The following is a 72,089-nucleotide window of genomic DNA, read 5'->3' as shown; positions in this document are numbered from 1 at the left end:
ATGAAATTAATAATGAAACCTATCAAACAAAATATTAAGATAAATAGTTTTATTCATGCTTGATGAATTTTGTCGCGAATATTTTGTGGTGGACTTAGACTGAGACCGATCCCATATGCATGCATGGCTGCTTCTCATTCCGTGACCTGGATTTTGTCTGATAGAAAATTAGAAATGGTTAAAGATTAGAAGCTACTCCACAGCTTCTGTCTCGTACAAGCAACCTTTTTAGCTTTTAATTTTTTATTTTCTGTAGGACATTTTAATTGTAGTGTCATTGCAAATGCCAAATGAATAAAGTCATTGCAAAAACTTGCGTATTGTGCTGCTCAAAGCTGTAAAAAGAAAGTAATTAATGGTTTATTGACACGTGTAGTGTTATGACTGAATCATCGTGCAGCTCAACTTAAATCTCTACCTCACAATGTCGTTGTGTTTAAAAAAAGTTCTTGTACATTTGCTCCTCCCAATTCCTGGATACCAGAAAAAAAATAAAAATATGGCGATCGACAGTATATAAGAAATCGTCGAAATGGGGGTAACTATTAAATGATCAAATTAAATGGGATAATAGCTGGTCAAATTCACAAACAAAACTGAAAGATATATTATTAGGCACCTGTAGCCATGTGGGATTAGTAATAGTGTTCAATGAGTGACTCTTCTGAATGCATGCGGATGATCGGGATTTGGAAGTTCTTATATACGTGTGATATAGGTGTTGATTAGTATTATTTTTTTTCCCTTTGAAAAAGTTGTCCTATTAAATTGTAAATTTGACCATAAATAACATTTAATTCCAGTATCCCAAATTATATAATACAAGTATTAACGGCAATATTATGTAATGTCTCCCCTACTATTATTGTTTTTTTTACTAAAACAATACATATGATATCTACGTGGAGGGAGATTCGAGCACAATACCTCAGGTGCAAGTGTAAGTAATTAACTGAGTTACAAGGCACCTGCCACTTGCAAGATGTCTCCCCATTATTTGATGCTCAATCTAGTACATTGGCGGAGCCACGTTAAGGGCTACCCTGGGCTATAGTCCAGGTAGCTTTTGGTGAAAAATAAAATTTTACATAAATTTTTTTATAGATTTTCAAATGTAACCCACTATATATTTAGTCACTGATCTGAATTCTTTCAGTTTAAATATTTAAAATTATATAATACAGTTTACAAACCATATCTTTTTCTTACATCTCTTTTCTCAGCACTTGTACATGTACAAGTTTCAATTTAGACACATATTTGTTTAATAACGATAAATCTTGGCTCGTCTTGTGAAAATTTTCTTAAGCTAGCTAATACTGTGAAAAATACAATATCAAATTTCTTTACTTATAAAAATTTAAATCTTTAAGTTAGCCTGCCTGGTGAAAAATTCCTAACTCCACCACTGATCTAGTACAAGAATCTTGCATGGTTATTGGTTAATATCCTTCTCCATATGTACAGAAACACATTCACGTACGCATAACTGGAAAAATTTTGGTTTTTAATTTAGAAACATCTGTCCATCTGGGCCATTTAATCGATTTTTCTGTCTAATTTAAATGGTCCAAGTTTTGTATAAAATTATACTTGTTGAAATAATGTTTGCATATGATACTTATAATTTTGTATATACATTTTTGCTAGATTTGTCTCGACAATGTTGATTGCACATTCCCTATTCAACTGCCAAATCATAATCCATAGATGAATGAATCAACGACTCACGAAAAAATCCAAGAACATTACGTGTACACAAGTTTGAAGAATTTCACTTGAACTCACAATATAACCCAAAAAAAAAAAAAAAACAAAAAACAAAAAAACAAAAAGAAAAGGAAATTACAGAGTACTTAATTACATTAATAAATCTGAGGTCTGAGATGAACTATCAAAATATTGACAAGTTTAATAGTGTGTAAACCATCGAATTAATTCTGTTAATTTTCTTATGAAATTAATTAATTAACACGATTGTATATGTGAATGGCAAAAGTAAAAATTGGAAGAAGAATGAATTAAAGTTGGGAAAGTGGTAGATTGTTATGTTAGTTCGAGCATTCATCTTCAATTATTAAGGAAATGTCGTTTGTATTCAATAATTAGGGAAATGTCAAAAGCAAATTAAAGAAGATTAGTTAAAATGTCAATAAAAACTGTGGTAGAATTAGGGTTTTATTTAATTAACGATAATTGCGGAGAGAACCTTATGACGGTGGCTAAGGTACCACGCACGCACCTCAGCGTTTGATCAGAACAGTATAGTATGGAACCAGAGAAGAAGAACCACTACATACTGCTGGACACGACTTGTCCCCCACACTTTTCTTTTGGCTGCCGGCGTCTCCTCTGAGGATGTATAGGAATGGTTCAACTATTTGATTAGTCTTAACCTTTGACTTTGCCGCGTAAATCCCGTGATCTTAAACAAATTAATAATAAAGCTTCTAATTAACTAAATGATATGATGGCTTAAACAACCAAAGAAACGGAAAAGCAATGAACAAAATGACGGTTTGTATCCTCATGCAATAATACGTACGCAGATTTCATGCCTTTTATCTTTCTTGTAAGAAGTGCGCAAATCATAATTATGATGTTTCCCCACAAATTCAGTTCAAGTTCACGTAGATCTGTTTGAAAAGTCTGCTCAAATTAAGATGTTATCAGTTTCATTTTTTGTTTTCATTCGTTTCGGGTTAACTAGTCGTGCAAAAATTCATGTGGTTAGTTATACTCCCCTTGCTTTATTTGATTGGCAAACAATGGACATTCTGCAACCAAAACTATAATTTTTCCAAATATTTGTGATTATGTTCAATTTGTAGGTTTCTCCGGTTCAGTTCCATCTTTATCTCAAGCCAAATTAAATACTCTTTTCTTGCGCTCTGCGTTTTCTTACTACTTGTTCGGCTTATATGTCTTATACTTAACAGTGAGAAGTTGAACTCAATGAATTTGCTGCTGTACACTTCTTTTATTTAATTCAGTAATGGCACAATCTGCTAGTTTGTCAAATTTTTTGGTGACCAAACATACAAGTGCATTGACGCTTCAGGTTTGTACTTCTTTCGCCTTGATTTTCCTAATTCATATTGCCTTATCTAATTATTTCTCGAATTTATGTTGATTGTTCTAATTTAGTGTACAGAAACCAACACATACCACACCATCAGGTTGGTTTTTCGTTTCTCTTGAATGTGTAGTCCCGATTGACAATCTAGCAGCATACGAACATTGCTCGATTTATGAATTATGACCAGATTCCTCGTTTTAATTTGAAAAGGATGCAAGCATTTGCCCTTATCATGCAGTAAAAGGTCAGAAACAATCAATTTGGGGACCATGTCATATTCAGTGATTAACCCCCAAGAGAACGGTATAGTGCATGCTTCATTCGTGAGGCTGTTCGAATTGGCAACGAGATGGTCATTCATGAAGCTAAGGTTCTTGTCATTGGAGTTGAGAGCTCAGTGCAATTCCCTGAGAACATTGAGATGACCCAATGAAAAAGATTGAAAAGCCTGGAATGTTTGGCCCCCGCCTTTGTCACGATGCTCCCATTGTTGTCGGTTCGAAGAGGATAGTTCATGTGTTCAATGATCTTAGGTCTCTTGGAAAATGCAAACTTCCAAAATTCCAAGGTCACACTCTCATTGGATATCGCCAACTGAAAATTGAAAAGAGTAATGTTCGATTGAGAGTGCAAACGTTGTGGTTGCTGGGATAAAGATTGAACTCATATAGGAAGCGTCCGTAGGAGGAACAAGCTCATTCATACAACACGGTGTAATGTTGGGGATAATAGTTGAAATTGGAGGGAGTGTATGTTGGATATCGGTTTATTGGAGTAGAAGGTGAGAGTGCAATAGCTGCACTAGAAATCGATTAGGTAGGTCCAGAAGGACGAGTCAGTGTCGCTAGTTGCACAGACACGCCAGCGTCGCAGGATGCGGTCCGCAGCTGTTGTAACATGTTACGTTCGTTTCTCAAAAAGCATATAGACGATGACATACACGGTGAATAACAAGGTTAAGACTTACAAGGGAGAACTTGTATGTACAACATGAGTTTACCGTTACAATAACGTTTCTTATCAATAATACAAGAATACGTAGAAAACTAATACATGCATGCTTTTTTATTATTGATATAGAATGCTACGCAACGATGAACTCGTATCATGCAAATCATTCTCATCTTTCAGCATGCCATGCAACACATTTGAAATCGTCAAAGCCACATGCAGTAAAAGGACGAAATATATCGTAGCTTTCAATTGAAAAATCAACTGCCATTTCATTTCCTATCTCACTTAAAGCAACGATGCAGAACAGAGACGGAAACGGCGGGACAGGAAATTAGGCCACCGAGCTAATGCCCTCCCCACCCCGCCCAAATCACGTCCAGCCACGTTTACCTAATCACGTTAAAGACGAATCAGGGTGCGCGAAAATCTCAACCGTCATTCACCAGCGTCCAGCACATCCTTTCCCTCCAGAATATTCTCATCAGGAACCCAATCCGCCATCACACGGTTCACAGCTCGCCACCTCATCCTATCACGTGCCTTCTCTCCACATCATCATCCCATAACAGTATCATCACGTGCAAAAATCCGACTTGGAAAGTACACGTGGTTCCGGAAAAAGAAAGCCCCGAAAATACCAACCGTTAAATTCTCAGCCCACCCACAGCTCGTCTCTGTTTGTTTCTTTATATCTGCAAGCTTCCCGAAATCCGAAATCCGATACGGAAGATTCCCGAAATCCGATTCGGAACCCTGGAAAATTCAATTCGTTTGCTCTCAGTCAAAACCCTAGCTCCTCCGCCATGGGAAGCGAAGGCCAAGCCTCGACCTCCTCCAACGCCTTCTCCTTCATATCGAAAGGGTGGAGGGAAGTGAAGGACTCGGCCGACGCGGATCTCCAATTGATGAAGCACCGGGCCAACGAGTTCAAGAACCTAGCGACGTCGTTCGACCGCGAGCTCGAGAACCTGTTCAAGTTTAACTCCGCGTCGTCGGCGGGGATTCGGTCTTCGGCGTCGCCGCCGGCAGAGATTGACTTCGTCAAGAAGCTGCAGCCGAAGCTGTCGGAGTTTCGGAGGGTGTACTCGTCGCCGGACTTCAGCAAGAAGGTTCTGGAGAAGTGGAGCCCCAGGTCGAGGATCCGGATCAATTTGTCGGCGATAAAGAATGCGCTGGTGTCGGAGGTGGAGGACAGGGATGGGGTTATGGAATTTAATAGGGATATTAGGGGAAGGCCATTGAAGTTCAGTGAGTTTTGGGGAGAGTGGAAGGGAGAGGGTGAGGGGGAGGATGTGGAGAGACAATCCATTAAGGATTGGGAGCCAATTCGGGCGTTGAAGACGAGATTGAAAGAGTTCGAAAAGCGGGAATTTCTCGGTGGATTTAAGAACAGTGAGTTTGTGGAGAAATTCAAGTCCAGCTTGGTAATGTTCGCTCTACCTTCATTTCGTAATTTGTTGCTTTCAGCTTTGAGTTTTCATAGCAATTGAATTTGTTAACTTTGCATTTTGATTGAATCTTGCCTGTGGTTAAATTGGAATGACTTGTTAGAATTCGTGTGGAAGTAGGTATTAGTGATACATATTGGTGGCTGTTGTGTTTTTAGCATGTGAAATGAAAACAGAAGTAAAAGAAACTATGAAGCTCTAAACTTGATAGTTGTGTTCTTATTTTCCTTGTCGATATCCTTGTGAGTTTATAGGGTAGCCTAATTTAAATCAGGGTAGAGGACATTGAGACACTACGGCGTTACTAAGGTCTCCTGCACTAAATATGAATGAACAAGTTAGAGTTGATAATACAAAAGGTTTCTTATTTTTTGTAATCCTTTGGTCATAAGAAGGTATAGAACAAAATCCTTCAGCTAAGGTTCTGAAATCATTGGAGAGAGTTTTGCAGTTAACAGTAAACGGGTTTTTGATCAACTACTTTGAGCTATGCGATGCTAATCAGTATTAGGCTTATGGTAGTTCTGCGTTATGCATAGATGTTGGGAGCCCAATATCATTCGAAACCACAACTTGTGCACCAAATGGAATACTAGATTAGTTAAAACTTGATATGTGCCTCTGACTATATCGTTGGGTGTAAAAGCTTAAGTCTGAGCGTCTAGTGTGAGACAATCCTTCCTTTTAACAAGCAAATTGTTATTTTATTCAATGCATAGTGATGCCAAACAAATTATATGATGTTTGTTTTCGGAAAGGAGCATACTTTTTGGTGAATAAAACATTATATATTTACCCATATATATCACTATATCATAGTTGTTTTTACTGCAGTTTACATTTTAAATTTCCCAGTTTTTGCTATCCTTGATCAATGTTTGTTTCATGAGGAGTGGTAATAAACAAGTGCATGCATATTTTTACAACTAATTTTGTTTCCTGCTGTTTTCAGAAGTCAATTTACAAGGAGCCTGAGGAGTCAAAGGTTGGTATACGTTCGGCATATTTTGCTTCTGTTGTCCTGTGTTTTCTTTTGATTGGAAACCTGTGTATCATGTGTCTCTTTTTTGTTGGAATCTTTTGTTGTAATGTGTTACTGTACAGAACTCATTTTTGGCATAATTAGGCACACTATTTAATCCATCACTGTCATGAGCCTCCAGAGGAATTTTTGTTCTTTGATTTGTTCAAAGGTGGTTTTATAAGTTGGGTAAATAAAAGAAACATTTGGCGACATCTGTTAATTTTGTGTATATTTGTTTATCCAACACTTAGTTTTTGCATAAAATTCTTTACATGTATAAAAGAATTCATATATAGCCTTGATGCCCAAGCCTTCCTAGTCCTCTCCTTTCTCTTGAAGCTGTCCTTTTTCTTCCGTTGAACTCACGACAAAGCTTGTTAATTTCCGTAACACTGTTCTAGGTGTAGCCAAATAAGAGAAATGATGGGTTAGTACAGTTCCAACAAAGAATGTTTAGTTTCCAAAACTTAACCAAGAAAGATGGGAAGCTAAGATTTGTTGTTCTTGCAAACCGTGGAGTCCGTATTCCAGAAATTCTACATATTGGGCAAGGGTGTCTAGTCATATTAGCAAGACTAGTGTTGCTGATTTTGATTTTGGGTGTCATTTATTATAAGACTCTCCAAGGAAAACCAGTGGCCTGGATTTTGATGATGCTCCTTGTGAACTAGTTTTGCTGTTCCTGTTTCATTTCAGAATATATGAATTATTATATAGGCATAACATAAAACCAATTTAACTGGAATTAAGTAGGTAATGTGCTATTCTAATTTTCTCTTCTATATACATGATATAGGCAGTGCCTCCATTGGATGTGACAGAACTTTTGGCATGTTTGGTTAGGCAATCTGAGCCTTTTCTCGATCAACTTGGCGTTAGGAGAAGTAAGTGATTCTTTAATTTCTGTTTAAAGCTGTTACTGTATATGTTCTTAGGTGTATTTTGTTTCTTTTCTTCTGCTAGGGAAACTTTCATGCTTGTATGAAGTAATTAGATGAGTAGTGAGACTTCAAGGGTTCTTTTATATATATATTTTTTTAGTTTTATTGATTTATTTATTTTTAATATTAAATTTGATATATGTTTTATTTTATTTTAAACTTTTTGGGTAAGTTATGGAATTTACGGTTCGAAATTTGTTGGACTATTTCCAATTGCAAAACATATGATATCAATCATGGTATAAACGATGTTCTACACTCATAGCATTGGCATCCCTATCATGAACATGAATTTATCTTGAAAAAGGGATTCACTTGGGTATGTTAACTTATTGAGTAACCCCAGGATCATTTCACTCTCTAACAACAGTACACACAAAAGGAAAATAAAAGTTAAAGGAATATAATTTCACATATCCTTATCTTTGATTTCATCTTCCAAGACTGCTGAACTTGTACAGTATTGTAAATGACTGCAGATGTGTGTGAGAAACTAGTGGAAAGCTTGTGCAGCAAACACAAGAACCAAGTTCTGCACTCACATTCTTCTGGAGAGTCATCTCTTATAGACAGTGAAAACATGAATGATGAATTAGATTTAAGGATAGCCAGCGTCATCCAAAGCACAGGGCATTCTTATGATGGTGGGTTTTGGACAGACCATGCAAAGCATGACCAGTCAGATGAAAAAAGACATGTTGCTATTGTCACAACTGCTAGTCTTCCTTGGATGACAGGAACAGCAGTGAATCCACTGTTTCGTGCTGCATATCTTGCAGAGTCTGCAAAACAGAATGTTACATTATTAGTTCCATGGCTTTGTAAATCAGATCAAGAACTTGTATATCCTAGCAACATTACTTTTACTTCACCAGAAGAGCAGGAAATTTATATCCGTAACTGGCTTGAGGAAAGGATTGGCTTTAAAGCGGACTTTAAGATATCATTTTATCCAGGAAAGGTAATTATCTGGTGAATCTGACCATACAAATGACTTTTTATTTGTATCATATTATGGTTGCTAATTGATATTTGGTCTTGCTATATATTAGTTTTCAAAAGCAAGGCGAAGCATTTTACCAGCTGGGGACACTACTCAGTTTATTCAGTCGAAGGATGCTGACATTGCTATCCTGGAAGAACCGGAACACTTGAATTGGTATCATCATGGTAAGCGTTGGACCGATAAATTTAACCATGTTGTTGGTGTCGTTCACACAAATTACTTGGAATATATCAAGAGGGAGAGGAATGGTGCTCTCCAAGCCTTCTTTGTAAAGCACATAAACAATTGGGTCACAAGAGCATACTGCGACAAGGTAAGTTAATTCATTGAATATCTGATGATCGCGTGCAATTCATTTTAGCATGGTTTCTGCTAATGTTATTAGGGACTAGTGGTTCAGATAGATATTTTAGACCTAGGTATGCTTTTCTTGATCTGACTACTAAATTGTTAATGATTTCTCCAGGTTCTTCGCCTTTCCTCTGCCACACAGGATTTACCTAAGTCTCTGATTTGCAATGTCCATGGTGTGAATCCCAAGTTCTTGAGAATTGGAGAAAAGGTCGCTGCAGAAAGGGAACTTGGACAGGAAGCATTCTCAAAAGGAGCATATTTCTTAGGGAAGATGGTCTGGGCGAAGGGATACCGTGAGCTTATAGATGTGTTGGCAAAGCACAAGTGTGACCTTGATGGCTTCAAGTTGGATGTGTATGGAAATGGAGAGGACGCCAATGAAGTTCAGAGTACGGCTAAAAGCTTGGATTTAAATCTCAACTTTCTGAAAGGAAGAGACCATGCAGATCATTCTCTTCACGGGTAAGGATCTGTTAGGAATTCACTGTACAAAAGCATATTCACTTCTGTGCCAACCGTCGATTAGAAATAACATGCCATGAGTGATTAAACTGTTCAATTCTACATTTTTTTTGTTTCTTCCCCCTCTATTCATTTCTCCTGCTAATGATATTCCCTCCTTTGCTTGAAGGTACAAAGTCTTCATAAATCCCAGCGTTAGTGATGTGCTGTGCACGGCTACTGCTGAGGCTCTTGCTATGGGAAAATTTGTAATTTGTGCGGATCATCCATCAAATGAGTTTTTCAGATCATTTCCTAATTGCTTGACCTACAAAACGTCCGAGGAATTTGTTGCCAAAGTGAAGGAAGCAATGGCATTTAATCCTCAGCCCCTTACTCCCGAGCAAAGATATCATCTTTCATGGGAAGCTGCTACCCAGAGGTTTATGGAGTATTCTGAGCTTGACAGAGTCTTGAACAAAGACAACGATGGTGCAAAATCAAGCATGGGAAATCGAAAGCGGATCCCAAAATCCGTGTCAATGCCTAGCTTGACAGGTATGGTTGACGGAGGATTGGCATTTGCCCACTACTGTCTCACCGGCAATGAATTCCTTAGACTATGCACCGGAGCAATTCCTGGAAGCCGAGACTATGACAAGCAACACTGCAAAGACCTTCATCTCTTGCCTCCCCAGGTAGAGAATCCAATATATGGGTGGTAAGTAGATTACCAGTCCAACTGTGTATAATACTAACACGCGGTATTTTAGGATCCTGCAAGCAATGATTTAGGTAGAAAAAGTTTGTTGCTGCAAATGTATGCATTAATGGAGCATATATTTTGGTAGATATCCAGATCCAAGTTTTGCTTTGTTCCTTCGTATTTATTTGTAGAAAATAATTGCCAGTATATAGTCAAGCCATGAAATTGTACTACGTTTTGCTGAACTGATGAGACAAGTGAGCATATATTATGAAAAAAGATGATTTGTTTCTTCAAATATTTCTTTCATAAATGTAAATTTACCTACTTTTTCTGTTCAACAATTGCACCATGTCGGATTCAAACTTAGAACCTTCTCTAGTACAGTGGAGCCTGATTGTTACTAAACCAAATTACGGTGCCTTAAATTTATTTTGATAGACGTTATTAACAACCCATCGTACTCTCCCGCATTCATTTGTATTTGGATTATCGAATTTTGATCATATTTGAATTATCAGACTGCCCTTCTAAATTCATATCGTGTTAATTATATCAAATCTAATAGGATCCAGATTAAAATTCGATCGCCTTTGGAGATGCGGATTGAGTTTGCCTTCCCATTTTCTGAGATGGCTAGACAAATTGGAATTGCCTCTTGTTTGGCGTTAGCATCTGGATGGAGTGATATATTGTTTATCCACTTATTTTATCAAATTTTAGCCTACTCCAAAGGATGAGGTCGGATACTTTACAGACCATTATCATAAAAGTGGTGTGATCCTAATTTATACAAATGATGAGGAAAGTACACCAATCCTTCTGAGATTTTCCATGTTTTCACAAAGCTGCGTACGATTTTGAATTGTTTTTACTAAACTCTTTCGGTTAGAAGAATTGTTGATGTCATTAAAAAGTTTCCCCAATAAAAAATTTACTCTCAAAGATTGAAATACAAATACACTGCTCGAGCTTTATTCGTATTTTTGCTTTGTGGATTATTGTTAAACAATGTCACTGTTGGAGAATTTAGAGAATGAAGGTAGGAGAGGGACGACAAAAGAGAGAAAAGAGGTCTCATAGGTTGTAATTGCACTTATGCTCTTTGGTGGCATTATGCCTTTATTTATACTAGTGAGGTGGTCTTTTCTTGCCTCACAACTAATACAAGCATAATGAGCTTAGATAACACCAAATTCTATTGGACTCTACTTCTGGATTTAGGCAATCATATCTAAACAATACTGACTCCAACATCCCCCTTAAATGTGTAAAGCTTAAGAAGTAATTGAATCATGTCTTCTCAGATGATTGTTGAAGTATTCGATCGACATCGACAATTTACATGCAAATCAAAATTAAGGGTGCATTAAAGCATTATAAACTCACAAAAACTTGACAATGGTAAAATCAAAGCCGGACCAAACCCAAAGTCTCAGAGAAAAATGTGAGAAGTGCAACGTCAAAACTTGAGGAGATCAAGCGGCAATGAACACTCATATAAGGATATAACCAACCTAGGATAAATGTCTCGTTAAATCTTGTCAGGTTACCAAACATTTTTTTAGTGCTTAACTTTAAAGTGAAACCATTTCTGGTGAAAAGGGCAATACCAAACGGGGCTTAGGTATTCCCAATCCTATTGGAATTGACTTCTAAATTTACACAATTATATTTCTAAACAATATTAATTGCAACAATCACTTCATTTTGTGTTTAGAGGTTATATGAAATCATGTTAGCGGGTCCTGTTGTAAGGTTTAAAAACTTAGGGTTAAGTGAAAAAAAAAAACCTAAAGGGATTGTGTAAAAACACAGTAAATCTCTATAGCCATCTAACTATATATCTAGAAGAGTAAATTTATCATTTATATTGTAGGCCTATTTAGCTGAGCTATTCTACGGGAATAGAGAAAGGAAAGCCGACGGTGGTGAGAGAGAGAAGAGAGAGATTTAATCGTGAGGTGTGTGTTATATCACCTCATTGTGCCTTTATTTATAGTAGTAGGATAGGTTAAATCCTTACCCTTTTAGGATTACAACTCTAATATGAATTAGACTACTAGAGGGAATATAAAAGATATCCCTAGATGTTGGAAATGTGCCCTAAAACCAATCATATGATGATACTTTATGGACATTTCACATGTTAAACTAATCTAGTTTAATATTAAGGGCAAACATTATTGTTTGAGCCGTCTCATATAAATGTTATATACTTAAACGATAAGTCCAAGGAATATGTGATTGGAAGAATGCGATCTAAAGAAGTTAGATTCATGAGACCATTCTTTCATTGACACATCCTAAACGTTCCTGATCATAGGATTGTCAATTGGGCATTAACAGTCCGTTAAGATCAGTATGTGCTATGTCTTCTCTCAGGGAGAGTGACTAGTCTCGAGTCATTGGTGTGTGTGACATCAAGACAAGTACGTAGGTGCTCAATAGAGAATGAGTTCATTGAACACGATCAACAAAGAGTTTTCATATTCATGTCACATGAGAACTCATGGTTGGGATAATGCAAATTAGTCTTTTGACATGAGGCATCACAGTTGTCTTGTGGTTAGGTCCTTAATCTTTGATTATGTCAAAGTCACTCCATCATGAGGGTGTCCATGGCATCGTTGGGGTTAAGCCACTTAGCCATGGAGGCAAGTGAATGCGCAACAAGGGATCTCTAACCTTCAAACTGTTTGAGGGAGAATACTCTATGATATGATTTAGAATCTCTGGCCAGAGTATGAATGAGATGTTGGAATGCGTTCCAGATCACATTCAAGGTAATCATATAAGTACAAGATTCACATTGGATAGTAGACATGAATAAACTATCAAACCAAACAATGTGGTCAAGAGTATTGTATTAGAGAAAGACCGTATTGCATTTGTAATCCTAAACTGAATAGGTTCTCCACCTCTTCTGATTAGCTTGGGTAACCATGACATGCTGCTAGGCGTCAACCATGGTTTGTGGAAGCCCTAAAAGTGTATTATCACTAACGGGAGAATTGAAAGTAAGTTTCAATTCACAATCGATTAGAAAGAGTTTTAATCGCCCACTGCCTCGCTAAAAGGAACCTAATGGATCGTTCACCGAGTAAGGTAGAGTTTGAAGAAACAACGGAGATGAGTAAGAATAATTAAATGGTTTAATTATTTATCTAAGGCTAGGATTAATTAATATGTTAATTAATCAAACGAATAAGTTCGTTAAAGACCTCGGGTTAGTTTTGGGCCGCAAGGCCCAATGGGATTTGAATGTCAAGCCCATTAACTCAAGTTGTATGACAACTTGAATAAAACAAAGGGCTTGAAAGCCCAATAAACCTATAGGCCGGCCATGTGTAAAAGAATAGGGCTTTTGGTCCATTAGGTCACTTATTTGAAGGGACTATATAAATGACTTTATAGCTTAAAATTTACTAAGGGTTATTTTGGGGAAAAGGATGAGAACACAAGCTCTCCTTTCTCTCTAAAAATTTCGGCCAACCTTGGAGGGATCATCTAGCAATCAAACTCCTCCAAGGTCACTCATTTCTTCTTCATTATGCCTTGGTGATGAATAATTAGAGGTTCTCAATTTTGGGAACTTGGAGAAACCTTTTCATCCATCCAAATCCATGGATCTAAGATGCAAGGAATGAAGGCCCTCTCTTTAGGTGATTAGCCTTTGCTTATGCAAAGAGGAATCTACAAAGGTATTGATTTCTTAACTCACTTTGTTTTGAGTTGAGTCTTGGTTCACCTATCTACTAGGCTTTGAATTTCATGGGTAAATGTTTTGTTTTTAAGTGCATACAAGCATGATTCCGCCTTTAATTGTTAATTGCATGCTATTGATGTTGCTTAAATGAACATGTTTTTCACAAATTTTCCTTCACTAGATACACTAGGATTTACACAATCACATTCTTATTCCAAATATGACTGCAACACTCCCCCTTGAGTGTTTAAATACTTAAACAAACATCGCATCAGATATTTAGTAGATAAGGTAGAACAGTTGATGAAGTCAGTGGCACAACGGGCGAATGCGAGTCTCAAATTTAAGAAAGTATGCCTTGGTAGTAAAACTCACAAAACCTTGCTATGTAAAACCCAAGGTGGGAGAAAAACCAATAGACTAAGGAGAAAAGTGAGAAGTATGCATAATGTTTAAAACAAAAGTCAAACATGAGGAAAGTAGTGAACTTAACGGAGTATGATCATCCCAAGATGGGTGCCGCATCAAAACCTCGTTAGGTAGCAAAAACCCAGTGGGAAAAATGCTCCTAATCTTAGGAAAAATAGTACATCAAGATTAAGTGAGTATGCTTCAGGAAACTTCTCTTAAGTTAGACATAACTTCCAAATAAGAAAACTACAAGCAATTAAATTTAGATAATTTATGCATACCGATTCCTTGGACGAGCTTCTAAAAAATAGACTTGGGCAATGACTTGGTGAAGAGATCGGCCAAGTTGTCCTGGGAACAGATTTGCTTGACTTCAATGTTCTGATGTTATTGTTACTGGTGAGAGTAAAAGAATTTCGACGCTATGTGCTTGGTGTTGTCTCCCTTATTGTATCCCTTCTTTAACTGCTCGATACATGTTGCATTGTCTTCAAAGATCGTTGTAGGAAGGTCAATGATGGAAGTAAGACCATTAGTGCTTCGAATATGTTCCATAATTGTTGTTAGCCAAAAGCACTCATGCAATGCTTCATGCAGGGTGAGAATCTCAACATGGTTTGAAGAAGTCACAACTAGCATTTGCTTGGTAGACCTCTAAGACATAGCGGTGTCTCTAACGATAAAGACATAGCCCATTTGAGAACATGCCCTATGTGGGTTAGACATATATCCAGCATCTGTGTAACCAACAAGGCGGGAATCAATCCGAGAACCAAGGGGGGCAGCAACTCTCGATGATTTGCGGGTATAGAATAAGCCTAAATTCTTCGTACTCTTGAGGTAGCGGAAAATTTCTTTAGCACCATTCTAGTGCCTATGTGTGGGCGCATTGCTGTATCTAGCAAAAAGATTAATAGCGAATGAGATGTCGGGTCTAGTGCATTGAGCCAAATACAATAAAGCCCCAATTGCACTTAGGTATGGAACTTTGGGTTGCAAAATCTCTTTTTCATCCTCATGTGGATAGAAAGGATCTCGTTTAGCATCTAGAGTCCGAATGACCATATGTGCACTCAAGGGCTTCGCTTTATCCTCATTAAAATGTCGCAACACCTTTTATGTGTACTCAAGATACACCATTACCATGTTCATAAGCTGCATATTCAGTTTTTCAGAAACTACTAAACTGATTAGGTAACAGAATGTTATGACGTCCATTACGAGGGAATACGCCTCCTCGTAATCAATCCTAAGGCGTTGAGAGAAGCCTTGCGCTGCGAGGCGGCTTTGTACCACACTATTTCATTCTTTTCATTACGTTTCCTCATGAAAACCCACTTGTAGCCAACAAGCTTCACACATGGTGGTGTAGGAACAATAGGTCTAAACACATTACGTTTTGCAAGCGAATCGAGTTCGACGTAGATTGCTTGTTTCTAGTTTAACCAATCTGTTCTACGTCGGCATTCATCAATGGAACGTGGTTCAATGTCATCGCTAAGCATAACGTCAGTAGCTACTGTGTACACAAATGCATTGTCGACGATTATCTTATTCCGATTCTAAACCTTATCTAATACTGCGTAGTGGACCGAAATCTTGTGATTCTTGGGAGGTCGATTTGTTTTGTCTAAGAGATCACCGTAATTTAGAATAGCCTCATGCGTTCGAACAGATGAGCGAACGATGGTCAGATTCAAATTAAGGTCACTAGTTGGTGCTGATTTCCTCTTTTGGGGTTGTGAATCCTTTGAACCAAGAGCTATGCCATGCTTCAGGGATAGAGCAGATGATTGGCTAGTCGCTAATGTACCGGGCCGCATGGAAGATGTGGCCGCCCAACCTTTGGGGATGGTTCGGCCTTCTTAGGCGGGATTGTGACGTACGCGGGGTACATCTATCTTTGCAGGTGTGTTTGCAGTATGTATGTGTGATCTTGCCACCTTAGCTAAATCATTAAAAACATCTGGCATGCTCTAAGCAATGCTCTAAAGATCTATAATTCATCGCACCTTAGTTTCAGACTGGGCAGTGCATGGATCTAAATGAGACATAGTGGGAACATACCACGACAATTCACGATGTTCTCCAGGAACGTTAGCATGTTTATCTTCCTTAACAATGGGAAGACTGTCTCATCAAAGTGACAAATGGCAAAACGTGCGGTAAAATTGATGGCGAATCATAACCGACATGGATTTTTATTTTTCTCTGAGGACCCATTTTCGTACGTAATGGCGGTGTTATTGGCACATAAACTGCGCACCCAAACACATGTAAATGTGAGACGTCAGACTCGTATCTAGTAAGCAACTATAACGGTGAATAAGGTTAGGTAGTGATGGGCCTCAGGCGGACCAGTATAGCTACATGCAATATTGCATAACCCTAGGCAGATACCGGCAATTTAGTTCGCATAACTTCGAGCTATCAATTGAAGACACTTTATGAAAGCTTTTGCCAGGCCGTTTTGGGTGAGAACATGGGGTACATGATGTTCCACTTCAATCCTTACTAACATGCAATAATCGTCAAAAGTCTGTGACATAAACTCTCCAGCATTATCCAGTTGAATCGACTTGATCGGATAATCATGGTGGTGAGCTCTTAGCTTAATAATTTGTGCTAGGAGTTTCGCAAATTCAGCGTTGCGTGTTGACAACAGGCAAACATGTGACCATCGTGTCGGTGCATCAACCAACACCATACAGTATCTAAATGGTCCGCATGTTGGTTGGATAGGTCCACAAATATCCCCTTGAATCTTCTGAAGAAACTTAGGAGGTTTGCGAATGATCTTTGTAATCGAGGGTTAACTATTCAACTTCCCCAAAGAACACACTTTGCATGGCGGGAATCCAGCATAGGGAGGTAAATGATGCCTATGTGATGATTTGAGATATGGTACATCAACTCACGTCCGAGATGTCCTATACGGTCATGCCAAAGCAGCAAAGTACTCTGGAACTCAGCCACAGGGTCGACCACATAGTGGGCTGCTAGGATGCGAATGGTTGTGATGTACAACCCACTCGGGAGACGTTCCAATAAATACGCTTCTGGCCATATTTGTACAAAGTGATACAAAGAAATTCAGAACCATTATCTTCAGTGGTTTCAATATGATATTGATTATCTCGAATATCTCTAAAACTCAATAATGTTCTCCCGAAACGTGAAGAATAGAGGGCCTTTTTAATGGTTAAGACAATACCATTGGACAACATGATACTGGCCTTTCCGTATCCTTCAATTAGGTTGGATGGGCTTGAGAGAGTTTTCAGAAGGGCATTCTTAGGTACAAAGTTAGTAAAATAGTGTCGCTCACGTAATATGGTGTGCATGGTAACACTATCAGGTAGACAACTAACTTCCCCACTAGACGTATACCTAGAAATAAATTGATTGAATTGGTCACATACATAAACATAATTTCATCCATTCAATTAATCAATTCGAGAAATAATATCCATAAAACAATTATCCATAATTCAAAACAAACCAAAACTAAACAAATTATTCCAAATACTTAGAAAAACTGTCCAAAATTAAACCATAAACCTAGAAAAATAAAGGGGGGGGGGGGGTTCGGCCATTCCTAGTAGGTTCGGCCACTAAGGGTAAAACACCTTAAAAACATGTCTAGAAGAATAAAAACTTATTCGTCTATAAGAGCTGATGCTTCCTGAAAATCTGATATCTCTATGGATGTAGTAGAATGTTAGGGATGATCCACATATGCAAAGTTAGACTCACGACGGGAATGATACTTGGAAATAGCCTCAGGGGTAACTCGACATACGTGTGACTAATGATCCTTTAATCCACAGAAGTAGCACATGTCCATTTCAGTGGAAATCAATTGAACGGTAACTATTCCCTTGTTCTTGAAGTTTGGGGCCTTAAAAGCAAGGGATTGGCACTTTTGGGTCACATTTCCCCCTTGTGGGGGTGCTTGATTCTGTTGACCTTGGGCCTGTGGTGGGACTTGCTGCCCATTGCCAGGGTCACGGCGATTTTTGTGTCATTTGTGGCTACTATAATTGGTCGCATGCGCTTCAGGCGCGGCGTTCAAGTTAGGGGGTCGAGCTTGATGATTCTTCATCAAAAACTGGTTTTGTTTTTCAGTGAGAAGTAAAACAGAGATCAAATCCGAAAATTTGGTGAATTTCTTTGCCCTATATTGTTGTTACAGGACAATATTAGTGGCATAGATGGTTGAATAGGTTTTCTCCAAGATATTTGATTCGGTTAGTTCCACTTTACAGAACTTCAACAGTGATCGGATTCTACAAACTTCAGAGTTGTATTCATTCATAGACTTAAAGTCTTGGAATTGAAGATGCTGCTAGTCATGTTTTGCTTCATGCAAGTAGATGTCTTTCTGGTGATCGAAATTGGTTAGCCAGAGCAAGCCAGAGGGTGCGTGCGTCCTCCTCAGCGAGGTACTAGGACTATAGAGCATCATGGATGTGTCTTCGAATGAAGATCATTGCAGTAGCTTTCTGAGCTTCGTCGACAGGTTTGTTGTTGGTAAGTGCCTCGATGGCGGCTCTAATATCTTTTGCAGTAAGATGAAGCTTCATGTCTTGAACCCACTTCATGTAGTTCTTCCAGATACTTCCAAAGCAGTGAAATCGAGTTTGTTCAAGTTTGACATGTCCCTAAAATGGAGGGTACAAAAGTGTGGTTAGTCATATGGTAATCCATAGACATACATTGTAGAACATTTGGGTTCTATAAACATGTATTGTTTTAATTTATGCATGAAAGCTACAGGTTTCATGTGGTAACTTCTGAATGAAAACTTCGGGTTTCAAATGAACTTTTAGTTCATAAAGGAGAAGTTCCTGCAAGAAACACATAATGCAATATGCTAATTTAAGTGTAGTGGATTTGAGTTGCTTCGGGAACTCAAGTGTGAGAGCTTCGGGGCTACGAAAGGATGTCAACAGTTCAATGTATAAAAATAAATTATTAAATCGATAGTATCCAAAAGTGATCTTCAGGTCAATAATTTTGAATTAATTATTAGATTAATGGACTACATGTCACTTCTAATTAATTCAATAGATCGGGACCAAAATGTGGTCGATCTTGGAGGCAAAAATAATAATAACATTCGGGTTAAAATTATTTAAAATGCAAAAAATTAGCATTGGATTCGAAAAACCATAGCCCAATAGCATTTGGGCTTGGGTGATGTGAGTAGGGCAAAGCCCTAGAGGTTTTTGGGCCACAAGTTTGGCTGTAAGCCACGGGCCGAGGGATTGGATAGCCCAGCAGCAAGTTGCTGGCATTTTTTGGCTAAAGGGTGTGCGGCAGCAAGCCCAACTGAAGCTAGCTTATGGGTCAGCACACGCGAGGCTTAGACGAAGTTGGGGTCGGGTCTTTGGACCGTGGGGTTGGTTGCGGTACATGTGGGCTGGGGCGGTAGCAAGCCTAACAAGCCAAAGGCTTGTGGGTTATGGGCTCGGGTTGGACTGGGGCTTCAAGCCTGTAGTTTATGTAACCTAGGCCGAAGCTTGGTTGGTTTCCAATAAGGCAGCAAGCCCAAAGGGCTATGCGCTTTGTCTAGATGTTAATACGACACTGTTTCCCCACACAGCTGGGCTTCAAGGCAACGCGGTGGTTCGGCATGGTGACACGGTGGTGCGGCAGTGACGCAAAAAAGAAAAAATTTTGTTTTGTTTTTTTTGTTTTTTGTTTTCGAATTTTCTAGGGTTTGAAAAACCCAAATTGTTCCTAATTTATTTATATGTTTTGACTCACAAATTCCACATAGCAGTATAATTGCATAATGCATGAAACATATACATACACACACACACACACACATATATATATATATATATATATATATATATATATATCGGAAGGAAAATATAAACATAGAGGGTTCATGCATCATGGGGAATGTTTTCATGCTTCGTGGATGTTTCAAATATTTCCTTTATTTTAAGCGTACCTGATTAGCAGAAAACAAATAAAAGCCTTTGAATTTTGTAGAAGAGAGCCTCCTTCTACGATCCTTCAGTTCCTTAATTTCTGGCAAGAGCTTGCTGATAACGTGTTGTAGGCCTATTTAAATGAGTTATTCTAAGGGAATAGAGAGAGGAGGCTGGCGGTAGTGAGAAAGAGAAGAGAGAGATTTAATTGTGAGGTGTGTGTTGTATCACTCTATTGTGTCTTTATTTATAGTAGTATGATAGGTTAAATCCTTACCCTTTTAGGTTTACAACTCTAATAGGAATTAGACTACTAAAGGGAATATAAAAGATATCCCTATATACACTAAGATTTGCACAATTACATTCCTATTTCAAATATGACTGCAACAATTTAGAAATTTTTTAATGACATCGACAAATCTTGGATTTCGTTGAATTATTAACCAAGGGGTTTTGTGAAAACATTTAGAACCCTGAGTGGGTACGTGTATAATTTTCGAAACCTTGTGGGATTTCTGGAAACATGAAAAACCTCAATAAATGTTAGGATGAATAAATTTAAGTAAAAACATGTCCAATCACTAAATTCATTTATGTGCAAAAGTTGTGTGGTTCCTAACTCATCTCATGTTTTACAAACAGATGTAGTTGTCTGGTGTGATCGATGATGTAAGCATACTTTGTTAAATAAAATTTTCCTGTATCTTTGTTAGATGTACATTTTTTATGCTCGTCTTAAAAAAGCAATATTGATAAGATGAGCTCATGAGGCAAACTTATTGGATACCTATTTATTTGGAGATGCTGTTAATGTGGCATGTTTAACATTTGATTTCATGCAATCAACAATCTTTGATTTATAGTCTATCAGGATATAATATGATCAGTTAATAGTGGTTGTATATACTTTTTTGTGTTTGAACTTCTACATGGGTTCCATGTGCAGCTTAACTATTAAAATGTACACTCAAGTGAATTGGACATGAGTTTGGAATGACCAAATTAAACAAAAGTGACTCCTCCTTCGTCATGTGATCCCCATTTCCTTACACTGTAAATAGTGACTCTTGGGCAGGAGGAACAGCTTAAAATTTATTCGGATATTAGTGATGAAACTACTAGAATATTCTAGGGAATTTTGTGACCTCTCTTCTGTTAATAATTAAGAATATATACACACACACACACACACACGCACGAACACTATAGCCTAAACTATACTTGATATTGAATTAAACGTTCATGCTTTCAATGATCAAAAGTTATTTCAATCTCTGGTTTTGATTAGGATTCCGAACCTTGAATCTCTAACCTACTCTTATTCATCATTCTATCCATCATCAATCTATATTGCTAGTATTTATCTTTTCACATTTAATTTATAATATCGTATGAGAATATGACGAATTTTAAACCAAACTCAGACATAGTATTTTTTTCAAAACAACACGAGGATTGTTCATGATCAAATCGTTTTCATGTCCGCAACACATGGTGGAAGCATATAGTGAAAAAGGTCTCCCGCATCAGGGATTTGGATTCCATTCGGATTCAAATTGTGAGGATCCTAGGGATCATAACATCTTAGTCATTCATCATACATTGTGTGGTCAGAAATTATTTGATATTTTTTATTTAAAATTAAACATAAAAAATATATAACGAAAAATGATCGCATGATATACGATGAACGATTAAAATATAGAGATCCTTAAGATTCCACAAAATAAATCCAGAGAGGATCCTCTTCCCCACATCAGCACCACGTCATTCGTTCTTATATTAGTTTACTCTCTTATCGAAAAGGGTCTTAATGATATTATTTTATATTTCTTACCCTTTTACCAAGAATTTTATTTAATCTGATGACACTACTGAAGTATGTCATGTTTCCAAACTCCGATGTGGGTTCGAGCTATGGGATTGCAGTCGGTCGGTCCGTCATTCAGTGCTTTTATTCTACTAAATAATTAATGAAGTTATATGTACATGAGACAAAGAAGAACCATTTGATTACATATTTTACTCTAAATTTTTTTTAGGTGCTTCGAAGTATTTTGGTCGGAGCACCCAAGAATTTTTGTTTAACTCTCTCACAGTGCGCGCACTTCTGCAGCCTCCCAACATTGAACTGATTATTCCTCTGTCACAAACCCTGATCCGCGTGGAATGTTCAGCTTTCTTAATGTGGCCTTTTAGCTTCGGGATTGCAGCCACTTTAGCACTGCCTCCTCTGTTCAACTTTCTACTGCTCTTAATATATATATATATATGTATGTATGTATGTATATGTATGTATGTATGTATGTATATATATGTATGTATATATATGTATTCACATGCTGGAAATGGAAATCGGATCCCTTCCGGACCCAAAGGAACCAAGCCTACTCATCAAATGATCAATGTCATTGAAATTTGATGCAACGGCTACAAATAGGGGGCCCTTTAAACGTTATAATAACTGTAGTCGTTAGATGAAATTTTAATGGCCCGGATCATTTGATTCTTGAGCTCAATTCCTTTGGATTTGGAAGGGATCCAATTCCCTGGAAATGTACCTTTCTATATATTTTACTCGGATAAATATTTTAATCGATATATGCATCATTAGGGTTTAGGTGTATATATCTACTAATTATATACAGTTAGGTTGCTAATAAAGATTTTCCTGATGAGGAATTAGGCATGCACTTGATGAGGGTGGAACTTTACGTTTTTGGCTAATACGTACCACACGTTGTCTGGATTCATATTAAAAATTAAGCAAGTTGCATTATACAAGAAAATAAAACTGAGATAGTTAGGGCAGATTTATATGAAGTAGTACTTGTAAGGAATCTTTTGGTAGTGAGTGAAGCACTTGAAATGGAAAAAACTTATGATTCATATATACCTGTTTCACATGCATGTTTATATATATATATTGATTCAACATCAACTTCGATTTGTGGTGGTGATCGATTCCAAATGCAAATAATATTAATTACTTACAAGGCAGAAGATTCTCTTGAATGTTGTTGAAGGGGATAAATTAGTAGTGCTTTGTTCTTCAATTAAAAATAAACACGAATTTGAATGACTTATGACTCGACTGTTTTTTTAGCTTGAAACGTACGTTTGATTTTCCTAAGAGGAGCTAAAATTCGAACTTAAAAAAGTATAGCACCATACCAAGAGTAAGTTGGTGCATTTCAGCGCTTAATTATAGAACAAGCTTGGTGTACTTATAGAAAGGGCACCTAGTATTGTCTTATTGTATCATGATATACACACACCCTAGTATGCACACCTTGTATAAGATCCAGATTTATCCAACCCCTGATGTATGGTTAACCTAAATAAATTAAAATATGCAGAGAAGGAGATACTTCCGTTCGCCAAAAAGAGATTGGGTGGTGGTTTGGTGTGTGGGGGAGGGGTTGTAAACCATGGCCACCGTCGTCTAATCCCCTCCACTCTCGAAAGGAGACAACTGTACAACACCCACTAGTATAGGAGTGGGAAACAACTCATGGCTCCATATCCCAATATGATCTGAGATTCTCCGCCATACATGGATGCTGTTTCAATGTTTGGAAGGTGATAGTAGCTGTTTTCTTCGTGGTTTGATCATCGGAATCATTTGATTTTTAATTTGGTCGATTGTTTTTCTTCGGCAAGAATTATTTTTGTAGGATGAATTCCAAATGAATGGAAAAGAGAAGGAAGAGGGTTCGTAGAGGAGGAACTAAAATCTACATACCTGAATAAAAGGTTGTGGTATCATAAGGAAAAGAATATATCAATAATGAAATGGTGAGTGCTAAAGTACTTAAGCCAACTGAAGTTGATCTCTTTGTTTTGTTTTATTTTGCGGAGGTCTTTTAATTTAATTTTGCGGAGTGCTAAAGTACATGGCATAAAGTTGTTAATGTAATTTTCACTTGAGAATATTGCTCAATTTTGCACTTCTGTACATTGACTTTGCAATCTTTACCCTAACCAAATTTCATGCTAATCCTTACCTTCTCACCGATCAGCCGATCGTGCCGTTCTTACCCTTCAACCAACCCCTTTTAATTTAATTTGGTGCCGTTGCCAGGGATCGAACCCGAGTCACCCGCGTGATAGGCGAGAATACTTACCACTATGGTTTGTTGCAAAAACTTGTTGCAAAAATTAGATAACCGAATTTAGTCTCTTTAAGTCTCGAATTTTGTGCTTGCAAGTATATGAATCAAAAGCACGGATATCATCCCATAGAGATCGAATTGATTCTAAAATCTTACTAACTAAATTGAAACAAACCATAGTGGAGAAGCTTTAATGGAAAAAATAGAAGATTTGAACTAAACTAAAGATGAAATATGACTTTAAAATAAAATGCATTAAATAATAAAATTAAAACATAAGAAAAGAAGACCTAGGGTGTCCGAATTCACCGTAACCAATTCTACTTATTTCCCTTAATATGTTATGCTCAAGTAGTTCCCCAATATTGATGATCGATTTTCCCTAAATTATTCGATGGCCATGGCATCTGGTTACATCAAAAGTATCCTTACATGTTAACCCTCTATGGCATCTAGATGGATTTAAAGTCAGAACCCATTAAGCTCTATGGAAATCGTTGGAAAATCACACAAACCCTAATTGTATGGCATCTACAAATAGGTGGTTATGGTATCAATTGCAAGAAACTAAACCCAAGTTAAGTATGGCATCTACTCTAACTTGCATCAAAGCAACCTAATTTAAACCTAGATGGTGATCAAGCATCTAAATAAAAATCAAGCGCATTACGAACAGTAAAAGATACTCAATAAAGATGAAAAACATGATAATAACAATGCCACAAGGCAATTAAGTACTCATGATTAGGCTACATCGTAACCCTAGCAAAGAAAAGAAACTAGAAAAGCTCCCCTAAAGTGTGATATGTTTTTTGTGGCTTTCTTCATGAATGAATAAATAAGGAGAAGTAATCTCCACATTATAACTCACAGCAAAGGGGCAACATAAAGCCTAATTAAAAACCTAGCCCAAATTGGACATTAAGTCCTAATTAAAGAAAAAGAAATTAAACGGAAATCATAAAAACAATTATGTCTATCCTAAAATCCATTGAATAGCTTCCCATGTCCATTTGATTTCCACAACCATTGTAATCTCATATTCTTATTGTAATGCATATGTATTGGTGCAGTTAATTAGCCTCGTACTCCACTGGGACTGGAATTACTCTAGACACTCGAAATCTCCATTTTTCACTTATTTTTCACGTAACTCCCGTATTGAATGTCTATAAATGAAAATAATATAATTAGTGCATTTAACCCATTCATAAATACAAAATTCAAAGGAAATATAAGATAAAAATATATGAAAATATGCACCATCAATAACAAAAAATGGAATGTTGCAAAAAAGGAATGAATGTAGAAGAAAAATTTTAGAGAGAAGAAGAAATTGAGATAGAAAAAGCTTTCAAGATTGTATTCTATTGACTTGATTGAATTACACACTAGCTTTTACAATGTTATATAGGTGTACAAAGCTTGGCGCCTAAGATATCTAGGCTAACAAACTCAACCTTATCCAACAATTCTAACTAACAGCAACTTCAACTAACTTAGCTGATTTGGCTTGCTAACATGGCTAACTAACTTTGTTGATTTGGCTTTACTGATGTGGCAACATTATCCAACATCCCCCCTTAATCTCAACCAGGGTTTCCAAGTTTGAGATTGAATGAATGCTTAACAAATGTATGGCTATGTAAACCTTTTGTCAATACATCAGCCGTCTGTTCATCAGTTGGAACATACTTCACTTCCCAATCTCCTTGTTGTACTATTTCCTTTACAAAGTGATAGTCAGTATCAAGGTGCTTAATCCGAGAATGAAACACTAGATTAGCACTCAAAGTTATAGCTGACATATTATCACAATATATCATAGGAGGACTAGGTAAATACACTTCCAATACCTTAAGAATATATCTGATATAGGCTACATCTATAGCAGTGTGAGCTAAAGCTTTGTATTATGCTTCAGTAAAGCTCATTGAGACAGAACTTTGCTTCTTCGATTGCCAGGAAATAGGATTGTTACCAAGGAATACTATATAACCTATCACTGATCTCCTTGTATTAAGATCAGCAGCCCAATCAGAGTTTGAAAATGCACTTAATGTTGGTTCTGCAATAGTTGAATAGACAATACCAAGTAAAGATGTCCGTTGAAGATACCGAATTATTCTCTTGACTACTCCAAGGTGAATATCAGTTGGATTGGTCATGAATTGACAAACAAAATTCACAACAAAGGCAATGTCCAGCCTTGTGAAAATTAAGTATTGTAATGATCCTACTATACTTTGATAAAAACTTGGATCTGTTAAAGGAACCCCTTATATTACCAACATTGAACTATAAGGTTTGCATGTGTAGGAGCAGGTTTACATGAATCCTCTCATGCTTTATGAATGAGATCTTTTACATTCTTTGATTGGTTAAGAAAGATGTCTCCATTTGACTAATATTGCATCTGCAATCCTAGGAAACATGTAAGTTTTCCCAAATTCTTCAAATCAAACATTGTAGACAGCTCAGTGATCACTTGTTACACTTTAATAGAATTTGATCTAGTGAGGATAATGTCATCAACATACAACAATAAAATGACTATATTAGATTGATCCTTCTTCATGAAAAGACTTGTATCAGATCCTGATGCAGCGAATCCCATAGCTAAGAGATAGCTTGTGAATTTAGAGTTCCAAGCCCTTGGAGTGTGTTTTAATTCATATAAAGACTTTATCAATTTGCACACATGTGTGGGATGTTGTGGATCAACAAAACCTTAGGGCTGTTTCATATACACTTATTCCTGCAAATCACCATGTAAGAAGGCACTCTTAATGTCCAATTGTTTTAACTCCCATTTATTCATGCTCCTAAGAAAAACCTTGTGCAACAAACCTAACTTTACATCTTGAAACACTGCCATCTATATTCTTTTTCATCTTGAAAACCCACTTGCTACCAACAATTGCTCTATTTGTAGGTAGATGTACTAAACTCCATGTACCCTGAGCTCTAAGAGAATCATACTCCTCTTGCATAGCCTTTTGCCATTGAGGTAAAAAAGAAGCTTTTCGAAATGAACTTGGTTCTACACAATTTGATACTTCAGTGACAAAGGAAAAGCCACCAGAAAAAAGGTTCATCTTCAGTGATTTGTAGAGAACTTAGCTTAGGAAATGTAGCAAGAAAAGTTGCATAATTTTTCTTCTCAATAGCCCCACTTTTCAACCTTGTCATCATTGAATGCTGAGAAGTTGAATTTGACAGATAGGAAGAATTATATTCTTCTCCTCCCTCTCACTACCCTTTCATCTCTCCTTTTCTCCATATAACCTCCCTAGATCTCAAACACAACCAAAAAATCAAAAAAGAAAATAGTTATCAAATGAACTCTAAAATTTTCAATTCAATTCAAAGGAGAACACCAGATACATAGCCCAAGGGAAGAGAAATATTTTCATCTTTCGCCTTTACTAGGTATATAGTGGGAGGACTCTTGTTGCATAAGTTTGAATATAAAATGGGGAAATATTACTAACATGTCTTTCCCTTCTAATCCCACAGTTTGTGAAATTAGAACATGATCGAGTTGATCATTATACTCAACAAAATATAGCATACAAGTTGAGTATTTTCAACCCAGATTAATTACATGTTAGAGTGACAAATATTTACATTTCCACCCTTGGTTTTGGGCATTTTGGTGCCTGAGGATTAACCTCATTTTCTTGGAAACCAATGTTTGTTTCACCTACGGTGATTATAACATGGGCATCTTCACCATCCAAAAGTGCAGGATTAACGCTTCCCCTGTGCAGCAATGGTGGCTTCTCTGGCGATACAGTGGGTTCCACAGCTTTTTTGAAGTGTGCTAGTTCAGAAAGCTCATGAACTGACTTAGAAATGTTTTCTACCCCTTTGACAATCTCAACTAGTATTGAAGCAACTGTTGCAGCTGGTACAATTCCAAGTATGTCAGCAGTTTCTAGTGATGCAGCTTTGAGTGCAATTTTGAGGTCTTCGACTGCAGTTTTGGAGTTCTCCAAATGTTCACAAGCATCTTTTGGTTCTTTCATGGTTTTGATTGCTATGGCTAACGCTTTTAGGGCTTTTCCAGATTCAATACCCATTGTTCTACAGGAGTCTTGAATTATCTGTAAAAATTCTGGTGGTACCTGCAAGGATGATAAAATTAATTAAATAGAAAATTAAATTATATATTTAGTCAGATCAATTACACATTATATAAAATCATTTAACATGGTAATTTTCCTTCCGTTAAATATTTTAATTAAATTATGCACCCTTAAAAGAGTATGATGGTTTGATACATACTTGTACATCTGAGTTGATGTGACCATTTAGAGTTTCAATCTGGTAGGCACATTGCCTGGCAAGGGCACCGATCTTCAAGTACTGCTTCCATGGATGGCGAAATTTAAAACTTCCATGTCCTGGCTCCCATCTTGCAAAATTTGCCTATGCAAATATACAATGTGACACAAATATGAGTACACCATATCTGGCAAGTACAAGTTGTACCCATAAAAAATGGCTAGCTAAAGATATTAGTGGTTTCCATCCAGGGTAAAATTTAGTGGCAGCAGGAAATTAACGAGCAAAAAGATGCTTTAGTACTCACCAAGGATTCTTCACTGCTTTTTGAGTTGAGGACACTCTTATATCCTTGAAGAAATGATTCCTTATTTTTGGAGACCATGCCAGACTTTCCATTCTTAGGTAATGGAAAATATTCACCCCCAAAATCTGTAATTTATTAAATTGCATATTATTCTTTGAACATGTTGAACAAAACTAAAGGAGCTAGAGCCAATTAGGTAATATATAATTTAGTTTACCTTCTAAGTAGTTTGCAAGCTTTTCTATATTGGAAGCTATCAGCTTGTGCAGATCTTCACCAGCCCATACTGGACAAACAAAAGCTGATATGATCATGCAGGTTCCTCCACCTATTACAATTGTTAAGAGTCTCTCATGTGCCATCTCCAAGATCCCTTCAACACGATACCCTGAGACGGTTACCATGCTGAATGTCAGTATGAATATCAACACCCCATAGTCATATCTCGCCTTGATCCGTGGGAAGAACCGTGAGAATGTAGATGCTGCAGCTGCAACCATAAAATAGCACTTGCATGCATTAGTATAGGCAATATAGTCTTTTACATAGAGACAGACTATGAGGAGAAAACTTCTTGCAGAATAATGTCATGTTAATTATGTCACAGATAGTGAATTGGGGCCGTTAATTTAAGGGGGACCATGTTGGTCATGTCATATCCGGCAATAGAACGTTAACTCTATTTTTTATGTACAAACATATATATACCTAGTAGGAAGACAAAGATCCCAAGCACAATGGGTTCTCCTTTCACTCCAAAGAGACTAGCTATGTGATTAGCTCCAAGGCCAAGAGCACCACCCAAGAATGTTGCAAAACCTCTATTTAAACCTTTGCTGAGGGTTGCACCTACACAGAAAAAGAAACTAAGTACTTGATTAATTGAACATTATAAGTTGAATGAAACTTGTTCTTAACTTACCTACAGTGAATTCAAACACTACTACCACGGTTAGCACCGCCCAGATTCCTGCAACTCCAATACCTTCGAAAAGGGCTTGCCAGTAGTACAATATGGACACCAATGTAAGAGCCAAAGCCACTTTTAGAGAGTGAGTTACTCTCCTTGGATCATCTTGTCCTAGCTTTATAATGCTCTTTACAACTTTGACAACCTTGGTACTCAACTTCCCTAGCAAGGCCATGAGCCATCCACACGACCGCGAGAAAGCCCCAATCTTCTCTTCCCCTGCAGTTGCTAACTCGGTGATCTCCATGCCTTCAGTTTAGGGACAAACTGTATTAAAAGGTTTGAATTAAGAAAGATGGTTTTCCTTTCCTAACAAGTTAAAGTGTCCTATATTGAGAAAAACTAAGCTAATTAAAGCCCTTAGAAAGATGGTTTTTCCTTTTGTAGCTTCAGAGACTTTAGAAAGGGAGAAGGGTGTGGAAGAGAGAGATGGTTGGGCAAGAAAATGGAAGCAACTTTGATGGGTTGAAAGCTCTGACTATTGGCCCTAATTTATAAGGCAGAGTTTGCCAGTTTGGTGTGACTGAAGAATATTTTATGGGTTACACGTCCTTGTGTCTCTTGTATGAAGAGAGACAAAGATTTTGCTTTGAGAGAAAAAGGAGGGTTTCGAAAAGCGTGGGCTGACTAGGCTTTTACTTGGATATAAGCTTATTATATTAAATAAAGGATAATGCTTACATCTTCTTTGGGAATGAGTTTATTTTGACACTTGTAAATAACGTTTATTTAATGTAGAAATTTCATAATTAGAACCATTCAATCTTTTAATCCTTAATTTGAAAATCATTCCTACAAAAAATCATATGAATCGATGATCGTTTAGTCATTCAAATATATTAAATAAATCAGTGGTTTATTACAAATATGTTACTTGCTACCTATATTGTTGATTTATTTGATACAATTGAATGACTATCTAGATGATCGAATGATTTTTTTTTTTTTTAAGGATGACTTTCAATTGAATATTAAGAGATTAAACGATTCCAATTATAAAAATTTTACGTTGAAGATATATTATTTGCAAGTGAAAGAATGAGTTCATCTCAAAGAGATGCAAGTATTATCCTTTAATAAAACCCACAAACTTTCAGAACATAATGTTAATTTATCCCACTTGTCAGACTAAAGGAATCAAGAGTGCTCCAACCCACTAGTCACTCACAAGTCGCAACTCTGCGCTCACTCTAAGGTTAAAAGTTTAAAACCCTTCAGCTTTTGATGATCAAGTGGGTAAGTGTGTATTCTAGTTTCCATGAATCTCTCTCTCTCTCTCACACACCCCTCCCTTCCCCCCCCCCCCCCCCCCCCCCCCACACAACAACAAAAAAAAACTTGAAACCCTAAATTTCCGTACGTAAAACATGGTGGTGTGATCACTGTAAAGTCTGACATGCACTGTATCCCACTGTTCCGAGAGAGAGAGAGAGAGAGAGAGAAGATGATCAGTTTGCTAACTCAGTTTTGAAGTTAATTAAAAGAACTTGTATGAATTGACTTTGAGTAGAATACGCTTTCACCTTGCCATGTGCACTAACCGCAGCAGCTTTATTACAATTATTTACTACGAAAGTAGTGGAAGAATGATGTAGCTATATACATATTCGTCGTTTAAACTATAGATAGTTAAAGAATCCATAGAACCAATGGCATTCACATATAAACCAGTAAAAAGTTTGTATGCTTTGCAGGTCAGAACTATAAAATGATAACGTCACAAGGTTAACAGAGAAACAAAAGTGGAAAGTGATGCAGTATAGTAACGTAGTCTACTGTATAATTAAGTAACCCAAATAGAAAAGGTAGTATCTGTGTACTGATTGGAAGACTTTTCCTATGTGGTCATTTCACCTATGAGGATGAGATTTATGGGAGAGGATCCTCTCCGGACCCAAACCCACCGGATCCTCCTTCTTCTTCTTCTTTCTTTTCTGCAGTTTTGATTCTACTGCTGCTGCCTCTTCAATTCTTCTCCTTCACTCCTGGGTCTTCTTCTTCACCTTTTTTTTTTTTTGTATATTTATAGGAAACTTCTACATGGTCAGTTTTATATAAAATCACGATCGTGGACAACTATTACGATGTCGCCGATAACTAGCTCCGGGGAACCCAGGACATTGACTCCGGGAAGCACGACGCTGATTTTGGGGAAGCCACGATGCCAACGCGGCCTTTAAAGAAGAAGGATCCGGTGGGTTTGGGTCCGGAGAGGATCCTCTCCCGAGATTTATGTCCTTCATTAACTGTAATTTTTTATTTGTGTGTTAATAATTCTCTTGAATATACGTACTGTCGAAGTTTCTTTAAAAAAAAAAAAAAAACCTCATGATATATCTGAGGAGATTTATCAAGTATTTCAATATATGCAAGTGCTTAGGCATTGGGGGAATTGGGATGAAACGACAAATTAAGGTCCCAATGAATATATTAATGTGTTATCAAACAAAATTTAGTGTGTGCCTTCAGTTCATTACGAAGAGGAAATATTATTAGGTCACCACTTATTGCTGATGTAGCATCACGTTGGGGTCACAGTGACAACATGATGACAAAGAAAAAAAAAAGGAGAAAAGCCAAAACAAGGGAACCTACAAGTTAGAACGAAAGCCATCGATCGGGGTCATGTTTTGGAAGTTGATGAATCTTTTTCTTTTCCTTTTTCTAATATACATGGTTAGAAATGAAATGAGTATTTAATCCACTTTGGAAACTGCTGCTTAGAAAACCAACCTCACAACCAACACCAACCCCCCCCCCCCCCAAAACGCCTCCTCTCTTCTGTTGATCTGTACATGCATAATGCATTCTCTCTATTTCTTATATATGCTGTACGCGTACTATATGTTACATATATGAAGCATGTAGTTGTACATGTATTATCCTGATTATTATTTTTGGTCATCTGTAGAACTCATAAAAAATTGCTCATCTATGAAACTGATAATGTGAGCAATCTATAGGCCTTTCTTTTTATCTACCTAACTTTTAGAAAATAGCATTATACCATATTTAAGATTTCCAAATGTGGAGGCATGGCTGCTGTGTTGGCGTGAGTTTCCCTAATTTAGGAGATTTTATTTTATTCTTATTATAATTCTACGTTGATCAGGTTTTAAATTGTATTGTAAAATTCTCTTTAAATCACTTTATATACTTCTATTTTGGAGATGGATAATATATTAAAAGTGATTTGTCGAGAGAGCTGTGAAAAACTCGGTTTAAAACAACTTTAGTAAGAATATATGCCAGTTGATCATCAGACTTTACAAACAATAAAGAAATTAAGGCCTCACTTTGTCTGCCAGTCTTTTTGTGTTTCTTCATCATCGTTAATTCCTCACGTCAATGTGTTGAAATTACCCAAAATTAACAAAAGGATGCAAAACCCAAACTGGAAACAATATTCCTTTCACTGTTTATTCTTTGTACTCAAGATTTTGCCAAAATTTTGAGCAACTTGTAAAGGAGGTACATAAGCGCAACACCAACTTGATAGGTCCTTCACTGAGGGAAACAGCAAGGCAATCCAACTGCTTAAAGTACTTGTATGTATGCATGCCTTATCCACTATACCAATTGTACATAGTTTTGGAAATCATCTAATGGTTTAAAATTCACAATTAAATGGAGCTGAATTTTCGTTATTTTTGTTGTACTTGTTTTGATTACGATTGCTGAAGTGTTGATAGCTTCACATACTGCTGGCCAGCTAGAATATATGTGGTTTGTTTATTTAAGATTTTGTCTTGAGCCTCTCTGTTTTTTGCTTCATTCCTTTTATGGAACCTTATTCGATCAAAGGTGCATTAATGTGACCATTGTCTCTAATTTAGTATTAGAAATTTGGATTCCAAGATATGTGCACGTACCTTTCTAAGCTCTATTCGAAATGGTAAATATTTTCTCAGCATATAGCATTGCTCAAAAAGAGAAATTATATATAGTTCAGTAGTTAATTAGATTAAGCAAACATTTGATAGGCTTTTTTTATTTTTTATTTTTTTGAACAAACAATGTTATTTACACTAAGGGGTGGGAAAATGGGCTATCAATAATATGGTTCAAATTCGCCCTTAGTAAGAATCGAACCTAAGATCTCTCACTTACAAGTAAAGGAATACCACTAAATCGTGGTACTAAGTGACATTGGAAAAAATTCATTTTCTAAATTTATAAAGGGCCTCCTTAAGATAATATTCCAAATAATTTTTTTTAACAATGTATTAATGTAAAATTCGCTAATCAAAATTCCAACTTAATCGAAGTTAGCATCTGACTTCAACTAATTGAATAATAGCCACTGATTTCATAAATTTTGTTTTCATAACTGCCATGAAATTATGATTTAGCACCCATGAGGGGAAAAAAAGAAGAATAGAACTGAAAAGGAGATACGGAAAGATTCTTGTGTTTGTGGGACAACGCACAAGTTGTTGCAGTCCTAATTTCTTTTGGAATGTGATTATGTAAATTCTATTAGGAATCTATATTATTTTTTAGATAGTGTCTTATTTCAGTTGTATTACTTGAAAGGCAAGGATTCTTCCTTCCAGTTACTATAAATAAAAGCACAATGGGCTGAGATAATACACACCGCAAAATTAACCAATTATCCTCTCTCTATTGCCGCACCCTCTCTCCCTCTCTAGTTTTTGAGTTAAATAGTTCTACAACACAAGTAAATTTTTATGACTTAGTTTATTATTAGAGAAAAATGAAAAATGAAAAAAATAATTATAGGCTCACTTAACCAAATAAAAACCAATTGTCATATATATAAACTAAATTTTTTTTATTAATTTCCTATTAGAATTTTTATATACATAATATATATATAGAAAAGGATATAAATTTTGGGGGCCCTTTAGAAATTGGAGGTCATGGACCTTTTCCACGCCCCCAACGCCGTCCATTTGCTTTTGCGTTACACAACGCTACCAACCCTACAAGAGGTTCTTATCCATATAATTTGAACAAAAAAACTATTGAAAGTGTGAATCACATATTAGCAAACTAAAGCCTTACTTAATGGTTAAATAAGATTTCATATTATAAGATATTGTTGACCCTAAAAGGTGAAGGAAAGTGTTACTAAATAAAATTTCATATTATAAGATATTGTTGACCTTCAAAATTACACGAACTAGGCCAAAGTAATTTACGAGCTAACTACATCCTTTTGCTATTGCGGGTGTGCCAATCCGCAAACCAAGCTCGGCCAGACAAATAGCATGAATATGGTGGCGTGGTGATGTCCAATTTTTGCATTTAGTGACTTCGGCCGAGGAATGAATACTTTTCCCCTTAGCTTCATCTTTTTTCTTTTGTATTTCTGTTTGGATGTACTTCAAGAGTATGTGAAGGTTTTTTAGATCTGGTGGCTCTCCCAGGTGTGGCAGTTCTAATAGCAAGTTTAGGTTAGAGTTTGTTTCCCATTACAGGTTTGAAAACTTTTGCATTGTGAAGCCTTGGTCGAATGTACCACTCAGGTTGAATTCTCCATTACGGTTGCCTCGGTGGTTGCTGGCAAGGTGTTTGGGGCGGCACCGGCAACGTTCTACCATTGCAAGATTGGTATTAGGGTTATGCTTACTGTCAGTTTTTTTTTTTTTTTTTTTTTTTTTTTTTTTTTTTTAATATCTAGTTTTCCCACTTTGTTGTGGGCTTTTTGCTTATCTATTTAGACCATCTCCAATGGTGACCTAAAACCTAAAAATATTTAGCCCAGAAAATTTAGGTTTTAGCCCACAAAATCTTTCTATTTTGGTTCGTGCCAACGGCACCATCTTTGCTGACAGAAATCCATACCAAACATAAAGCAATATCTTCGTCAAATGTCCAATTACGACCTCTAACATGCTCTTTTGCCATCTTGAAAACTTTGGAAATGAGAAGAAATGGTAGAAAGAAAAATTGGAAGAATTGTAGGAGAAAAGTGAGTTTTGTGTGGATGTTTGAACACATAGATAGGTATTTATAGAGTTTTTGGTTGAATTTTAAGTTAAATAATTGTTTTAAATTATTTTAGCCGTTGAATTTAAATTTGGACCGTTAGATCTTTTTTTTTATCGTTAGATTTGATTATATTCGATCTAAGTCATTGGATTCAATAATTATATAAATATAAAACTAAAAATAATAATAATTTCAACCTGGACTGTTGGATTAACCAACGGCCCATTTAAATCCAGCTGTTGGATTGAAAAAAATAGCCGTTAGGCTACATAGTTGGCTGACACCCGGGGGACAATCCCATGTGGGTGGGCCCGGCTTGTGTCATTCTCTGGCACGTGCAGGCATGATTTCTCTGTCTGGGCAAGTGGAAGTTGGGTAGTGGGCTTCATAGCCCTTGTTTCAGTCTCAGTTGGTGGGACCCATTTTGTTTTGTGGCCTAAAATTGGGCTGGTATTTGGCCTCAGAATAAGTTTTAGGTTTTAGGTTAATTTTAGGTCATGGGTTGGAGTAGATTTTGGGCGGGAAAAAAGGGAAATTTTAGATTTTAGGTCATTGTTGGAGACTATCTTAGGGGGGTGGTTGGCTTTACCCAAATGTAGTACTTTATATTATTTAATGAATGATGCTCTTTTCACAAAAGATGAACCCTATAAATTAATCTCTAATTGTGCCACTTATTACTACTGTTTAATAGTATTCTTTTATACTTATTGTTGGTGTATTTCATTAATACATATATATACATATATATATATATGGTGTTGCGTGTATAATGAGAGATTGGCTGCAATGCCATGTCTCTTGGATTAAAGAAGCATGGCTGCAGTTCCATGTCTCTTGGATTGAAAAAGTACAATTAAGGGATATGTCCCTTGTTATGAAATCAGAAAGTTATGATATTTTGATAAAAATAAAAAATAAAAAAAAATACATACATGATCTAGCAATAGGATTGCATCCTTTTGGAAAATGAAAGGATGTAGTAGGTTGTAATTTTGATTGAAAGATGCATCCATTCAGTGGCAATGATGCAGGAAAGAACATGACCTTTTATATGCATACTTTGATCCATCTTCAAAGGGTTCCATAATATCTATATATAGCCCATGTTGGTTGCATATTTGGATATACAATTCTTCAAACAATAGTTTCTTATCCTCTTTCTCTCCATCAAAACCATACATTTTTCCTTTAGAAGATTTTAAGGGAATTTCAGTTCTTGCTAAACTAAAATTCCAAATTTTGTTGTATCTTGGAAGTGATTTGCTTTAGATCCGTTAGCAAACTCATATTAGAGTGGGGGTTAATATCACTTTCAGGAAAACATATTAACGTGCCTCAAAACCATTTTTCTATCAAATTCTCAACCTTATCCTAACAATCTTAAAGTGATATTCGCAATGGAGAAGATGTCTGAAATTATGGCTTTGTTTGCAATGAACGATGGTGCTTTCTGGAAACTCGACAAGTTTGATGGAACCAATTTCATGCGCTGGAATGACAAAATACGTTGGATGTTGACGGCCCTGAAAATTGCTTATGTTCTTGATCCAAATCTACAGCCAATTCCTAAACCTAATGATCCATATACTGAACAAATTATTGCCAACAAAAAGAAGCGTGAAGACGATGAATTGATGTGCAGAGTGTTGGAAATGTGCCCTAAAACCAATCATATGATGATACTTTACGGACATTTCAAACTAATGTAGTTTAAAGGGCAAACATTATTGTTTGAGCCGTCTCATATAAATGTTATATGCTTAAACGATAAGTCCAAGGAATATGTGATTGGAAGAATGCGATCTAAAGAAGTTAGATTCATGAGACCATTCTTTCGTTGACACATCCTAAACGTTCCTGATCATAGGATTGTCAATTGGGCATTGACAGTCCGTTAAGATCAGTACGTGCTATGTCTTCTCTCAGGGAGAGTGACTAGTCTCGAGTCATTGGTGTGTGTGACATCAAGACAAGTACGTAGGTGCTCAATAGAGAATGAGTTCACTGAACACGATTAACGAAGAGTTCTCATATTCATGTCACATGAGAACTCATGGTTGGGATAATGCAAATTAGTCTTTTGACCTGAGGCATCACAGTTGTCTTGTGGTTAGGTCCTTAATCTTTGATTATGTCAACGTCACTCTATCAGGATGTCCACGGCATCGTTGGGGTTAAGCCACTTAGCCATGGAGGCAAGTGAATGCGCAACAAGGGATCTCTAACCTTCAAACTGTTTGAGGTATAATACTCTATGATATGATTTGGAATCTCTGGCCAGAGTATGAATGAAATGTTGGAATGCGTTCCAGATCACATTCAAGGTAATCATATAAGCACAAGATTCACATTGGATAGTAGACATGAATAAACTATCAAACCAAACAATGTGGTCAAGAGTATTGTATTAGAGAAAGACCGTATTGCATTTGTAATCCTAAACTGAATAGGTTCTCCACCTCTTCTGATTAGCTTGGGTAACCATGATATGCTGCTAGGTGTCACTCATGGTTTGTGGAAGCCCTAAAAGTGTATTATCACTAACGGGAGAATTGAAAGTAAGTTTCAATTCACAGTCGATTTGAAAGAGTTTGAATCGCCCACTGCCTCGCTAAAAGGAACCTAATGGATCGTACACCGTGTAAGGTAGAGTTTGAAGATTCAACGGAGATGAGTAAGAATAATTAAATGGTTTAATTATTTATGGCAAGGATTAATTAATATGATTATTAATCAAACGAATAAGTTCGTTGAAGACCTCGGGATAGTTTTGGACCTTAAGGCCCAATGGGCTTCGAACGTCAAGCCCATTGACTTAAGTTGTATGACAACTTAATGAATAATGATTCACAAAGGCCCAAATAGCCCAATTAATCCCCATAGGCCGGCCATTTAGAGGAGGGTAGTGAACTTGGCTTAATTGCAAGTTTGCCACTCCATTGTGAGGTGGTATAAAGACATCTTTATAGCCATTTCATCCTTAGGGTTTTCTAGGGAGTAAAGATGAGAACATAAACCTCCCTTTGCTCTCAAAGAATTCGGCCAATCTAGAGGGGAAAATCTAGCAATCTTACTTCCTCTAGGTCACTCATTTCTTCTTCAATATACCTTGGTGTGGAGACTTAGAGGTTCTCAATTTTGGGAACTTGGAGAAACCTTTTCATCCATCCAAATCCATGGATCCAAGATGCAAGGAATGAAGGCCCTCTCTTTGGGTGATTAGCCTTTGCTTATGCAAAGAGGAATCTACAAAGGTATTGATTTCTCAACTCACTTTGTTTTGAGTTGAGTCTTGATTCACCTATCTACTAGGCTTTGAATTTCATGGGTAAATGTTTTGTTTTAAGTGCATACAAGCATGATTCCGCCTTTAATATGTTAATTGCATGCTATTGATGTTGCTTAAATGAACATGTTTTTCACAAATTTTCCTTCACAGAGGACATATCCTGAATACTTTGTCGGATCAGCTTTACAATTTATTTTCTACAACTCAATCTCCAAGGGAAATTTGGAAAGCTCTTGAAGACAAGTATACATCGGCGAAAAAAGGGACCGATAAATTTATCAAGTTTAAGTTCTATGAATTCACTATGACTAATGACAAATCCATTGTGGACCAAGTTCAAGATTTATTACTTTTGGTCACAAAACTTCGTGAAGACAAAATAATTATTCCATATGCATTACAAGTAGAGGCTATCATGTCAATATTACCCCCTGGTTGGACCAATTATAGAAAGAAGCTTTTGCATATAGCAGAAGATATAAGTCACCAAGATCTTTTGAAGGGGATCCAAATTGAAGAAGAAACTCGGAAACGAGAAAAATATTTTTCCTCACAAGACTTCACTAAGATTAATTATGCTGAAAGGAGCAATAGTAAGTTCAAAAAGAACTTGAAAGCGAATAACCTAGGAAAGTTCAAAAAGACATCTTTTGGCACCAACAGTGGCAAGAAAAATGCAACTTGCCACATCGTGGAAAGAAAGGCCACTTTATTCCTGATTGTAGGCTCAAGAAAAATAGGGACACCAAATTAAACAAGGCAAATATGGTAGAGGAAAATCATACTAAAGATATAATTGCTATGGTGTCTGAAATGCAAATTTGCATGATCATTGAATTAAACATGGTTGCAGCCATTAAATCTTCTTACTGGTGGCTTGATTCTGGTGCTACCATATATGTTTGCAATGATAGAGCACAATTTAAGATCTACAAAACCAAAAAGGATGGTCAAGAAGTACTAATGGGCAATCACAATGGTGCTAAGGTTCTTGGAAAATGGACTGTTGAACTACAATTCACTTCTGGAAAAACAATGACTTTGACAAATGTTTTTTTATGTCCTAGACATTAAGAAAAATCTTGTATATGCAAATCTAGTGTGTAAAAATGGTATTAAAGTGGTGTTGGAAGCCGACAAATTTATACTATCAAAGAATGGTGTATTTGTTGGCAAGGTTATTCATTTGATGGAATGTTCAAACTCAGTATCAATAAAGTGAATTCTTCTGTTTCTATTGTTGACTCTTCTTCTACTTTATGGTATTCTCGTTTAGCACATTTGAAATATAGATCTTTAAAATATTTGTCTAAACATGATTTAATTTCTTGTAAAGATGTTACATTTAAAAATTGTGAAATCTGCACACAAGCTAAAATTACAAAGAAACCTTTTCAAAAAGTAGAAAAAAATACTGAAATATTAAACTTAGTTCATTCTTATATATGTGAGTTTAATGGTGTTTTAATTAGAGGAGGAAAAAGCTATTTTATTACTTTCATTGATGACTGTTCTAGATTTACTTATGTTTATTTAATGTCTAATAAAGATGAAGCCCTTGAATTTTTCAAAAAATATAAGGTTGAGGTTGAAAACCAAAAGGAAAGGAAAATTAAAATCCTTCTAAGAAAACTCATGTGTCACCATGTGAAGTATGGAAGGGCATTGCCATGTCTCTTGGATTGAAGAAGCATGGCTACAGTGTCGTGTCTTTTGGATTGAAGAAGCATGGCTGCAGTTATGTGTCTCTTGGATTGAAAAAGCACAACTAAGGGATATGTCCCTTGGTATGAAATCAGAAGGTTATGATCTTTTGATAAATAAAAAAAAAAGACATACATGATCTAGCAATAGGATTGCATCTTTTCAGAAAATGAAAGGATGCAACAGGTTGTGATTTTGATTAAAAGATGCATCCATTCGGTGGCAATGATGCAGGAAAGAACATGATCTTTTGTATGCATACTTTGATCCATCTTCAAAGGGTTTCATAGTATCTATATATAGCCCATGTTGGCTGCATATTTGGATATACAATTCTTCAAACAATAGTTTTTTATCCTCTTTGTCTCCATCAAAATCATACAGTTTCCTTTTAGAAGATTTTAAGGGAATTTCAGTTCTTACTAAACTAAAATTCCAAATTTTGTTATATCCTGGAAGTGATTTGCTTTAGACCCGTTAGCAAACTCATATTAGAATGGGGGCAAATATCACTTTAAGAAAAACATATTAACGTGCCTCAAATTCATTTTTCTATCAAATTCTTAACCTTATCCCAACACTTATAAGTTAGACATTTTAAATACGAATCTCATGGATGGTTCAATATAATTTATTATGGCAGACTCATTGTATGACTTACCTCGAATTGCCTACTCCCTGAGTTTAAGTAATTATATTAATAGAAAATAAAACTAAAAACCTCCAGTCATAGGTTGCCCCAAAGTTTTTAGTTAGACTCTTATACAATGTTTGGATGAGAGATTTTAAAGTTTCATGGAATTTAAGCTAAATTTGATGAATGGATCTTAAAAATAGATGCAACATATATGGAAGATTTTATTTTATTTTATTTTATTTTTTTTTGAGAGAATAGATATAAGAAAACTATAAATGACAACATTTTAGTGGATACGGTATTGAGTTTTTACCTATGCGTTCCGAGTTCAAAACTATTACTCTCCTAAATTATTATAATAGTTTCGAATCTCTTCCCTTCCCCAGAATAATAATAAATTTTTTAGGTGTCCTTGTAGTACATATATTATATATAATGTTAAAGTTTACAGTCCTTTACTAAGTCGTTATTAGTGTTCTTTTAGTATATTTTTAACAATTGAAAATCTAAGAAAAACTAATGAAAATGACTTGAAAATTTTAAGTTTTAACGATAAGGACAAAATAAAGGGTAAAGTGAATAGTACCAAGATTAACTTATTAGTGTAAAAATATGATTTTTCTTTAAAGTGAACAGTATTAAAATCTTTTCGTTAAAGTTCCCTATATATATAATGTTTCGAAGTTTTGAAAGCCTATTATCCAAACATAGCCTTAAAAATTAATGTTAAAAAAATTTGAATCCTGGGTAGAGATTGATTGATTCTACAAGAAGTTTGCACACTATGCTTAGTTTTTCGACACAGAAAAAGCTTGATAATGTTACATAAATGGGTAAAATTATTTGAAAGCTGGACATGTAGGTTTAAAGAATACGGATAATAATTGTAGAAAAGTATGATGGGAAAGATTGCCCTTGACTCGACTTCTTATCATGATATTAAAAAAATGAAGATAACCAAACCACAGGTTTTCTCCTTGAAGTTGTTGAAAAGTGCTACTGTACTTTGAAAATTTGAAAGAATAAATTACAAATATTAAATGATTCATCTCGTGCTTTTTGTGCTAAAATTTAATGTCTGTCAAGTTATACATGTGATTAAGTTGAAATGATATCAGTATGATTAGTAGTGAGTCGTAAACTTGATTCTAAAATTCTGACATGGCAAACTTCGACCCTTGACCATTTCGATTGCGAATAAGACCATGATTTGACGACGAATTTTTCAATAATAATAATAACAATAACAACAACAAAGGAGGTGATTGTTGTGGCATTGGTTTCTACCGGTGACTATTCATGACTCAAACCTGAACAAGAGTTAGATAGTGTGTATAGTTCGTTATTGATCTGTAAGCATTCTAAACTATTGGGCAAGGCTTTCCTTCTTCGATGTAAAATTTATACCCTTAACATGTCCCTTCATGTGTGACCTCAATTAAGCTTCACTTGTGGACAAACTATATTGGATAGTTTAGCTCTAATACCATCAGTTGGAAATACGAGGGAGAGATAAAAGATTATACTATTAGACAAGACTACCTTTCTTTGATATAAGAGTCATACTCTCAAGTTCTCAAACACTAGGTTTTTTGGTTGAATTTTTTGTTCTCAAATGTCATTTTAAAGTCTAGTCATTTGGTAAATCTCATTTTAAAGATGCAAATGATACATGGCTTAACTGTTGTTATTCACAGATGACTAAAGGGCTTTTGTTTTCGGTCTCGGGTGTCCCTCTCCCTAGGGGACAATGGGCTATACTTTTTTTTATACCAATAAATGGGCTTCATTTTTCCTACTAGTTTTAGGACTATTAGGGGGGCTTTAACCAACTAATGGACCACACCTTTGCTACTTTTGCATGTTTGAAATATGCACCTTTGCTACTTTAACTACAAGAAAATGCAATGGAGGACTGATACATGAATGAAACTTACGCCTTTGGGTAAGTATTTTCTATTCCGTATGCCCATCGAATTCAAGACTTGTTGATCTTTAGATGTACCACTGTAGGAGCGAGATTTCCTACACGAAAAAAATTCCTCCACAGGTTCGTTGAATATAATCCGCATGTTCGTCGAATTCCTCGTCGCGAATTTACCCTGAATGCTCCTTCTCCAAAGCTTCGTTAAGGTGGGGGAGGGTGCCTGCAAAAGATACTCCAATGCTCAAGTCAATCAATTGAATTTCCCGTAAGTAGTCACTAATCTATGTATCAACAAACCTAAACTGTTGATTCTTTATTAGTTGTGCCACAAAGCTGACAAGTTCAAAAAACCCCGGCGAAACTAACAATATTATACAAACCAAAAAACACAGTGAAAAAAGCATCCGCCGATACCTCTCGGCCTTACAGTTATACTTGTTGAGGACCATGTCCAGGTTCTTAGGGCATTGTCTAGGCTGTTGTTAGTCTCTTGCACTTGTTGGGCCTCTGTTGCCCACTACAACTATGAAAGTAACATAAGAAATAAAAGAATAAAATATATGGCAGGGTATGGAAGTTTTCAGTCAGAAGAATCTTACGGTTGAACAACACAATCTTGGAAGCAGAAAGAAATTCAAGAATATACAGATGTACAGGAGGATTAGTGCTCGGACAAATTTATGGTTAGAATCTTGATAGCAACAACGTTTTAACCGCTTCAAACTCTCTATACCGCCGAGATTTCATAAAATAAAAAATAAAAAACATTTAAATAGGTTCATCATGTTATAATAAAACTAATATGATATGAACCGATTTACAATTGTATACATTGATACAATACGAGAAAATTTAACATTATGATCACGCAATCATGTGATGTTTCTTTTTGTCGAAAAAGTTTATTTGACTAAATTTAATTGGTCAGAAACTAATTACAAACCTATTTATTATTTCCATTTCTTTTTGCAATAATGTTTCACTAAATTTATTGTTAGTGACATTTCGTATTTCAGCCTATGCAATATTCTACTTAATGATGTCGTATAAAGGAGTTTTGAGCTTTTTCTTTTTAAATAAAAGATATTAAACAAACCATGAAAGAATAATAATTTTAATAACGTCATGAAATGTCGTAGAGAAACACAACAGAAGACTGACTGAAAGATCAGTGGTGAAGTATATTACGTCGGGCTCGGGATTGTCCGTACTTTCTGGGGCACCAAGCCTCCAGAACCCAAGCATCCATATCAAAAGGTATAAACTATATATTTTATAAATCAAAGATCACTATGCATGCATTCAGACTTAAAAAAGACAAACACATAATTAAATCAGTCTGCATTGTCACATAGTCAAAAAATGAAAAGCAAAAAGCAAAAACTACCCCCAATTAAATATTGTGCTCATTTTGGTTCATGTGTAGGGTCTTTTGCTACTATTTTAGGGGTATTCAATTTTGTTGAAGCTGAATTGCATGATGTAATTCATACGGTAAACTTAGCTTGGGAGAAGGGTTGGCGTTCCCTTTGGATTGAGTGTGATTCATCCTTAGCTGTTCTTTTCACTTTTGCTTCTCATAATCGTATTCCTTGACGTTTGAGGGTTCGTTGGTTGAATTGTAGTGCGTTGCTCTCTTCTATGTGCATAAGAGTTACACATATTTTTCGTGAAGGGAATCAGGTAGCTGACCGTTTGGCAAATTTTGGAGTGGACCATCCTGGGGTTTATTGGTGGGACTCTTGTCCTCCTTGTGCTATGCATATCATCATAATCTTTCTCTTCGCCCCAATTATCGATTTTGTTAGGTTGGGTTTTAACTGGGTTTTCGTGTCTTAAGCAGTTTTCTACTTCTTGTTAGGATTTGGCTTCAAAAGTTGTTTTTAGCGGGTATTGACGTAGTTCCCCTGCTTGTATTTCTTTTCCTTTTTTCTTCTTAATAAAATCTAGTAGAGAAGGGACGGGTGGGGGGGGGTTTCTGGGTGCAACGGTCCTTTCTCCTTTGGGAGAGGGTTGGTGCCTTGCATACGACTGTTGACGAAGCGCTAATCTCGCCTAATCCATCTCTACAATTTAATAAAATAAAAAAAAAATATTGTGCTCTAGTAGTCGGTACCAAAACAACTTGGAATAAATTCAACCCCACCCCACTCCCCCCCCCCCCCCCCTCTTCCTTCTCCCCTCCCCAAAAACAAAACAAAAACAAAAAAAAAAAAAAACAAAGTCTACTTGCTTCAAAGCATCGCCATCGTAGGAGCTACCTAGTTTGCATCCTCTGGATTATAAAATTACAAATGAATTACCATACAAATTTGTTGAACTTGATATGCCTGGATATTTCCAACAAAATCTTGTGACATGCACGAACAAAAGCTCCCACAATGTAAACTCTAAAGCCCTAAATTCATATCCTTAAAAAAAAATGAAAAAGAGTGTTGGCCATGTCATTAGTTAGGGATGGCAAATCAATTTATTGGGTTGTTAATGAGTACCCATTAAAATTTGTTTAATTTGATATCATCATGATATAGAGGTGAGACTAATAGTGATGATGATGGTGTAAGATAAAATCAAACTAAATAAGTCTTAATGAGTATCCATTAACAACCCAAAGCATTGATTTACCACCTCTACCTTTAGTATACTAGTAGCGCATTTCTCTCTCTTTATGATAAAATTTAAAAATGAAAATTAGAACTTGGTAAAAATCTACAACACTACACTTACATTTAATTAATTATGTCTAGAGCAAACGGAAAAGATTATTCCAAAGATTATTAATTTACATGTGGCATCTTCTTTCTAGACTTACAATAATTTGGCAGGAGTACTTTTGTTATCCCCTATGAACCTATGATGATAAGTTGATAACACTTTGTAGGGCAGTTTGGTCCTAAAAAAGTATATGTTGGTGTGCTAGTGCTGTCTATCGTTTCATTAAGTAATATTTTTCTTCTTCCTGAGTTCACACATGGATAATCATCCATGTCACTATCCAATTTTTTTAGGACATCTATGTCTAGTCTAGCTCCATATACTATAGACACATATCAGTATCATAGTAGAAATTAAAACCATTGATCTTCGTCAAGTAGTTTTGGATCTCAACAAGAATTGTTTGGCAAGTCCAAACTAATGAATTATAGGATAAGTGATCCCCAACTAATGGTTACTTCACGATCATTAATTTATCACGTATTACTATTAAGTGTTTGATTCATTTTTTAAACACGTAATAATATTTATTGGATGAGTAACGCCGCTAAAATTATATCATGGTCTTTCCAACGTATTGAATTGGTGGGTTTCATGTCAAAGGACTTGAGAAGAAAAGGTCAATATCTTTATTGGTAAGGAGGAGTCAAAGTGGAGATCATATTGCCTACTAGACACTGTTGACGCTGCTATATCACCATTCAGAAATATGCCTAACAAACCACTTGTTGGCAGTCCCTTGGACGTAGAAAAGCCACGTTGTCATGAAGACTTGCTTTCACAATGAATGCCACAGACTGTTTTATTCATATGCTGCTGCAGCATGGAGACGCAACTACGTACATCATTAACTAATTAATTCATTTAGGGTTTAGTTATACCCAAATTTTAACCTTTGGGAGAATATTTACTTCAGAAACAGATATTGCTAACTAACTTGTAAAATATGAGAATTCGAAAGAATTGTATGAATACAAGGGTAAGAGAGACATGCTGCCAAGTGACTTTTCCGTTTTTGGGGCAATGAAAGTTACATATACGAAAGGTGAGTCAAACCCTAAATGTATATGAGCTTGACTTGTGCTTATTAGAATACAAATTCAATTACTATTACTGTTATGACACATATATATATATATATATATATATATGTGTGTGTGTGTGTGTGTGTGTGTGTGTGTGTGTGTGTGATGTTTATTCTAAAATTGAAGGCATGATTCAAAGGGGGCTCCCCTAGATCACTAACCCAACGACTTTAGTTGGTTCATCTTAATTGGTGATGAGGCAAAAGAGGACCTAACAACACCCATTTCTTTCTTTCTAATGCGTGGTGGCCTGCCTGACTCCGAGCACTAGTAACACTGACCAATATGTGGTCCCTGCATGCTACGTACCTATCTTGTTGGGGCCAACTTCACCTCGCTGGAATGCTGCCATAGACAAAAATGGGCTCCGGCGGGGGTAGTTGCCTATCATTTTGACCTGTGCTGCCACTACTACTAGTCGGAATTTGGTTCAAGGTTTTAACTTAGGGCAACTACCAAAAGTAGTCTAATCGCGATTCGCCAACCAATTTAATTACATTGTTTTTCAATTGGGAGAATATATTGCATAATTGTTTAGGTGAATGACTGATCAAAAGCGCTAAAAGTCTTCAACTCTTAGTGTCTGTGTAGGGTTGATATTTGGCTGACTTCTGCTTTTTGAAAAGGTTTTGGTTTAAACTCATGAGTTTGAGCACTTTGATTAGCGTTTAAAAATACCATCCAAATTAATTTAACGAAGGCTAATAATTGCCTCAATTTCAAAGTTGATGATGAGAGTATTAAGTACTACAATTCAAAGTAGAGTTTGTTGTAGAGGAAAATAATTTGAGAGAGAATTAGAGAATTTTTATTGGAGAATTCATCTATTACAATGTGAGGCAAGCAACCTTTATATAGTGATGTAGCTATCCTGAGAAATTACACATATATTTATAATTCAACAGGAAGAATCAAATTTTCTAATCAATTGATGAATGAAGGGCCTATTCATTTGAGGATTCAATGGCTCAACGATTACACCAATTAGTGAACAGACATAAATGTCCTGCAATACTCTCCCTTGGACGTTCACGAATTGCTTAGCTGCATAATGACAAGAACTCCATGTCAATAGCTCGTCTTTGTTTCTCTCTCAAAAATGAAATGTATGCTTTTCATTGGGATGACTCGGAAAAACCCAAGTAGGGAGAAAAACCGATAGTCGGCATGGGAGAAACTCCGTAATCCTGGGATTCTCCTCCTGAGAATGGCAAAACTCCTTAGGAGGAGTTCCATGACTTCAAGCATGACTTATGTGATGGTTGACCGTTATTGTCGGATCGGAAGATCAGAACCGGTGCTGATTAAAAACCTTCCTAAGCAAAACCAGTAGAATAAAAACTTGGCAAAGGAAAAAGGAGTACATGGGCCATAGCATCGGCATCCTCAGTATCTTCTGTTTAAGTTAAGTCACAACCGGTTTTCCAAGAAAAACTTTATTAACCAAAATTATTCAAGAACAGAAATTTCAAAAGAAACAAAACAATAACCATAAGGGTCTTAAGAAACTAATAGTTTGCCCAAAACGACCCAATAATCCACAAAATAAAATAGATATTATCTGAAAAACATTAGAAAAAGAAAAAATCTAAGTTGGCAACATGCCAGCCAATTTGGGCATTCAACTTGAATGCATGGGGACGCACTTTTGGGCATTGAGTTGGGCTTACTTCTGGAAAGCCACTAACAACAAAGTTGCTAGGGTTTTGCGACAATGGGATTGAGGCACCATTATTTGAGCTTCCATGTAATATACACATGTTTATCATGAAAAATCACAAACAACTGTTTTTTATTTAATATGCATAAAGTTATATTAAAGGGGTTCATGCATCATGATGATTTTTCTTATTGTGAGGGTTTTGCAAATTTGTAAAACAAGTAATAAAACGATATGATAAACATGAAAAAAAAAAAAACATATGCAATAATAAAATATCATAATCGTGTTCATGCTACAAGGGATGTTTAAACACATAATTGAGGGGTTTGGCCTTAACTTGAAATCATGAAATGTAATAAGATTTCAAAATGCAAAATTGATCCTACTTTCAAAATTCAGAAAACTGAAATTTTATTGTCAAAATGTGAAAATCAATACGCACGTTTTTACGAAAAGTTGGTCGCAGAAGATATTTAGAATGGGATGGACAGAAACGCAGCAACATAAGGCTTTTGCGGAGTTGGGGAATGGAGTTTTTAAGGCGGCAGAGCTTATTCTTCAAAAGGGGACTTTTCGCCACGAACTCCATTGCTTCAAAACGACGAGCTGGTAGGATTTTTCAATTTTTTTTTCGTGCGGTAGAGTGGCTGCAAAAAATATATCTAGGGTTTTGGTGGAATATTTTCTGTTGTTTTGTTTTTGGTTAAGAGTAAAAGTGTTAACATGTCATAGAGAAAAATAATTTGAGAGAGAATGAAGAAATTCTTATTAAAGAATTTCATCTATTGCAATGTGAGGCATAGTGTATAGAGGTGTGACTATTCTGACAGATTATACATATATCTCTAATTCAATAGAGAGAATCAATTCCCTAATCAATTGAGAAGTGAATGACTTATACATTTGCGGAATTAATGGCTCTACAATTACATCAATTAGGCCATCTTCCACCGAAGGAGGGCCAAAGGGTTCTCTTTGGCCCTATAGCCCTCCAAGAAATTAATATTTTAATGAACAGTATCAGGTTATTTTTCTTACCATCTACAATCGAAGGGCCAGACGGCCATAGGCCAAACATAACCCTGTGACATAAAACCATCTCTAATCGAAGGGGCCAAAGGGCCATAGAGCCAAACATAATTTATTATTTTAATTTAATTACTATGGTTACTTAAAATAAATTACCTCAATAATTTTACGTTATGAATTGTCAATAATTTTTCAAGATGAAATGTCAATAATTTTACGTCTTAGATTTCAAGTGTCACATGTTGATATGTGCGTAACTTTGCAAATTTCTTGTCGCTAAGGAATCTCAATAATTTTATGTCTCGGATTTCGAGTGACACGTGTCGATGTGTGAATAACTTAAATTTTGTATAAAAAAAATTCAAATATAACGGCTAACTGACGTTGGCAAGTAGCCGTTGGATTCAGACTGCTGGATCAGCCTTCTCTTTTTTTTGGCCTGGTGGGGCCCACGAGCCATTTGGCCTAGCCCTCGGTTGGAAACAGTTTTCGTGCCATTTCAGGCTATTTTCGACCCTATGGCCTTTTGTCGGATTGATTGGAGATGGCCTTAGTGGATAGACGTAGATATCCTGAAAAACATTTTTGTTTTTAAAACAAATATCAAATAATGTGCCAACATGATCCTCTCCGGATCCTCTTTGTGAGGATCTCAGTGATCAGTAAATCGTGTCTGTTTATCGTACATCGTACGATTAGTTTTTGTGAGGTACTATTTGTGTTTAATTTTATATAAAAAAATTTAAAATAATTTCTGACCGTACGATATATAATAAACAAATATAATTTACTGATCCCTGAGATCCTCACAAAGAGAATCTGTTGAGAATCTGGATTCAATAATGTGAAGTGAGGGTTCTACAAACCTACACGGCTACACCACTATAAATTAAATCAATTAAAAATTAGAGATCTCCTTAGTTGAGAGAGAGAGAGAGAGAGATGATAGGAGCATATTTAGGCGACTTACTTAGCTTGTTTTCGTGCATCTATGTTGGTAATTCATAGTTATTTTAGTCCTTTATGCTTCTTTTGTGTGTTTTCAGGTTCTAAGGGCTTAGGGAGCAAGAAAGTGCATTTTGAGGCTATTTGGGGCACTTTTGGGCATGGATTGGATAGCTTAATCATGGAGCAAAGAGGATGGACGAAATTGAAGCCTTGTATGCTCTTTGGGGACATCAAACAAAGGGCCTAGCCCAATCAAACAAATCCTTTGAGCCATGGAAAACCTCTAGCCCAATCAAACATATTATGCCATGCAAACCAACATATTTTAGGCCCATTCTATGTACTTAAACCCTAGCCCTTTAAACTAGTCCATTTATCACTTATCACTTCCATTCACTTATCACTCACCACATATCATTCATTTATCACCACATATCATTCATTTATCACTTATCAAACCTTTCACTTATCACTTCCATTCACTTATCACTTATCATTTCCATTCACTTATCACTCACCACATATCATTCATTTATCACTTATCATACTCATAATCATCTACACATTTCAAACATATGCATTTCATCTCACATGCACACCCACCTCTTTCCAAACTAATTCACATGCATACCTATTCTTTAAATCAACACATGCATTCACACACATGCACATCATTCACTCACATTTCCACCATTCATTCTTTATTCCACAAACAAGTCACATGCATTTCCACCTTCCTACTTCATCATTTCACCACATTCTCCCTCTTTAACTCATTTCATTATTCATTCACTTTGCATTCATTCAATTCCACCCCACATGCACCCTTTATTCTTCATCATTGCAACCATGGCACATTTACACCAACAAAACAACTCCCATGCCATGGCCTACTCATATTCCCATTTCCTTTCCAACATCTCACATGCATTTCCACCTTCCTACTTCATCATTTCACCACATTTTCCCTTTTATTTCCACATGCAATTCTTCATCATTGCAACCACAAACACCTTAAACAAATAGCCATATACATCTCCACTCCTCCTATAAATACCCTTGCATTCATTCATTCAAAAATCATCTCATTCACAACACAACAACACACCACAAACACATTCCTTTCTCCCTTAGAATCCAAAAACCATCTTCCATTTCCACCAATCCTCATCCATTTCCATAATTCCCCAACACTTCCATCCCCTCAACCAACCTATCCTTAAACCTTGTGCTACAACAACGAGGAAGAGAAGAGTGCCTAAACGTTCATACAATTCAAGTTTTGAGTTGTTGGAATGTTTGGGTGTTTCTTTGATTTCAAAGTTTCATTTTAATTCTCTTTGTTTTGTACGTATGAGAAATGGAAGAAAAGAGTGCTTAAACGTTCATACAATTCAAAGTTTTGAGTTGTTGGAATGTTTAGGTGTTTCTTTGATTTCAAAGTTATGAGGAACTAAACCCCCTTTAGCTAGGGGGTAATTCGAAACTATGTTTATGTTTGTAATATGATTTGATTACTTTTAATTACGTTTCATAAGTTGTGAATTCAATTTGTTTAACTGTTTGATTGATAACCTATTTATGTATGTTTATTAAGAATGAACGCTTAATTTTCATGCATGAATTTGACGCTAGAATATAAGTGAGTTTCACGTAATAGTTATGAACTTATATTCACAAGTAGTGGAGGTTGCTTATAAACAATCGTGTTAAACATATTCTTGGCATAAGTTTCATGCAATCATAGTAACGAATGCCTCGTCAACACTTATAGTTTTCATGATGCTTAATGATTCTTGCTTGTATCTCTATTATGCAATTCATGTAGGGAACTTGTGAGGAATGCTTTGGATTGTCGTATGCAATCATCCAATTCATTAACTTAAGGAAAACTTGACGGTTAATTTAAGCGGACCTAATTAACCCGGGGCGTTGAGAATTCATGGTTTATTGAAAAGCAATTAGACATCGTTTTGTATGCAAGTATAACATATGTGGAGATGAATCCCTTAGCTAGCTTCCCATCCATTCATTTCCGTCAAATCCATATTTACAATTTGTTTTGTTTCCAAGTTTCCATTTTTAGTTTAAAGTCGTCCAAATCTAATCCCCCTTTACTTTATTGTTCAATTTAGTTAGAAATCAATTTAGTTTGTGTTTTTAAAGCATTTTGAGTCTTTTGGTTTGTCTTAGTGTTTTAACGTTTAGTTTCACATTCTTTGAGTCTAGTTTAGTGTTTTATCTTGTTTTTACGTTTTTGAAGTCAAATCCAAGTGGTTAACAATCCCTCCTAATCCCCGGTCCAGAACGATCCCTACTTATACTTATACTACAATTGACAAAAAGAGGGTTTAATTTGTGTGCGTATAATTCTCGCATCAAATTTTGGCGCCGTTGCCGGGGATTAGCAACTTTGCTAATCCCTTGGATTGTTTTATTTTCGTTTGTTTTTATTTTTCCAGATTCTTAAATTTGTTCTGTTTCTTGTTTTAGGTACTAGTTCATGACTCGGAGTTCTCATCCGATTCGTGAACATATCCTGGAGTGATTGGGTTCTTCGTCCGGCTGCAAGACGTAAAAGAAAGCGCTACTTGGGAGGCAACCCAATACAGTAAATAAAACTTTTGCTTGTTCATTGATTTTTTTCGATAAATTACAATTGTATCTAAACATGGCAGAAAGATGGAGCCTTTACAAAGGTTGAGTACGTGAGGCCCCACTACGTGGCAACACTCTCGGAGCAAGAGGCATCGGAGCAGGAGGCATCGGAACAGGAGGTCTCGGAGCAGAAGGCATCGGAGCGGAAGGCATAGGAGCGGGAGGCACCGAAGATAGATCATTCAAGGCCCCAAACCTTGGTGGAACGCTGGATGACCCAGGAAAGAGGTGCCTCTGGAAGAAAGCTGCAAGCCTTTGACGGTCATCAAGCTCGTCAAGTTTCCTCTTCATGCCTGACGAATAATTGTTGGCAAGCACGTGCAAACTTCGGTTCTCGTACTTAAGCTGTTTGATCTCCTGCTTAAGACTCTCCACCTCCGCCATCAAGGATTCAACCTGACGGGAGCGAGCAAGAAGGCGTTGGCCCATGTTGGACACAGAGCCAGCGCACTGAACACTCAGAGCCAGGGATTCTTGAACGGCCAACTCATCGGACCGTCCTGAAAGTAGCTGACTGTCTTTGGGAGTGAGGAGGTTCCGAGCCACTATCGTAGCCGTTGTGGGATCCGTCATCACAGAGTCCTCATCTGTAAGAGGGCCATGGGAAGATAAGAAAGACGGGCACCATACCTTACCCTGACGAGACGCGACCAGATCACTGCTTAGACTCAAATCTAAGCAAAGGTTCGATGGGTTGGATGAGCTAGCCATTGTTCACGAAGTTAAAAGAGAAGGGGTGGACGAAGTAGATTTTCAAAGGGCCGGAGACGAGTTTCAAGAATGGAAAATCTTCAGAGTGTGTAAGTTGGCGGTGATCGATAGCTCTATAAAAAGCCAAGGCAACGCGTCCACCGATTCAAAAAGCCGACAAGCGCAAAGTTCGGCGACGCTTTATCTGCTTTTCAGAAAACGCGTTCAACACGTGGAGGCCATCATCGCAACTACACGTCTTTAGCCGACAAGCGCAAAGTTCGGCGACGCTTTATCTGCTTTTCAGAAAACGTGTGCAGCTTTATCGAAGAGGCGTATTCAAAGATCGAAGAGTCGTCACTATTCCAAAAAGCCGGATTTGCGGGATCGAAATGTTTGTCGACAAGGTAAAAGAACAGTATCACCACTTGCTATTGAATTCCCTATATATGTCGACCTTCATCTTTTATGGCAAGACAGAACTGAAGAAAATGCCCAACTCTTCCTCACCTCTGAGGGCGCACTCCCAGCAAAGCCTTTCGAAATACTCCATTCTTTCTTCTTCCCCAAAGATGATACCAGATGCCTGGAGTACAGATGACCCAGGAGGAAACAGCACCCCAAATACATGTGCTGATTCATTCACCGCTTCTTCAAAAGCAAAGGTATCTCATATCATCAAGGGCAAAAGCAAAGGTATCTCATATCATGCTCTTTCCCTGTCTTTTCCTTTGTCCTTGATATTACTTGCATGGCAAAGTGAAAGAAGCAATCAGCCGGCACTTGGAGTCTATCTGGACTCTATTCCCTGGTTGCTTACCTAGCTTTGCTGAGCTATCCTCTAACCCTCTTCAATACGAATTGGAGAAATTGAACAAAGAAACAGATAAGAGGAGGAAGCTCAGACCTTCGGGGGAGACCAAAGGAAGCCTGCTGCCCAGTTCAAGAGTAGCACAAAGGAAAATCAACGATGGGAGCAGCGCAGTTCAAGAGTAAGCCTGTGGAATCACAAAGATCCAAGCCTCACTGCAATCACCAAGGAGAAGATGGAACGAACACTCCATAATCAGATTTGCATCTCTAAACTCTTCTCTTTGTTAGATACATTTTGCCATGTTTAGTATGTTTAATTGTTGTTTATATGTTTGTTTGTGTTTAGTGTGGTTTTTAACATTGAGGACAATGTTTGATTTAAGTGTGGGGGAGTTACTAAAGTGTTTTGATGCAAATTCGTAGGGTTTTATCCACCATAAACTTCAAATGTTGTTTCTTGCTGTTTTTAAGTGTGTTTAGTGTGTTTTGACTTAAAAATTCGAAAATCACATAAAAATTTGAAAAACATGTTTTGAAAAGCCTAAAAAGAGTGTTTTGAGTCGTTTTTGTGTCGTAGGTCACCTTCCAACACAATGATAAGGATTTGGTTTCTAATTGCATGACTGTTAAAAAGAGTTATAAACAGAGAGAAAAGTTTGATTTACTCTTGGTATATGCTTGGTTATGGTTATAATGTATGACTTCACATGCAATCATAAAAAATTTTCGTTTTTGTAACATGCTTGAAGGAAGGAACTCAAACAAACGCTACAACCCTGAGAGACTTGAGCCTATAACGTTCTTTGGAGAGTATAATCTGTGATTTCTTGTTTTCCAAAGTTGTTGCATGATCTCATTATTCTTTGCTTGGTTACTACTTAGAAGGCGTTTCATCATATAGTTCCAAATGCTAGAACTCATGCCCATTTCATTCAAAGCATGTTATTGATTTGCATAACACATATTCAAGAAGAAGTTGTGTAGTGACCACCACCAAAGCCAAATTGCCATATTTCCCAATTTTATTTGTTTTGTAGGATTTAACTCCGTTGAGCATTGTGTAGCCTACTTTCTTTGTTAACCCGCAATTATCCTCACCTAGCCTAGAATATGACCATCCTTACCCTTGTTCTTGAAGCATAATAAGCAATGATTTCCTTTTGATTAAGGTATTGCAGAAAATAAGTGTGGGGGAAAGAGTGTTTATGTGAGTTGATGTGCCATAGGCACGGCCAAAAAGAAAAAAGAAAAAAAAAATTTGAAAAGTATTGTTTGTTGAAGTAAGGGCCCAAAACAATAAATTAGGCCCTAAGAGTTGTTGAATCTCCCCCTTATGTCTAAAAGTTGATTTCTGCATACCAAGTGAATTCTAAGCCTTAATTTCATTACTTTGCTTGCTATTGTTTAAAGAACTTTTGTTTATCCCTACCTTTCCTTGTGAGCCAATACCCCAAACCCCGTTACAACCCTTGACTTCTATCTTGAGTGTTGTGCATTTCAATTGTGGAGTTTGAATTTGGTATGAGCATATGGTGTCACTGGTTCTCGCGTCTAAGTAGTAGCATTCCATTCATGAGATCATATCTAAACATACTTATTAACTCCAGAAATTGTGTTCTTTGTGATACATATATGTGAGTGTTCGTTTTCATGTTTACATCAATCTTCTCACATATGACTAGATTAGGGTATGTAGTTAGAAATTCTGAGTGAAAATCGAGTGCATATCTTGTAAGGAATTGAGCAAATTCTCTAAGGCATGTTACTACATTCAAAACATGGTTTTAAATGCTTAAATGTGAACTAGTATATGGTGACTATGATTAAGAATGTACTTAAGTGTGAAGATGACTAAAATCTGTGAGAATGATGATTTCTAACATGTCATGTGCATTGGAAATCCCTAAGACGGGTGTTGGAAGGTTTAGGTTGTGTTTTAAGTGTTTAGTGTCGTTTTGTTTATTTGTTTTTATTCTGTTTTGCTCGAGGACTAGCAAAAGTTAAGTGTGGGGGAGTTTGATAGGAGCATATTTAGGCGACTTACTTAGCTTGTTTTCGTGCATCTATGTTGGTAATTCATAGTTATTTTAGTCCTTTATGCTTCTTTTGTGTGTTTTCAGGTTCTAAGGGCTTAGGGAGCAAGAAAGTGCATTTTGAGGCTATTTGGGGCACTTTTGGGCATGGATTGGATAGCTTAATCATGGAGCAAAGAGGATGGACGAAATTGAAGCCTTGTATGCTCTTTGGGGACATCAAACAAAGGGCCTAGCCCAATCAAACAAATCCTTTGAGCCATGGAAAACCTCTAGCCCAATCAAACATATTATGCCATGCAAACCAACATATTTAGGCCCATTCTATGTACTTAAACCCTAGCCCTTTAAACTAGTCCATTTATCACTTATCACTTCCATTCACTTATCACTCACCACATATCATTCATTTATCACCACATATCATTCATTTATCACTTATCAAACCTTTCACTTATCACTTCCATTCACTTATCACTTATCATTTCCATTCACTTATCACTCACCACATATCATTCATTTATCACTTATCATACTCATAATCATCTACACATTTCAAACATATGCATTTCATCTCACATGCACACCCACCTCTTTCCAAACTAATTCACATGCATACCTATTCTTTAAATCAACACATGCATTCACACACATGCACATCATTCACTCACATTTCCACCATTCATTCTTTATTCCACAAACAAGTCACATGCATTTCCACCTTCCTACTTCATCATTTCACCACATTCTCCCTCTTTAACTCATTTCATTATTCATTCACTTTGCATTCATTCAATTCCACCCCACATGCACCCTTTATTCTTCATCATTGCAACCATGGCACATTTACACCAACAAAACAACTCCCATGCCATGGCCTACTCATATTCCCATTTCCTTTCCAACATCTCACATGCATTTCCACCTTCCTACTTCATCATTTCACCACATTTTCCCTTTTATTTCCACATGCAATTCTTCATCATTGCAACCACAAACACCTTAAACAAATAGCCATATACATCTCCACTCCTCCTATAAATACCCTTGCATTCATTCATTCAAAAATCATCTCATTCACAACACAACAACACACCACAAACACATTCCTTTCTCCCTTAGAATCCAAAAACCATCTTCCATTTCCACCAATCCTCATCCATTTCCATAATTCCCCAACACTTCCATCCCCTCAACCAACCTATCCTTAAACCTTGTGCTACAACAACGAGGAAGAGAAGAGTGCCTAAACGTTCATACAATTCAAGTTTTGAGTTGTTGGAATGTTTGGGTGTTTCTTTGATTTCAAAGTTTCATTTTAATTCTCTTTGTTTTGTACGTATGAGAAATGGAAGAAAAGAGTGCTTAAACGTTCATACAATTCAAAGTTTTGAGTTGTTGGAATGTTTAGGTGTTTCTTTGATTTCAAAGTTATGAGGAACTAAACCCCCTTTAGCTAGGGGGTAATTCGAAACTATGTTTATGTTTGTAATATGATTTGATTACTTTTAATTACGTTTCATAAGTTGTGAATTCAATTTGTTTAACTGTTTGATTGATAACCTATTTATGTATGTTTATTAAGAATGAACGCTTAATTTTCATGCATGAATTTGACGCTAGAATATAAGTGAGTTTCACGTAATAGTTATGAACTTATATTCACAAGTAGTGGAGGTTGCTTATAAACAATCGTGTTAAACATATTCTTGGCATAAGTTTCATGCAATCATAGTAACGAATGCCTCGTCAACACTTATAGTTTTCATGATGCTTAATGATTCTTGCTTGTATCTCTATTATGCAATTCATGTAGGGAACTTGTGAGGAATGCTTTGGATTGTCGTATGCAATCATCCAATTCATTAACTTAAGGAAAACTTGACGGTTAATTTAAGCGGACCTAATTAACCCGGGGCGTTGAGAATTCATGGTTTATTGAAAAGCAATTAGACATCGTTTTGTATGCAAGTATAACATATGTGGAGATGAATCCCTTAGCTAGCTTCCCATCCATTCATTTCCGTCAAATCCATATTTACAATTTGTTTTGTTTCCAAGTTTCCATTTTTAGTTTAAAGTCGTCCAAATCTAATCCCCCTTTACTTTATTGTTCAATTTAGTTAGAAATCAATTTAGTTTGTGTTTTTAAAGCATTTTGAGTCTTTTGGTTTGTCTTAGTGTTTTAACGTTTAGTTTCACATTCTTTGAGTCTAGTTTAGTGTTTTATCTTGTTTTTACGTTTTTGAAGTCAAATCCAAGTGGTTAACAATCCCTCCTAATCCCCGGTCCAGAACGATCCCTACTTATACTTATACTACAATTGACAAAAAGAGGGTTTAATTTGTGTGCGTATAATTCTCGCATCAAGAGAGCTTCTCTATAAGATTGTATTTAATATGTCCTTGCTGTTGCATGAACAAATTGTTGTTTCCCATTTCAACATGGATTGCTATATATATGATGTTGATCAAAAGTCAGATGTATTCTTTAAAATGTTACAGTCCTGTGGGCTAATTAGTCGCACATCAATCTCATGATAAACTATTCCTATATGGCGTAGTCGAGGTTCCAATGTTTTGTAACCCTACTTGTTCTTCCACCTGTTCTACATCTTTAGTTAGCAAAAGAACTCTTCACAGTGAAGTGTGACCTTTTTCTGTGGGGCTAGTCCTACATATTTAGACTTGGACGAAAATGGGAACTGTGACTTATATGATGTCCCTATGAGTTGAACTCGAACTCTCCTTTTGGGTGTTTTTTCACCATATTCATAACCAGTTCTGAGCTTTCAGTACGAAGGGCCACCTACTGTCGATTTGTTGAAAAATGTGAGTGGAACTTAAACTTTTTCAAGGGTATATGTACGGATCCAACTGCTCTCCACGTCCATATGAAATGACTGAAATGAAATTGGTACATCATTTGTCTTTAACGAGGGTTGTATTATTGTAATATATATTTTTTAAATAACAATATATTCACATTAAAGTATAAAAAATTTGAGTTTGCTTTTATAATTTGGTATCAGATGGCCATTCGTAGAAATTGAATCTAAAACGTTTAGTTATGCAATCTCTAAGTTTTTGTTAAAGAAGGAACAAGAAGAAAATACCTTACACATCTCATTTATCTAAATTTCTAAGGAAAGGAATTCTCACGTTGGCCAAAATTAAAAGGGATAAAAAAAAAAAAAAACACTCATCAATATTTCAGTCAAACTATGAATGCAAGAGCGTATGCTTCTAAAATTAACTTTTTGTAACACATTTTTCATAGTGATTCGTATAGGGTGCATGCTTAAGGGTTTATGGATCAGGATTTAGCATTTAAGGTTTTTAAAGTAATTTGATTATCATAGTAAATAATTAAGAAGGTGAGGGAGATTAGAATGTTAATATGTATTTTTTTAAGTACAAGCGATATTTTATATTAATTTAAACTATAAGTGAGATAGAGATTTTGAACCTGGGACGCAATGAGTTGAAAAGAAAGACTCTAACTATTATAACAATTTACCACTCACACAATGCCAACATATATAAACAGCTTACATTTGTGATAAAACATGACAACATTTTCTATATTTACACATACGTGAATCAGAATGTACTGATTAAACCAACCATAACTTAAATGATGAAACTAAAGTGATCGCTAAACTAAGAAGACATTGTTTTAGAAGATATATAATCTAAGTTTCTCTAGTCCTAACGGGTCAAAACAAATTCTACCATATTTTTTGCAAGTCAACATTGAAAAAAATTACCTTAATGGAAGTTCATCGTCATTAATCCGACATGAGAAGATATATTTGGTACAAATAGAAGCCCTAAACCCTTTACTAAATTATTGGTGCACATCTTAATCTTCTTACTACATGCAACATAGAACTATCAAAGGCCACTCACTGGTAATATCATATGTGAGCGTCACTCCTTGACTTAAACTTCCCCTTGTCTGCAGTAGGCGCAGTTTATCATTCAGATTTATGAGAGATTTTTCATTTCGGAACATACAACATATGTCACTGTCTAAGGGGAGAAGAAAATTTCTCTACTTATGTAAAAACTTATAACGTATTTAGAACACAATGAAAAATCTAATGTCACTGTAGGGCTTTTGTCCTTTTTTTTGAGCCTCTGCATTCTGCTTACGCACCCTAATCCAATCCCAGCCCCACACGCAACCCACCCCCACCTGCACGCGAATAATCACAAACAAAAGGTCCCTCCGGTGTCCGTATACACTACTCTCTTCATATCCCTAACAGTTTCGAAGGTGACCCCGATGAAAGCTGACAAACGTAAGTGAAAAGTTGCAAGCTACGAACCCAGTTCAATATTACGTATTAAGTGAAAAAACGAGATACCTATGTCGAAATATTCAAAAAGACGAGACTCAACAAAAAATGTGGAGTCATAGTTCAATGTCATTAGAGATTGGGCTTCGAGTGAGACGTCCTAATCTTATCGCATGTCCCTGAGTTTTGAAATTATAACCTGTGTACTTGTTATGTTGTATGCCCGTATTATAACATAAGGTGACGGTTTTAATATACAGAAATATTCTCAGAGGGTAAAACTCGGTGAAGAGAGAACCAGGGCCCCGGGGGAAGATGGTCTCGTGGACTCACAGGTCGACACGTGTTCAATCATTCCAGCCGACAACGACAAGCTGGGAGATATATCCGCAAAACAAATTTAAAGAAAAAGGCAGTTGCGGGGCAACCCAGCTCTCCTCCCATTGGCTGCTTTCTTGACTTATTGAACACGTGGGGCCCCCCAATTCGTGGAATTACACGGCCCCTTGGGAAAATTAGAGAGCACTGGAGGGGGTTTTTTGCTCTGCGGGACCCGCCGGCGCGAATCTTCCGTTGCAGCGCCAAAAGGGCAAGTAGGGGGTAGGCGTACTGTTCAGTTGACGCGTGTACAGTTGGTGTGGGGACCACCGAGTTCGGCCAAAACCCAGAGGGTCCGAAAAGTCGGAACCTACTTTTACGCGTGGATGTACATCGTGTGGCGCACGCGTCGTCGGGAGTGGGACCCGTTCGTGCCTAACACTTTTGCAATTAAGTGGTGTGTTTGACGTGCTACTCCTTCTACCTTTCGCACTTGTTTTTCCCTTCTTCTTGTTTTTGTCGGACTTTATTGGCGAAATTGTGTGGGGGTGATACGGTAGCTCAAACTGCTGATTGCGTTTTAATGGAAGTGCTTTTTTATCTCGTTACTACTTGGCTGGTCGCGTCAACAATATTAGATAAATTATCTCGATAATATTTATCAGATTGATTTAATAAATATCGATATCTGTTATCATATGCGTAGTATAGTTCAGTAGACGACATCAAATTCATTAGTGTTAGATGAAATGCCTTTGTAAATAAATTGAATTTTATTTGTGCGTTTTGCGCTATGTTTCTATTTAAAAAAATTGAACATTTGATATTAGAATCCCACATGATTCAAATTATGAATCAGCCACAGAGCATAGTAATAGTGTCTCTAAGGTGTCTTGAAAGCTAATGTCTATCTCAAATAATAAGAAAGGAAAGGCCAAATGCATATGTGGTTTAGACTTGAAAACTATAACACATTTTTCATTGAACTAATTTTGTTTAGGCCTTAAGGTTTAGTAAAGTTGTAAATTTTAAGAGACCGTTTGATAATCATTTAGGGTTTTTTTTTTTTTTTTAACAAACGATATTATCTACACTAAAGGGGTGTGAGAGATGGCTAAACCTCATAATGGGTTAGCAATAATATGCTTCAAAATTCACCTTTTTAGACTGTATAGTACTAAGTGCAAATAACCATTTAGGTTTTAGTTTTCATTTTGCTAAAACTAAAAATTAAAAGTAGTTATCAAATAAAATTTCAGTTTAAAAAAAAAAACCATTTAGGTTTTAGTTTTCATTTTTTAAAAATTAAAGTTTTATTTGGTAACTACTTTTAGTTTTTTAGTTTCAAAAAAATAAAAACTGAAAATCAAAAAGTGAAAACTTAAGGCCAATTTCAAAAACTCAAGAAAATAGTTTTTAATTTTTGGTTTTCAGTTTTCAAAAAGTGCAAACAAAAATTGAAAGTGTTTTTAGATAAAATGTTTTTGGAACCTAATACTTTAAGTGCTTTATGAACCCAAATTTTTTTCAGTAAAACCACGTTCAATCATTTAAAAACATTTGCCAAATGAGTCATAAGTCATGAATATGAAAATAGAGGATATCATATCGAATAAGTGAGATATAAAATTAATACAGTGTTTCGATCAAAAAAAAAAAGAATTTAATACACAGTATAACCGTATGACGGTATGAGTGCTTTTCTTAATCGATTAATTACCTCCTTCTCTGGACTGTCACTATATTAGAAGCAAGCAGCCCCGGTTGACTGCCACGGCTCCATGCCTTGACTTGGAGGCATTTGTATGTGGTCGATTTGGCAATCAAAACTTATATGTCTATTCCGGGTCGCATTGTTCTGTAGAATTTGATTTTGATAGTTCAATAGATCGAAAAGATAAATCCCAATTTGGAATGTAGAGCATATTAGAAAAGTGAGATAAATCTTGAAGAATTCCATGAAGTACAAAGATGCCTCAATTGTCAATCCAATTATTTAGCTTGAAATAATGAAAAGAAAATAGTGAATTGTTCTTGATCATAGTAACTAGCAGATACTTAGAACACAATGATGGAAATCCCTGTCGTGGATTAGTGAATTTGACAAGAAACTCATAATTTTGAAATGCTTTTCAATATCCTTTGAATTTAGTCTCACAACTGGCGCAAAAGGGTGAGATTGATAATGAGTTAGGACGATAAGAGGTCTAAAGTTTAATTCTTTGGCTTTAATATAGCAAAAACATTTCAAATAAGGAAAAAACTCAAAGCAATGAAATGAAAACAATGATTAAGCAATTACTTTTTCTTGTTGATACAAATGATATTGAGGATGAGACATTTGAGCGCAACACCTAATTACAAACCCCTTGCGAGTATTAAGCAATTCTTAAAACCCACAAGATAAATTGTACAAATAAAAGAATTCTACAAGGGATAAAACTCAACATGGTCAACTTACATCAAATAGTAAATTTACACAAGTATCGGTGGAACATTTTCTTTAGGAACTCAAGACAATATTAAGGTGAGCACAATTTTGTTTGTTTGATATATATGAACTTTAAAAATGATTTTCTCAAATCTTTACTTACTGAAAGAGATCAATTAAAATTTGGAACTCGAGGCAAATGCCGAGATGAATATGGTAAGATGATGGACCACTACTCCCTTTTGAATAAATTATTTGTGACTATGTATGAGTTACTCTTTTTTGTGGTCAAGGAAGACCTTTACTCTTGTAGAAAAACCAAATAATGGTTGCGTCTTTGGACTGGTATACTAGAGAATCGTATGTCCCGGACCACTGAAGCCGACTCGTGTCTCTCTCCTTTGTTCCCAGTTGCCTGCGCTGCATGCCCGCGAGATCAGATAGCTATCTTTTTTGAACTTAGGACCTCGGATCCGGTGTCATTATTCACTTGAGTTATAAAAATCCATTGCATAATACTAGGTTACTAACAAAACTAATAACACAATGTAAATAAATATTTACTCGACATCTAACTGATGTAGCTTTAAACTTAAATATTTATGCAATATATTAATGTAAATAAATATTTTTGTTATCGTCTCATGTCTTAAGTAACATCGTTTGAACCAAGAAAAAAAAGAGACTACTAATTTACATTTTTGTAATATATGAAAATAATTTTATCTACGAATTTAATTATAACAATGATCTCATAGTTATAATTAAATTCTCATTTTAGTCTCTAAATTCTAAAAGTAGGCATAACAGTCTTCCAATACAGTTAACAGAAACAAAAAATCATTTGGGAAAGTGGGGATCCTATTAATAGTTTTGATTAATGATGATGGATTGATGATTATGCAACTGAATTTGTTTTGGTGATTGAAACTCTTGATTTGTGCATGAGTGCTTTGTGCCTGTATTTTCCACCAATCGACTTTCACCTTTCCAAATCTTTTTCTTGCCTCTTTTCTGACACATACATGACTTTCTCAAGTATGAAATTGAAAGCTTTTTAAATGTTTTCCTTCGTCTGTAGTCATTTTCTTATGAAAAGAAATTTTGAACACTTCAAGGAAGGGACAAGCAACAACAGGCAATAGACTATAGAGTCTCATAATAACAATATTGAAACGGATAGACCACAGAAGGTGCCCTTAGGTATTTATAATAATATTTCTAAGATAATATTTAGAGAGAGGGACAGTGTACAGTATGGTAAGATACATTTAGAGAAAGGGACGGTGTGCCGTACGGTGGCAGGGAAGGTTTAGATTTGGGCCAGTCCGATTGTTGTGCTTATTAAAAAAAAAAAAAAAAAAAAAGGTAATTTATCACCTCAGGTTTGAGGTCAATTTCAATTCATTATAATATATTTAAAACATTTTACTTTTATACTTCAAGTACTATTTTATTTCAATATAATACATCCGTTACATTTTTCATCAATTGATTCGTTAAAAGCTAATGTGGCTGTCACATTTGTGTCACGTGACTGCCAAATTTATGCCACATGACAAATTTTTTTTTATTTTATTACCCTATTGGAAAAAAAAAAGAATTTTTTTTTTTTTTTGAAAACCCAGAAACCAATAATCTTCATCCCCTACCTCCCTCCCTGCCTCCATGCACCTTTCATCCCTCCCTCTCCACGCCCCTTTCTCTCTCCCTGCACCCTTCATCCCTTCCTCGCCATGGACCAAACATTGCAAATCCCTACAATTCCCCCGACCTTCCTCCACTCTACTCACACACACACACACACTCTTTCTCTCTCTTCCCCCAAACCCCCCCAAATCCAAAACCCACACAATGCAGCTCCGCTAGGCCACCACCGTCGGCGCCTCCCTCCTCACGCTCACACTCCTCACCACCCTCGCCAAAGCGCACAACATCACACGCCTCCTCGCGAAGCACCCCGTGTTCTTGACCTTCAACCACTTTCGAATAACTTGATCGGTCGAATTGGATGCTGGAACAGTGGCTTGGGACCTTAAAGATTGGAACTTGCGAGGGCAGGGGTGACGGTGGCGGGTGGATAGAGGAGGCTATGAGGAGGGTGGAGGAGGAAGGGTAGATGAAGTGGGAAGTGGGAGCAGTTCAGTGGTGTTGGGATTGGGGGTGGGGATGAAGGCGGTGAAGGGAATGATTTTTGGGAGGGAGAATTTGAGGGTCGGTGGGATTTGTGCGATTGGGTTGCAAGGAAAGGGGGAGGCTCGGGAGGGAGAAGAGCGGTGGGATTCTGGGTTTTCAAGTTTTTTTTTATCTTTTCCAATAGGATAATAAAAGATTATTTTTTTGCCATGTGACATAAATTTGGCAGCCACGTCAGCTTTTAATGGATCAATGGATGTAAAATGTAACGGATGTATTATATTGAAATAAAATAGTACTTGATGTATGAAAGTCAAATGTTTTAAAAATGGTGTAAGGAATTGAAATCGACCCCAAACCTGAAGTGGTAAAGTGTAATTTACCCCCAAAAAAAGAGGCTTTTATTGGGTTTTTAAAATTATCAACTGTAAAACAAAGTAATGAGCATTTGATAAATTGTATTTTTAAAGTGTTATCAGTATGAAAAGCCGTGTAAAGGTGTTTGGTAAATTTAATGTAAAAGTTATCATTTATATAATGACAAAATGGACATGGTCGACAATGGTGGCGGCGGAAGAGGGAATGATGAAAATGACAATAGTGGGAGTGTGGTGGTGGTGCCAATAATAGGGTGTGGTGGTTGGGGTTAGAGGTCGCAGTGGTGGCAGTGGTAGTGGTGAGGATTGCAACGTTGCTGCCAGTGGCAACGATGGTGGTGGTGATGGAACTAGTGATGTAAAGCTTGTGGTTATAGTCATAAGTGGCAGCGATGGTACTAGCATTGGCAGTGTAGCTGACGGTGATGATAGTGATGGCAACAACAATTGTAAGGGTATGGTTGTAGTGTAGATAGTGGAGTGTGGTGGTGGGGATGCAGAGGTTACAATGGTGGTAGAGGCAATGACATCGGCGATGGCAGTTGTGGTGGAAATGGTGACGACTGTGATAGTGATTGTTATGGCGGCGGCAACGACAATGAAAGTGGTGCTAATTATAGTTGTGATTGTGGTGCTGGTGGTGATAGTTGTGGTAGTGGTGGTAGTGGCGACGACGATGATGGTGGTGATAGTGGCGGTAGTGGTTGTAGTGGTAGCCGTTAGCTGGTGATATTCACTTTGTTATTCAAGAGAGAAAAAGTACGTAGAATGATAAATAATGTTATTTTAAAAAATTAATAAGGGTATTACAAGAATTAAAAATATTCATTAAAAGTGAAATTCATTTTTTTTTTTAAGTAGCTTTTAAAAGCTATTGTTCAGAGGTCATTGTTTTAAAAAATAAGGAAAATATTTTTTACAAAAATTTAAAGTGAAACAACTTTTTGTTAAAAAAAAAAAATCCCCCACCAAACGGACCTTAGCCTTTGCGGTGTGGTAGGCCACTTGCGAGTTTCAAAATAAACTAATGCCATTTGGGGGACATTTGTACAAGGTGTTAAAAGCCGAGATTAATAAATCAACAATAACTTAATAATGATAGTGACATGCCCTTTATGCAAAGAGATCTTTATTTTTTATTTTTTAAATAAGGATTAGGTATGGGGCTCATTTCATATCGAATTTTAACGATCTGAATCATTTATTTTGTAAGTCTCGATTCATTGATAATCCTTGCAAAAATTCAATTCAATCTGAAACCATTTGCCTATTTAATTATCAAGATAAAATTTTATTGTTTTTTATATAAAAAAGTATTCGTTAATTTCTTTGAATTCAATTAGATGCAAAGATGATCTATGAGGTGTAACTTGAAAAATAAACGATTTAGATCGTTAAAATTTGATGTGGTGTAGACCCTACAACTAATTCTCATTTTTGTAAAACATTGAGATCCCTATCCTTAAAGGTTTCCATGATAGTGTTCCAGGAATTTGCATGTCTGATGATGATTAGCACCAGCTTTTCCATTTTATGTTTTTGGATATTTTGTGTTGATGTTGTGTTTATGGTCAGAATTATGACTATTGACTAACTATCTATTAATTAAATGATATATATTTCTTTCCTTATTATAAATGAAGGAAGTTTCGTGTTCTGGTCATTCAACATTCAATGTTTTAATAATAATAATAATAGTAATAGTTTATTTTAAATCCGTAAGTATAATCAAGATTAATACATATATTATAATTAGAAAGCTCATTTCATCATCTTATGCTATGCTGTACGCACTCTTCTTAAATCCGTAAGTATAATCAAGATTAATACATATATTATAATTAGAAAGCTCATTTCATCATCTTATGCTATGCAGTACGCACTCTTCTCAAATTTCTAACTATAAAACCTAAAATTAAATATAATAGTCACTATGATGATGATACATAAGCTCCATGATAGGTTCTTATATAACAATAATTTCTTTCCAGTTAACCAAAAAGAATAATCTTTCATCAAATGATTAAATAATTTTTTCTTAGTCAAATTACCAACTGTTCCATTCTATAGTCAGGCCAAATATACGAGCATTCGTCAGGCCAAATATACGAGCATTCGTCGGGCACAAATTTGGATGTTGAGAGGTGACCCTTGATGTTACCATCTGTATAAACCACTTTTATCAGCATCATAAAGAATATAAGTCAGTGAAATTTGAACTTCAAAATGAGCAGGTCATCTTTATATGCTATATCAAATTTGGAAGACCCTTAATTGAGCTAACCCACATTACAGGTTAACCATAATAATTTGGTATTGAACTCAATATTTAAGAACACCGAACCTAAAAGCTCTTACTTATGATTTAAGAAGAATACCACTAGACCATGATGCTACTAGCAATTTTTTTTTAACTCAAAATGAATTGTCTTGGAATTGGGTTTTCATCACGAACGGTTCCTAAAATTGACCTAACTCTTCATTTTGATCCCTAAATTTCAAATTCAATCAATGTAAGTTACTAAAATTGGCTACCAAGCATCAATTTGGTCCTTAGATCATGTCCAACTGAATGAGGGCCAGATGACTTGTTTTAGCCTTCTGGCCCTCTAAGATATTAATATTTTAATGAACAATACAAGGTTATATTTGCCTCCATCTCCAACTGAGGCCCAAAGGACCATATGACTCGTTTTAGCCATGTCACAAAAAATCATCTCCAACCGAGGGCCAACAGGCCAAAGGGCCATAGGGTCAAACATAATTTATTATTTAAATTTAATGTTATTTCATATTGTTTAATGTTGTTTCATGTTGTTTAATGTTGTTTCATGTTTCTTAATTTAATTTAATGTTGTATAATGACCTAGGAAGTTATAGGTAAAAAATAGAATTAAAAAAAAAATTAAAATTTTTGTTTAAAAAAAAAAAAAAAAGGGCCTACCATTCTTGTCGGATATAACTAACAGGATTAAGTACAATGCTGTCAGATATAACCGACATGAATAATGAAAATTCTGGCCAGCCGAGGGTTGGCTGAGTTGGGCCAGCCGGTTGACCCTTTTTTGTCCAATGGGGCCCACGAGCCATTTGGCCTAGCCCTCGGTTGGAGATGGTTTTCAGGTTATTTTCGGGCTTCTAGCCCTCTGGATCATTCGGTTGGAGATGGTCTTAGGCCATCTATAATCGAAAGCTGGCCAGAAGGCTCGTTTTAGCCATCTGACCCTCCAAGATATTAATATTTTAATGAACAGTACAATGCCATATTTGCCTCCATCTCCAACAGAGGGCCAAAGGGCCATAAGGGCATAGAGCTCGTTTTAGCTTTGTGACAAAAAATCGTCTCCAACCAAAGGCTAAAGGGCCATAGGGCCAAACATAATTTATTATTTAAATTTAAAAACTACAGCAACTTAAATTTAAAAAGGGTGAAAATTATGTGAAAAAATGGTGTAGGAATGGCTTAGGTATTTATAGGAAAAAAAGGAGAATCTAAGAAAAAATTAAAAAAATTTGGCCCACAAAAAAAAAAAGAAAAAAAAAAGGACAATAACGTCAGATATATTTAACAGAAAATGTATTAATAATGAAAAATCTAGCCTGACCCGGGGCTGGCTGGCTGACTGGATTGGTCCAACTGGTTGGCCCTTTGGCCTTTTTTTGTCCCGTAGGGTCCACGAGCCCTTTAGCCTAACCCTCGGTTAAAGACGATTTTCGACCCTCTGGCCCTTTGGACCCCTCGGTTGGAGATGACCTTAGACCATCTCCAATCAAAAGGGTCTATAGGGCTAGAGGCCGAAAATAGCTCAAAAACCATCTACAACTGAGGGCCAGACCAAATAACTTGTGGGCCCCACTGGACAAAAAGGGCCAAATGACCAACCGATCACCCCAAATAAGCCAGCCAGCTGGCCTTGGGCTGGGCCACATTCTGACGTCATATTTGATTTTTTACATTAAACAACATGAAACAACATTAAACAATATTAAACAACATTAAACAACATAAAAAACAAAAAAATTAACAACATGAAACTTAAACAACATTTTTAAAAACATTTAACAACATGAAAATTATTGACAATCCATAACATAAAATTATTAAGGTAATTTAATTTAAGTAACCATAGTAATTCAATTAAAATAATAAACTATGTTTGACCCTTGGTTGGAGATGTTTGGCTTGCCCCTCGGTTGGAGACGGTAAAAAATATGGCCTGAATTGTTCATTAAAATATTAATTTCTTGGAGGGCTAGATAGCTAAAACAAGCCATCTGGCCCTCCTTCAATTGGAGATGGTCTTATATTAGAATTCCATCAATAATTATGTTAGATTGTTGACATGGCACACAGTTGGGGCCCGAAAGTCCATAAACCAACCGCAAGTCGAAAAAAAAAAATATAGATATATATATATATATATATATATATATATATAATGTGATAAAAAAAAACCATAAAATGTCTAAAAAAATATATGTTATAACTGAAATGAGTTAAAAAAAAAAAAAAAAACCAAAATCAAAAGGCTTAACAGAATGGGACCATCGTGTTAAAAATTCTATATGTATTTCTTTTACAATTTCTGATATGCTGTGATAATTTGGAAGGATTGTAGTTGATGAGTAACACATGATTCAATATCACTTGAGCCCAAAATTAAGCGTTTCTCTATTACTAAAACGAACAAAAAACTGCACATAAAACTTTAAAGGCCACTACTAAACTTAAGGAAAAAAAAATGTATATGAACTTTCATGTAGAGGATGATTACACGCATAAAACGAAGGGGAAAATCCATAAAACTTATGAACTAGTTAAGCTTGGATCAGGAGTAGGTTCGCTGGAGGTTATGGAGTTGGTGTCTCCAATTGATGGTTCTAGTTTAAGGTTAATGGGGGAAAATATAGTATAAATTTAATTACATTTACACCCTTTTGTTAAACTCATCAAAACAGTTTACGTGACCATAATGGAATCATTTATTGTTGTTGAGATGTGCGTCACATAAGTGTCATATGGCTGAAAATTAATTAAAAAAAGATTTGTTTAATTAAAAAAAAAACTATTTTCAAAATAAGAAGAAAACAAAAACTCTTAACAATGTTTTTTTTTCTGGAGACACGTGACACATAGATCATACTTGTGCTACATAAACTGTTTTAAAAGATTTGTTAACGAAGTTAAATTACAGAATTTTAATTTCACAGTATAAGATTAAGTGAGATGCAAATTGAGTTTTATGAAATATTTGGGTATCCATAAATGGGTACGGTATATGTGCCCTGTTGCTGAAGTTTTCCAATCAGTTATGGATGCACTGTTCTTGTCTGCAGAGGTTGATTGACTGACCCTTTTCCGAAGGTAGTACCCTTGTTATTGTCACGCAAAAGGACCTGACGAATTAGGTACTCCTTCAAATGAATAGGATAGTTAAACACACTTTTTATGTAAGAGCCATTTGTTTCAACAGAGATAGAAAACGGTAAACTGCTTGTCATGTGTGTATATATACATACATAATATTTATTGCATGGATTTTGAAAGTTCCTAAAAATTTTCATGACACAATCATAGGAAAGTAGGGAAAAATAAATTCTCTTATATATTGATATTGATTTTTGGGAGATGACAGTTGATCACAAGAAAAGACTGTTACTCTCAT

At 36.2% G+C, this 72,089-nt stretch overlaps 3 protein-coding genes across 3 annotated transcripts; 2 read left to right on the top strand and 1 right to left on the bottom strand.

The window, feature by feature from the left end:
• Nucleotides 1-4,704: 4,704 nt before the first annotated feature.
• Nucleotides 4,705-10,251, top strand: LOC103963050 (digalactosyldiacylglycerol synthase 1, chloroplastic-like). The gene is made up of 7 exons (XM_009375829.3): nucleotides 4,705-5,457; nucleotides 6,434-6,466; nucleotides 7,302-7,389; nucleotides 7,926-8,407; nucleotides 8,499-8,765; nucleotides 8,919-9,268; nucleotides 9,438-10,251. The coding sequence occupies exons 1-7, from the start codon at nucleotides 4,837-4,839 to the stop codon at nucleotides 9,970-9,972; spliced, it is 2,376 nt and encodes a 791-aa protein (XP_009374104.1). The 5' UTR covers nucleotides 4,705-4,836; the 3' UTR covers nucleotides 9,973-10,251.
• A 17,339-nt stretch (nucleotides 10,252-27,590) lies between these two features.
• Nucleotides 27,591-30,134, bottom strand: LOC103963062 (aluminum-activated malate transporter 8-like). The gene is made up of 6 exons (XM_009375838.2): nucleotides 29,659-30,134; nucleotides 29,445-29,585; nucleotides 28,954-29,226; nucleotides 28,737-28,861; nucleotides 28,430-28,573; nucleotides 27,591-28,269 (listed from the first exon to the last, which is right to left on the bottom strand). The coding sequence occupies exons 1-6, from the start codon at nucleotides 29,951-29,953 to the stop codon at nucleotides 27,766-27,768; spliced, it is 1,482 nt and encodes a 493-aa protein (XP_009374113.1). The 5' UTR covers nucleotides 29,954-30,134; the 3' UTR covers nucleotides 27,591-27,765.
• Nucleotides 30,135-39,721: 9,587 nt separating this feature from the next.
• Nucleotides 39,722-67,146, top strand: LOC103942849 (loricrin-like). The gene is made up of 3 exons (XM_048570505.1): nucleotides 39,722-39,943; nucleotides 66,677-66,878; nucleotides 66,926-67,146. The coding sequence occupies exons 1-3, from the start codon at nucleotides 39,722-39,724 to the stop codon at nucleotides 67,144-67,146; spliced, it is 645 nt and encodes a 214-aa protein (XP_048426462.1).
• Nucleotides 67,147-72,089: the final 4,943 nt, after the last annotated feature.

This window comes from the organism of the source record quoted next, unplaced genomic scaffold, assembly GCF_019419815.1.
Source record: "Pyrus x bretschneideri cultivar Hongxiangsu unplaced genomic scaffold, Pyrus_bretschneideri_v1 Contig53, whole genome shotgun sequence".
NCBI classification, from domain to species: domain Eukaryota; kingdom Viridiplantae; phylum Streptophyta; class Magnoliopsida; order Rosales; family Rosaceae; genus Pyrus; species Pyrus x bretschneideri.
The sequence above is the reverse complement of the archived record's forward strand: the minus strand, read 5'-3'. Positions and strand labels throughout refer to the sequence as shown.

Bases quoted from the DNA above. Each gene is read 5' to 3' on its own strand.
- LOC103963050 (XM_009375829.3), top strand. From the start codon at position 4,837: ATGGGAAGCGAAGGCCAAGCCTCGACCTCCTCCAACGCCTTCTCCTTC. The intron at 8,408-8,498 runs GTAATTATCTGG...GCTATATATTAG, and splicing joins TATCATTTTATCCAGGAAAG to TTTTCAAAAGCAAGGCGAAG. The intron at 8,766-8,918 runs GTAAGTTAATTC...TGATTTCTCCAG, and splicing joins CAAGAGCATACTGCGACAAG to GTTCTTCGCCTTTCCTCTGC.
- LOC103963062 (XM_009375838.2), bottom strand. From the start codon at position 29,953: ATGGAGATCACCGAGTTAGCAACTGCAGGGGAAGAGAAGATTGGGGCT. The intron at 28,862-28,953 runs GTAAACTAAATT...AATAAATTACAG, and splicing joins GCTTGCAAACTACTTAGAAG to ATTTTGGGGGTGAATATTTT. The intron at 28,270-28,429 runs GTATGTATCAAA...TCATCCTTGCAG, and splicing joins ACATCAACTCAGATGTACAA to GTACCACCAGAATTTTTACA.
- LOC103942849 (XM_048570505.1), top strand. From the start codon at position 39,722: ATGGTAGAGGAAAATCATACTAAAGATATAATTGCTATGGTGTCTGAA. The intron at 39,944-66,676 runs GTTCTTGGAAAA...TGCCAATAATAG, and splicing joins GCAATCACAATGGTGCTAAG to GGTGTGGTGGTTGGGGTTAG. The intron at 66,879-66,925 runs GTATGGTTGTAG...GGGGATGCAGAG, and splicing joins TGGCAACAACAATTGTAAGG to GTTACAATGGTGGTAGAGGC.